The sequence below is a fragment of the Notamacropus eugenii genome, chromosome 6 (assembly GCF_028372415.1).
Source record: "Notamacropus eugenii isolate mMacEug1 chromosome 6, mMacEug1.pri_v2, whole genome shotgun sequence".
In the NCBI taxonomy this organism is placed as follows: domain Eukaryota; kingdom Metazoa; phylum Chordata; class Mammalia; order Diprotodontia; family Macropodidae; genus Notamacropus; species Notamacropus eugenii.
In genome coordinates, this window is record NC_092877.1 from 167,143,732 (window position 1) to 167,215,820 (window position 72,089).

The 72,089-nt window shown below is 39.3% G+C and overlaps 1 protein-coding gene across 2 annotated transcripts; it reads left to right on the forward strand.

The window, feature by feature from the left end:
• The first annotated feature begins 30,598 nt into the window (after nt 1–30,598).
• LOC140512468 (zinc finger protein 69 homolog B-like) lies at nt 30,599–59,003 on the forward strand. 2 transcript variants are annotated; one of them, XM_072621566.1, is made up of 4 exons: nt 30,599–30,987; nt 40,599–40,722; nt 41,275–41,373; nt 42,122–42,378. In XM_072621566.1, exons 1-3 carry the CDS (start codon nt 30,916–30,918, stop codon nt 41,328–41,330), a joined length of 252 nt encoding a protein of 83 aa, XP_072477667.1. In that variant the 5' UTR covers nt 30,599–30,915; the 3' UTR covers nt 41,331–41,373; nt 42,122–42,378. The 2 variants fall into 2 exon arrangements, 1 of the variants encoding a protein (XP_072477667.1); XR_011969764.1 differs by lacking the exons at nt 40,599–40,722; nt 41,275–41,373; nt 42,122–42,378 and adding an exon at nt 58,922–59,003 and having other exon boundaries at nt 30,905–30,987.
• Nucleotides 59,004–72,089: the final 13,086 nt, after the last annotated feature.

Here is a 72,089-nt window from a genome sequence, read left to right on the forward strand (position 1 = left end):
CCAGAATAAGTGATGAAAAAGTCAAAAGCCTATAAATTAAACAGAAACTTTATTTAAATCATGAATAGTTTTTTTAAAAAAAGGATGTATTTATTTTTAGTTTTCAACATTCACTTCCACAGGATTTTGAGATCCAGATTTTCTTCCCATCTCTCCCATACAAGACAGACTCCATTCTGATTAACCCTTCCCCCAATTTCCCCTGCCCCCTTTGATCACACCCTGCCCTTCTCTTACCCCCTTCCCATCTATTTTCTTGTAAGACAAGATAGATTTTTATACTCCATTGTCTGTATGACTTATTTTCCAGTTGTATGTAAAACAATTTTTAATACTCCTTTTAAAAACATTGAGTTTCAACTTCTCTACTTTCCTTTCTCCCCACCTACCCCCACTGTGACGGCAAGCAATTATATACATGTGTATGTCATGTTTTACATGTGTAGTCCTGCAAAACACTTCCCTTACAGTCATGTTGTGAAACGCTGTATTTCCCTCCATCCTATCCTGGCCCTATTCATTGTCTTCTCCCCTTTGACACTGTCCCTCCTCAAAAGTGTTTACTTCTAATTACTCCCTCCTCCCATTTGTCTTCCCTTCTGTCATCCCGCACCCCTCACTTATCCCTACCTCCCCCACACACTTCTGGAGTGTAAGATGGACTTTCATTCCAAATTGAGTGTGCATATTATTCCCTCCTTAAGCCATTTCTGATGACAGTAAGATTCACTCTTTCTCTCTCATGTCCACCCTTTTCTCCTCCATGGAAAAAGTTTTTCTGGTCTCTTTTATGTGAGAGATAATTTTCCCCATTCTGTTTCTCCCTTTCTTTTTTTACCAATATTTTCCTGTCACCATTTAATTTTATTTTTTTTAGATATCATTCCTTCAAATTGAACTCACCTTGTGCCCTCTATTTACATAAGTACATATATATGTATATATATATATATATATATATATATATATATATATATATATATATATATATATATATATATAATCCGTCCAACTATCCTAATACTGATAAAAGTCTCAAGAGTTACAAATATTATCTTTCCATGAAGCAATGTAAACAGTTCAACCCTAGTAAGGTCTAGTACTCCCTTATGATTTCACTTTGGTGTTTACCTTTTCATGCTTCTCTTCATATTTGAGTATGAAAGACAAATTTTCTATTCAGTTCTGGTCTTTTCATCAAGAGTATTTGAAAGTCCTCTATTTCATTGAGAGACCATTATTTCCCCTGAAGTTTTATACTCAGTTTTGCTGTGTAGGTGATTCTGGCTTTGAATCCTAGTTCCTTGGAGCTCTGAGTATGAGATTCCACACACTGTAATTTTTTATGTAGAAGCTGTTAGACCTTTTTTTCATTCTGAATGTAATTCCACCATACTCAATTTGTTTCTTTTTGGCTGCTTGCAATATTTTCTCCTTGCTCTGATAATTCTGGAATTTTACTCAAATATTCCTGGGAATTTTGCTTTTGTGATCTCTTTCAGGAGGTTATCAGTGGATTCTTTTAATTTCTGTTTTACCTTGTGGTTTTAGAATAACAGGGCAGTTTTCTTGAAAGATGATGTCTAAGCTCATGTTTTGATCATGAATGGGAGATGGTCCAATAATTTTTAATTGCCTCTCCTGGGTTTATTTTCCAGGTCAGTTGTTTTTTTCAACAAGACATTTCACATTGCTCTTTTTTATTCTTTTTGTTTTGTTTTATAATTTCTTGGTTTTTCATAAAGTCATTAGCTTCCATCTGCTCCATTCTCATAATTAAAGAATTATTTTCTTTAATGAGCATTTGGACCTCCTTTTCCATCTGGCCAATTCTGCTTTTTAAGGTATTATTCTTCTCATTGGCTTTTTGGGTATGTTTTGCCATTTGTGTTGGTCTGTTTTTCAGGTGTCATTTTCTTCAGGATTTTGGGATTCCTTTAAGCGAGCACTTGTCTTGCTTTTCATGATTTTCTTGCTTCATTCTCATTTCTCTTCCCAATTTTCCTCTCTACTTCCCTTACCTGATTTTCAAAATCTTTAATGAGCTCTTCACTGGCCTGAGACCAATTCGTATTTTTTCTTGGAGGCTTTTGGTGTAAGAGCGTGGACTTTCTTTTCTTCTTCTGTGTTTGTATATTTTGGTCTTCTTTGTCACCAGAGTAAGATTCTGTGATCTGATATTTTTCTTGTTTTTCCTCATTTACCCAGCCATTTACTTGAGACTGAGCTCCTTGTCAAGGTAGTTCTCTGCTTCCAGTGTGGGTGGAGGGATGTACTGTCAGCTGCTCTATCCTCACCCAATCTGTGAACATAAAGTTCCACACACAACCACTACCCTTACCCCTGTTGCTGCATTGCCTTGGCCGCTGCTACAGTTGCTGTGGCCTCAGCTTGTATTACTGCCTTTGGGCTGTGGACAGATCATGCTACTTTCTCACACAGGTCCAATAGGTTTTTCCAACTGACCTTCCAATTTGTCCTTGGAATTTTTGGGTATGGATACTACCATAAGTAACAGCAATTCAGTCCATTATCACCATGGTTATTCAATATGGGATTAGAAATGTTCTCTGTAGCAATAAGAGGAGAAAAAGAAATGGAAGGAATTAGAATAGGCAAAGAAGGAACTAAGTCATCACTCTTTGCAGATGATATGATGATATACTTAGAGAATCCCAGAGAATCAAGTAAAAAACTACTTGAAATAATAAACAAGTTTGGCAAAGTTTCAGGTCACAAAATAAACCCAGATAAATCATCTGCCTTTCTATATGTTACTAACAAAGGCCAACAGCAAAAGATAGAAAGAGAAATTCCATTTAAAACTATGGTGGACTCTATAAAATATCTGGGCATCTACCTGCCAAACAAACCCAGTGACTATATGAACACAATTACAAAACAATTTTCACAAATTAAGGGAGATCTAAGTAAATGGAAGAATATCAGTTGCTCTTGGGTAGACTGAGTGAATATAATATAATAAATAATATAATGTAATATAATATAATAATATAAAATAATATAATAAAAATGACAATTCTATCTAAGTTAATTTACTTTTTCAGTGCTATACCAATCAAACTACTGGATATTTATTTTCTAGAGCTAGAAAAAATAATATCAAAATTCATCTGGAAGAACAAAAGGTCCAGAATATCACAGCAACTAATGAACAGAAATACTAGCTAGGGAAGGTGGCCTAGCCCTATCACATTTCAAATTGTATCATCAGAACCACTATATTGTTTAATGATAGTGATAATGAACATCCTCGTTTCCTCCCTGATCTTAATGGTACTGGCTAAAAAACAGAGGGGTAGACCAGTGGAATGGGTTAGATACTCAAGACACAGTAATTAATGAATATAGCAATCTACTGTTTGATAAACTCAAGGACTGCAGCTGCTTGGATAAGACCTCAGTGTTTGAAAAAAATTGCTGGGAAAACTGGATAAGAGTATGGTGGAAACATTAAATTGAAAACTTTTTGCACAAACAAACCCAATGCAACCAAGATTCGTAGGGAAGCAGAAACCTGGGGAAGAATTTTTGCAACTAGTGAAGGCCTAGAAGGCCCAGAAGAACTAGAAGGCCTCACTTCTAAAATATATAGGGAACTGAGCCAAATGTGTAAAAATACAAGTCACTCCCCAATTGATAAATGGTCAAAGGAAATGAACAGGGAATTTTCAGAGGATGAAAGTAAAGCTATCTATAATCATATGAAAAAATGCTATAAATCACTATTGATTAGAGAGATGCAAATCAAAACAACTCTGAGGTACCACATCACACCTATGAGTTTGGCTAACATGACAAAACAGGAAGAGGATAAATGTTGGAGAATTCATTGTTGGTGGAGCTGTGAGCTGATCCAAACATTTTGGAGAGTACTTTGGAACTATGCCTCAAGGGCTACAAAAATGTGCATATTCTTTGACCCAGCAATATCCCTTCTGGGACACAGTCCAAAAAAGAAATACCATTTAAATCTACGGTAGATGCTTTTAAATATCTGGGAGTCTACCTGACAAAAGTAAACAATGTATGATGAACACAAGTATGAACGCAATTACAAAACACTTTTTGCACAAATAAAGTCAGATCCAAGTAAGGGAAAAAACATCAGTTGCTTGTGGGTAGGCCTAGCCAGTACAATAAAGATGACAATTTTCCTAAGTTAATTTACTTATTCAGTGCCATACTGATTAAATTACCAGATAATGGTTTTTTAGAACTTATCACACACGAGTTGTAAAAATTCTTTCCCACTTTTCTGTTTCCCTCTTAATCTTGGTTGCATTGGGTTTGTTTGTGCAAAAACTTTTCAATTTCATATAATGAAATTTATCCATTTTGCCCTTTCTAATGTTCTCTATTTCTTGTTTGGTCAATAATTTCTCCATTCTCCATAAATCTGAGAAATACACTATTCCTTGCGCCCCTAATGTGTTTATGGTATCAATCTTTGTACCTAAATCATATTTCTATTTTGACTTTATTCCTGCAGTTTTTAAATTGATTCTCTGGGATTCTCTAAGTATATAATCATATCATCTGCAAAGAATGATAACTTTGTTTCTTCTTTTTTTAAAAAAATTTTTTTGAATTTATTTATTTAACTTTTAACATTCATTTTCACAAAATTTTGGCTTCCAAATTTTCTCCCCATTTCTCCCCTCACCCCACCCCCAAAATGCCAAGAATTCTAATTGCCCCTATCACCAATCTGCCCTCTCTTCTAACATCCCTCCCTTGCCTTGTCCCCATCTTCTCTTTTGACATGTAAGGCCAGATAACTTTCTATACCCCATTACCTGTATTTCTTATTTCCTAGTAGTAAGAACAATACTCTACAGTTGTTCCTAAAACTTTGACTTCCAACTTCTCTTCATCCCTCCTTCCCTGCAAATGACTTCCATAGTAGTCGTGTTGTGTAAGACTAACTATATTTCCCTCCATCCTATCCTGCCCCCCATTGCTTCTGTTTTCTCTTTTGATCCTGTCCCTCCCCAAGAGTGTTGACTTCAAATTGCTCCCTCTTCCCACTGCCCTCCCTTCCATCATCCCCCCCACCCTGCTTATCCCCTTCTCCCCCACTTTCCTGTATTGTAAGATAGGTTTTCATATCAAAATGAGTGTGCATTTTATTCCTTCCTTTAGTCGAATGTGATGAGAGTAAGCTTCATGTTTTTCTCTCACCTCCCCTCTTTTTCCCTCCACTGAAAAGTCTTTTGCTTGCCTCTTTTATGAGAGATAATTTGCCCCATTCCATTTCTCCCTTTCTCCTCCCAATATTTTTCTCTCTTGCTGCTTAATTTTATTTTTCTAAAGATATGATCCCATCCTATTCAATTCACTCTGTGCTGTGTGTGTGTGTGTAATCCCACCAATTACCCAGATACTGAAAAGTTTCAAGAGTTACAAATATTTTTCTTTCCATGTAGGAATGTAAGCAGTTCAACTTTAGTAAGTCCCTTGTGACTTCTCTTTGCTGTTTAACTTATCATACTTCTCTTCATTCTTGTGTTTGAAAGTCAAATTTTCTTTTCAGCTTTGGTCTTTTCATCAAAAATGCTTGAAAGTCCCCAATTTCGTTGAAAGACCCTTTTCCCCCCTGAAGTACCATACTCAGTTTTGCTGGGTAGGTGATTCTTGGTTTTAGTCCTAGTTCCTTTGACTTCTGGAATATCATATTCCACGCCCTTTGATCCCTTAATGTAGAAGCTGCTAGATCTTGTGTTATCCTGATTGTATTTTCACAATACTTGAATTGTTTCTTTCTAGCTGGTTGCAATATTTTCTCCTTGACCAGGGAACTCTGGAATTTGGCCACAATGTTCCTAGGAGTTTCTCTTTTTGGATCTCTTTCAGGCGGTGATCAGTGAATTCCTTGAATACTTCTTTTGCCCTCTGGTTCTAGAACATCAGAGCAGTTTTCCTTGATAATTTCATGAAAGATGATGTCTAGGCTCTTTTTTTGATCATGGCTTTCAGGTAGTCCCATAATTTTAAAAATGTCTCTCCTGGATCTATTTTCCAGGTCAGTTGTTTTTCCAATGAGGTATTTCATATTATCTTCCAGTTTTTCATTCTTTTGGTTTTGTTTTGTGATTTCTTGGTTTCTCACAGTCATTAGCCTCCATCTGTTCCATTCTAATTTTGACAGAACTATTTTCTTCAGTGAGCTTTTGCACCTCCTTTTCCATTTGGCTAATTCTGCTTTTGAAAGCATTCTTCTCCTCTTTGGCTTTTTGAACCTCTTTTTCCAATTGAGTTAGCCTATTTTTTAAGGTGTTACTTTCTTCAGCATTTTTTTGGGTCTCCTTTAGGAAGGTGTTGACCTGCTTCTCATACTTTTCTTTCATCTCTCTCATTTCTCTTCCCAGTTTTTCCTCCACCTCTCTAACTTGATTTTCAAAATCCTTTTTGAGCTCCTCCATGGCCTGAGCCCATGGTATATTTATTTTAGATATGTGGGATACAGAAGCCTTGACTTCTGTGTCTTTCCATGATGGTAAGCATTGTTCTTCCTCATCAGAAAGGAAGGGAGAAATTATCTGTTCACCAAGAAAGTAACCTTCTAGAGTCTTCCCCCCCCCCCCTTCTCTGGGCATTTTCCCAGCCAGTGACTTGATTTCTGAGTGTCCTGTCCACCCCCACCTCACCTCCAGATCTGCCCAGCCAGTGCTTGGGGTCTGAGATTCAAATGCTGCTTCCCAGCCTCAGGGCTTTGGGCAGGAGCGCTGCTGCTATTCAGTGTGAGATTAAGTTCTGGTGCTTGGGTAGGGGCAGGGCAGCCACAAAGGGCTCAGTGCCCTCAGGGAATTTATGTGGAGACCTTCAACAATGGATCCAGGCTCCTGCCTGCTTGGGGAGCCCCTGTCTGCCGCTGCCCCTGCTGCTGCCTCCCGAGGGGGCCTGAGCTATGGAGACACCCCACTCCCCTCTCAGCAAGCCCAAACGACGCACTCACCCCCGGGGCCTGTGGGTGGAGGGACCTGCGCGGCTGCTGGAGATTCTGTCCCTGAAGTCTGCTCAGATCTGCTCCCCTTGGCTCCTTGCAGCCAAGGCAGGGCTGGGCTCCACTCCAGGTCTGGTGTGTGAGGGACCTTTCGCGTCAGGTTTTCAGGGCTCTCTGGAACAGAAATCTCATCTGCTCCATTGTTCTGTGGCTTCTGCTGCTCCAGAATTTGTTGGGAGTTCTTCTTTACAGATATTTTATGGGCTGTGGGTTTGGAGCTAGCATATGTGTACCTTTCTACTCCGCCATCTTGGCTCCTCCAGAGTCTACCTCTCTTAAACTTTTTTGAGAATTGTTATATGAATCTATTTGTTGGTATCCTGCCTTCCATGCATTGGACACGTGATTATTCCTTTTTCTTGTGATTTTAGGATATTGTTCTTTAATATCGATATGTAAGGACTACAGGACATAAATTTTGGCATGTTATCTTATGACCATCATTGTTTTTCTCATCATTTTAAATATTTTCTATGATTTGTTGTTTGATTTATCTCTTGTTTAGTATTACATGATGAAGCCTCCATTTTAAGGTATCATTTCTTTGTACTCTTTCTTTTTTTTTTTTTTTTTCAACAGTTAACAAAAGGAGATTTATTTAGACATGAGAGGGGAAGGTGATTCAATAAGAAAATGAATTGAGGACACTTTGAGGTGGCTGTCCTGACCAAAGTTCCTCTGTTTCTTTTTTTTTTTTTTTATCCCTTCATTTTTTTTTTTTATTTAGCTTTTAACATTCATTTTCACAAAATTTTGGGTTACAAATTTTCTCCCCTTTTCTCCCCTCCCCCCCCAAACGCCAAGCATTCTAATTGCCCCTATGACCAATCTGCTCTCTCTTCTATCATCCCTCTCTGCCCTTGTCTCCGTCTTCTCTTTTGTCCTGTAGGGCCAGATAGCTTTCTATACCCCTTTACCTGTATTTCTTATTTCCTAGTGGTAAGAACATTACAGTTGATCCTAACACTTTGAGTTCCAACTTCTTTAGCTCCCTCCCTCTCCACCCCTTCCCTTTGGAAGGTAAGCAATTCAATATAGGCCAAATCTGTGTAGTTTTGCAAATGACTTCCATAATAGTTGTGTTGTATAGGACTAACTATATTTCCCTCCATCCTATCCTGTCCCCCATTACTTCTATTCTCTTTTGATCCTATCCCTCCCCATGAGTGTTGACCTCAAATTGCACTCTCCTCCCCATGCCCTCCCTTCTATCATCCCCCCCCCACTCTGCTTATCCCCTTAACCTCCACTTTCCTGTATTGTAAGATAGGTTTTCATACCAAAATGAGTGTGCATTTTATTCTTTCCTTTAGTGGAATGTGATGAGAGTAGACTTCATGTTTTTCTCTCACCTCTCCTCTTTATCCCTCCACTAATGAGTCTTTTGCTTGCCTCTTTTATGAGTGATAATTTGCCCCATTCAATTCTCCCTTTCTCCTCCCAATATCTTTCTCTCTCACTGCTTGATTTCGTTTTTTTTAAAGATATGATCCCATCCTCTTCAATTCATTCTGTGCACTCTGTCTCTATGTGTGTGTGCGTGTGTGCATGTGTGTGTGTGTAATCCCACCCAGTACCCAGATACTGAAATGTTTCAAGAGTTACAAATATTGTCTTTCCATGTAGGAATGTAAACAGTTCAACTTTAGTAAGTCCCTTATGACTTCTCTTTGCTGTTCACCTTTTCATGGTTCTCTTCATTCTTGTGTTTGGAAGTCAAATTTTCTTTTCAGCTCTGGTCTTTTCATCAAGAATGCTTGAAAATCCTCTATTTCATTGAAAGACCAATTTTTCCCCTGAAGTATTATACTCAGTTTTGCTGGGTAGGTGATTCTTGGTTTTAGTCCTAGTTCCTTTGACTTCTGGAATATCCTATTCCATGCCCTTCGATCCCTTAATGTAGAAGCTGCTAGATCTTGTGTTATCCTGATTGTATTTCCACAATACTTGAATTGTTTCTTTCTAGCTGCTTGCAATATTTTCTCCTTGACCTGGGAACTCTGGAATTTGGCCACAATGTTCCTAGGAGTTTCTCTTTTTGGATCTCTTTCATGCGGTGTTCTGTGGATTCCTTGAATATTTATTTTGCCCTCTGGTTCTAGAATCTCAGGGCAGTTTTCATTGATAATTTCATGAAAGATGATGTCTAGGCTCTTCTTTTGATCATGGCTTTCAGGTAGTCCCATAATTTTTAAATTGTCTCTCCTGGATCTATTTTCCAGGTCAGTTGTTTTTCCAATGAGATATTTCACATTATCTTCCATTTCTCCATTCCTCTGGCTTTGTTCTGTGATTTCTTGCTTTCTCATAAAGTCCTTAGCCTCCATCTGTGCCATTCTAATTTTGAAAGAACTATTTTCTTCAGTGAGCTTTTGAATCTCCTTTTCCATTTGGCTAATTCTGCTTTTGAAAGCATTCTTCTCCTCATTGGCTTTTTGAACCTCTTTTGCCAATTGAGTTAGGCTAGTTTTCAAGGTGTTCTTTTCTTCAACATTTTTTTGGGTCTCCTTTAGCAGGGAGCTGATTTGCTGTTCATGCTTTGACTTCATGTCTCTCATTTCTCTTCCCAGCTTTTCCTCCACCTCTCTAACTTGATTTTCAAAATTCTTTTTGAGCTCTTCCATGGCCTGAGCCCATTGAGTGGGCTGGGACACAGAAGCCTTGATTTCTGTGTCTTTGCCTGATGGTAAGCATTGTTCTTCCTCATCAGAAAGGAAGGGAGGAAATGCCTGTTCACCAAGAAAGTAACCTTCTATAGTCTTTTTTCTTTTCCCTTTTCTGGGCATTTTCCCAGCCAGTGACTTGACCTCTGAATATTTTCCTCACACCCACCTCACCTCCTGATCCTCCCAGCCAGTGTTTGGGGTCTGAGATTCAAATGCTGCTTCCAGCCTCAGGGCTTTTGGCGGGGGCAGGGGTGCTATTCAGTGTGAGATTAAATTCAGATGCTCAGGTGAGGGCAGGGCTGCCTCTCAGGCTCAGTTCCCTCAGGGAGTTTATGCACAGACCTTCAACAATGGATCCAGGCTCCTGCCTGCTTGGAGAGCCCTGGTCTGCCGCTGCCCCTCAGCTTCTGTCTCCCGAGGGGGCCCGAGCCATGGGGGCACCCCACTCCCCCCTCGACCCACCAAAGGGACTCTCTCACAGACCCCCGTCACCTGTGGGTGGAGGTACTTGTGCGGCCGCTGGAGATCCTGTCCCTGAAGCCCGCTCGGATCTGTTCCTCTCGGTGCCGCGGCCACGGCAGGGCTGTACTCAGCTCCCAGTCCCGGCGCCCAGTCCGCAGCACGAAGGACCTTTTACGAGAGGTTTGCAGGTCTCTCCGGAACAGAAATCTCCCTCGCTCCAATGTTCTGTGGCCTCTGGGTACAGAATTCGCCGTGAGTTACTTCTTTGTAGTTGTTCTATGGGTTGTGGATTCGGAGCTATGTGTATGTGCGTCTTTCTACTACGCCATCTTGGCTCCGCCCCCTCCTCTGTTTCTCAGTTGCCCATTATCATCTCCTAGCCAGATCTCTGTGCTAGGCTGAAGTCCTTGGGGCTCTCTTTGTACTCTTTCAAGTACTATTCTGATTTTGTTAAGATCTCTTAATAAGGATTCATGTCAGCAATCATAAAAAATGTAAGAAGAGAACTTAGAATCCACTAAGAACAATGGCTTCAATTTACCGAAGAGACTCGTAAAGCCCAAGGATAAAACATAACATGTAAAGTTACACAGGTATGTTAGAAGTGAGCCCGTTTAACAAGCACCCAACAGTGAGAAACGTTCACTTTAAATAAAGAACAATACCTGTTATGAATCAAGAAGGCCTTTATTAATCTTTACATCCATTCCCTCCCACCCCACTGAATGGATGGGAAGCCTCCCCAGTAAGGTTATGGGAAGACTACAGGAACACTACAACACGTGCAGGAAGATGGGGCTTCTTATACTGTTTTCTGAACTTTGGATCTCCCATCACACCGACCCCTGGCCATGTCTCCATGTTCTCCTCTCTGATAGGGCCTTCCTCACATAGCTCCTTGGGCCTGAGCATTACTTTCTGACCTCTAACCTGTCCATGTTGGTATCAACCCTTACTGCATAGGAATATGGACAACAGAACCTTTCTACTTCCCACAGGTAGTACGGATAAGACATAGGATTTGAACCTAGATATACATACAAAGGGTAGGCACATAGTTATTTTTTCTGTTACATCATGTTCCTGTAATGTCTTTATGAAATTTTTGTGAGAGACAGGGAAAGACAAAGGGAAAACACAGATGGTGCGAGGCACAGACATTTTTGATCAGATAATTAGAGCTAGATTCAACCAGAGACACATATGACAATCTACTCCACTTCACTTTAGAGATGATTCAACTGAACTTCAAGAAACTCATCAAAATGCCCAACATTTCATGTGCTTGTTATTTATTGAAGATGCTTTGAGCATATGGTACTCTTTTTTCTATGTTAAAGAATTATCAGAGTGAGATTCCTCAATCCATACTCATAATCTATTGTAGTTTCATGATTGTATCCACTGTAATCTTTTTTTTCTAGAAAATTCATCAAAGCAATTGAGCAATGTGAGAACTGCAAGGTTTCAAGTTTCATTCCTCTTGTTTAATTACATTTCTACTCATTCATTTCCATTACTGAGCCAACACATTTCACTTTCTATAGTCTAATTCAGTCCTCAGCAAAGGGGAGCAACCAACTTCCTTACCTACAGATAGGGATTAAGGAACAAAATCTGAAAGTTTCTTCCAAATCATATAATGAACTTACTTGGAGCATATATGGTATGGCGAGATATTCTCGCAAGTAACTAAAATTTGGCAGTATAGAGGGAGAAGAGCCAAAGTGCATGGGAACAAACTCAGGAAAGGAATTGGCAGTACAACAAATGATATCCTCATTTAGAGGCCAGGTAAGAGGGAGTGAATAATGACCCAGAGAGTGGCTGCTGCTAGGTTCCAGATCAGGGTTCTACTGAACTCTCTCTACACCTGTCATCATTCTATTCAGGACAGTACCTCAGGAGAGAAATTATAAATTCCTCAGAGTACGATCACAATTATAACTACATTCCCATCCATCTAGCCTGCCCTCTATTTAGTCTGTACTCACCTTTGACCCTGTCCCTCCTCAAAATAGTTTCCTTCTAAGTAACTCATCCTCCCATCTGTTCTTCCTATCACCTCCCACCTCTAAACCCCTGTTCCCCAACTTTCCTGTAGGGTAAGATAAATTTTCATACCCTGTTAAGTGTGTATGTTATCCCCTCCTTAATTCATATCTGATGAGAATAAGGTTCACTCATTCATTCTCACTTTCCCCTCATCCCCTCCAATGCAGCAGCTTCTTCCTGCTAATTTTATATGAGATAATTTACCCCATTCTATTTCTCACTTTCTCTTTCCAGTGCATTCCTTTATCACCCCTGAATTTTGTTTGTTAGATGTCATGGCTTCATAGTCAACTTACCCCTCCAAACAATCTATTACTGAGAAAGTTCTCATGAGATAAAAATATCTTCTTTGAATGTAGGAATGTAAACAGTCCTACTATAAGAATTCTTTTATGATTTCTCCTTTCTGTTTACCTTTTCCTGCTTCTCTTGATTTTTGTATTTGAAAGTCAAATTTTCTGTTCAGCTGCAGTCTTTTCATCAATTATCATGGCAAGTCTTCTATTTAATGGAATGCTCATTTTTTCCCCTAAAAGATTATGCTCAGTTTTGCTGGATAGGTGAATCTTGGTTTTAATACTGTCTCCTTTGACCTATAGAATATTATATTCCAAGCCCTTTGATCCCTTAATATAGAACCAGCTAAATATTGTGTTATACCAATTGTTTTCCACAACAATTGAACTCTTTCTTTGTGGTTGCTTGCAATATTTTCTCCTTGACCTGGGATCTGCGGAATTTGGCTACAACGTTCCCAAAAGGTTTCCTTTGGTAATCTTAGAAGGGAATTGGCCGATTCTTCAATTCTTATTTTACCCTCTGATTCTACAACATCAGGGGAGTTTTGCTTGAAAATTTCTTGAAATATGATATCTAGGATCTTTTTGAAATCACGGCTTTAATATAATCTAATAATGTTAAAATTATCTCTCCTGGAAGTATATTCCAGGTTAATTGTTTTTCCAATCAGATATTACAGACTATCTTTGATTTTTCTTTCCCTTAGATACATTTGAAAATTTCATGATTTTGCCTAAAGCAATTAACTTCCATATGCTTTTTATTCTAATTTTTAAGGAATTATTTTCTTCAGTGAACATTTGTGCCTCCTTTTGCATTTGGCCAATTCTGATTTTTAAAGATATTCTTCTCCTCTTTGACTGTTTGGACTTCTCTTACTGTTTGCTTCAATCTGTGTTTTTAAAGTATCACTTTCTTCAGAAATTTTTGGTTCTTCTTTAGCAAGATATTTACTTGTTTTTCATGATTTTAGTACATCACTCTTATTTCTCTTCCAAATTATTCATTTACTTCTCTTACTTCAGGTCTTCCAAAGCCTGTGACCAATTCACATTTTTCTTGGAGGATTTGGATGTAGGAACTATTGACTTGATTGTCTTCTGGTTGAATATTTTGGTCTTCTTTGTCACCAAAGGAAGATTCTATAGTCTGATGTGTTCCCCTACTGATTACTCATTTTTCCAGGCAATTCCTTGTCTTGTTAGCTCTTTGTAAAGGTAGGACTCTGTTTCCTGGTTAGAAGCCAAACTTTCAGAGGCTTAATGGGTTTTGTGCATGTTTTCAGAAATACTTGTTGAGTCCTATCAATTTTCAGTTTTTTCAAGGCTGTATGATCAGAAGAGAGGTGTTTACTCTTCTTCTCTCATGTGTTCTGATCTGAGAGTGGTCACAAGAACTTTTTTCTACCTTGGAATTGTGAGTAGGATTCCCCCTTAACTGGCTGCCACAAGTTCTGCAACACCAGATCATCTTCTCATTCCAGGACCACCACTCTGAACTTTCACCCAGATCAAAGGAAAGGAAATAGAATTTTGCTGTAGCACCACGAAAGATATCCCCACAATTCCCCTGTGATCAGCGAATAGATTCCTCCCCCCCCCCCCATCTGTGGTCCAAGAAGTCTAGAAGCAATTGCCACTGCTGCCACATCCAATGCTGCTTCCATTGGGTTTGAGCCAGACCATGCTGTTCTCACCCACGTCCTACAGATCTTTCCCATTGAACTTCTAAGTTGTCTTTAGCGTTTCTGTTTTGAGACATCTGGCACAGCTGCCACTGACTCAATCCCTTGAGGACAGCTCTGGATCTATCTCTCCCCATTACCTTTCAATTAGGATTTGGTGCCCACCTCTAAATGTCCTCTATGTACTACTGTTCAGGTGCATTATGGATAGATATGAAGTAGATTTTGGTGGATTACTCAAAGAAACTGTCATTTATAGGACTGAACAAGTGAAAATATGAACTGCTTGAGGAGAGAGGCCATGTATCCTATCTCTCCAATTCCTTAGTCTCTATGGAATCATTTAAGACATCACTACTCAAATAATTTTAATTCATTCAACAATGACGGACAACCTGGATTATAAACTTATGGAATTAGCAGTTTTAAGACTCAGCCTTATTCATTTTTGAAATCCCCTGTGGCTGATTAATTAATAATGTGATTTCAAGATCAATATTTGAGGGAGTAAGTAAAAATAGCTATCAGTGTAAGGGACTGGCTATATGTAATTGGCCTCCATTGATTGACTGGATCAACAACTCATTAGAAACTTGTGGCCTTTAAGAATTGTCTTACTTTTTATTACTTTAAATGCTTCCATGGCCACATACTTGAATTCTTTGTATTTCTTGAAGGTGACCCACTGTCAGTTACCAATCCCACCACAAAAGAAGACTAAAAATAATACAATAATACATTATCAAAAAAAAAATAAAGCAGCTCCCATGACAAATGTTAATGATGGAGGCACAGCTGATCATCTTCACGAGTGACCTCCCACTTTGTCCAACAACTTTATCAAAATTTGATTGTTGTGAAAGGCTCACACACGTTTGGAATAGCATTACTTAAAAAAAAAATAAAGAAAATCTACTGCAAAAACAAAAGCAAAAAGGAAAGAGTAAACAATTTCTTGAATTATATCTCTTGTGAACAATCTTTCTAGCTAATCTCAGAAGTATGGGGCTAAGCAATTAGTTTTAAAGTGAATATGCATTGCCATGATGAAGCAAGGTACATTCATATATAGACGTATATATATATGTAGCATATATGTGTAAGCATGCATATATTTGTGTATAAATATATGTACATATCTGCATATAGGTATATGCATACATATATCTGTGTGCATAAATATATACATATATGTATATATGATCCACAATGATTCATTGTAATCATTTTGTTTTAGAATTTGACACTGCACTAAAGTACCTGTTTCACAAAATATTTAGGAAAATAATTTTTCAATCAGTAAAAATCCTTCTCCTCTCCTTCCCACTCCAACCTACTCCCCAGTACAGAACAAAAGAAAAACAAAACCCATTAAAAACATGTACTTAAGGGAAAAAAAAAGAAAAAAAAAACAAAAGGTACTTGGGTCCCTCCTAGAAAACAACTCCCCTAATCAAGTTTCCCACTATGGACAGGTCCATCAGTGGGTGGGAGAGGTCCTTAATCACATTAAAATAATTCAAAATTCAAATAGATATACTGTTTTTAGTTAAAGAAATTCTTGTTTCTGTACTTTAATCCTTGTAAAAGCTCCTGAATGATGAAGGCAAGATTCAGTCAGAGGCACTTTATATACTAAACCAAAACCAGTAAAAGATCCTATTTTAATTGCTATTACAGGAAGCAAAACATACATCTGAGGAGGGATATATTAAAAAAGAGAGAAGGATCAACAGAAGAAAATAGGATGGAGGGAAATACACAGTCATCTTAGATGTGAATGTGAATTCAGTTCAGTTCACCCTTGTAACAGAAATGGATGGCAGAATGGATTGGAAGGCAGAATTAAAAACTATGTTGTTTGTAAACAACTCTTGTAAGACTCACTTGAAACCGAAAGACACAGACTGATTTAAAATAACGGGCTAAAGTAGAATCTATTATTCATCCCTTGAAGTGTAAACACAAGAAGTAAAAATCATGTTCTCAGATAAAGCAAAAGCAAAAAGACACCTTCTTAAAAGGAGATAGCAAATAATATTTTACCAAAAACAACATTAGATGTAAGGGGCGCTGACCACCACACCATCTGGGACACCACACTGACGGATATCAGGTAAACTGAATCCGGAGCAGGGAAGGGTGAACAAGATGGCGCTGGAAGGGATGGCCCCACCCCTGGTTTGTTGTTGTCACTATAGTTCCAGCTTGTGTTCATTTCTATAGTTTCGGGTTTGTTTATGTGTGTTACCATGGTTCACTGGGCTAGCTGGCAGAGACTATATAATCAGAGTGCTTGCTTGAATAAATTGGAGTTGCTTCACTGACCCGCTCTCCCGCCTCATTCTCTTACTCGCCAGCTCCACAGGAGGACAAGCAGCCTGCTGGCCAGGCATAAGACTTGCTCCTCTTGGTAAGCTATGCCATAACCACAGCAACTTGGCGCCCAACGTGGGGCCACAAGCAGGGGGGAAGGAGCAGGAAGCTCAGCCAAGGGAAATTAGGTCCCTTAAGGAACTTACCCAAGGGAGATTAGGTCCCTTAAGAAACTCAGCCGAGGGAAATTAGGTCCCTCAGGAATCTCAGCTGAGGGAATCAGGTCCCTCAGTCCCCCCCGAGTGAGTCAGCCTCTCCAGAAACCTAGACAGTGTACAGGAGCTATCAGGACAGGGTCAAAGGCCGATACCTGAGCGCGACAGGAGACGGTAGTCTGTCTGCCTCACCGAGTCCTCCGGAAAGTGGATCCGAGAAGTGGACGCAGGAGAAGATGTGCGCAATTCAGCTTGGTGGGAAGAGGTGTAACCGTGAGTAAGACTGAAATGGGGCAAAGCTCACAAAAGTTGAGTCAGGGTCAGTACACATTCTTTCTATATAACATGCTGAAGAATGTGTTCATAGAAGACAGTGGCGAGGCAGTGCAAATGAGAACATTCATCACATCCTCACAGACAGCCCTGTCAGAGTCAGAGAGTAGTACAAGGGACAATAGCCCAGAAAGGCAGCCAGCACTCATATATCTAAACTTAGAAGAGAGATGGAAGAACAGACAGATGGTGAAGAATTTGCAGGACAGTGTTAAACAGCTAACTGATAAATTGAGAAACCTACTGAAGAAAGAGAAAAGACACCTCAGAGATAAGGCTTTGAAACTCCCAGGTGAAAAGGAGGAGACTAGGCACCGCTGAACTTTGTTCCAGAGTCTCCCTCACTTCCACTTGCAGTTTCACAACTTTTTCTTTCAAAAACATTTTTAAGGAGTGGCCACAGATGTGAAATTTTCTTGAGTAAAAGTTAGAACCATCAAGATTTTTATTTTACTCCATAATCCAGAAATGATGTTAGAGGAAGCAATTTGTAATCTGAATTTTGTTGAAACTAAAAGATGTTGGAAAAGTTATGTTATTTAGAAAACCAGGTATTTTCACCTTTGCCTGTTAAAGAAGTACAGCTAAAAAGCTGCTGTTTTAATGCTAAACCAAAAATTGTTAATGGGTTACTATATGTGGAAAGAAATGAATGGAGTAATAATTTATTTAGACTGGTTCTGCCCATTCAGAACAGTCCTCCTATATGTTTGGGGTTGGCAGGTATGGGATCCATGCCAATTCCTTTTATTTTGTAAAACTGCCAAGTCTCCTTTCATGTGGACATGGTCATCAGTCCTAAGAAAATTGTTTGGCTTGTATAATTCATAAATAATGATGTGACTTGCTCAAAAGTTGTAACAATTGACTTTTATATCAGGACAAGTTTTAAATTTGAGAAAGAAGGATCTGAAATGAAATCTCTTATGTATGTGAGTCCTGTTAATGTGCATTGCTTATTTCAACTCCATGGGAAAATTTCACTCCTATCTGAATTCAAACAGAGTCAAAGATGTTTTATATTTAGGAATTATTTAATACCTAAGAATCTGGTTTGTTATCATCTATTCATTTGTGAGAAGATTTATGGTACTTTGCAGAGTACTTGCATAGTGGCTAAATAAAATTTCTTTTCCATAAGGTCTCTCTCCTTGGATACCTGAGTTTCAGGTATCCAGGGCTTGTGGATGGTTGGTTGGTTACCAGCTACCAGCTTTCTTTGTGAAAGTACTGTGGGCTGTAGCTGAAACTTGGAAGGTACCCAAAAGTTACTCAAATCTGCCCTCTTTTCTAAAGCCACATGAGCAATTAAGTTGGATTCTCTGTGTTAGGGTATAAAAATTGTGCTTCAGTTTTTGTAAGTTGCCTCCCTCCACCAAGTGGAAGGATGTCTCTTTCTCAAGAATTGTAATATCACTTATCACCCTCTGAATCATCAAATTCCTTATACTGGTTAAAGACCTAACCCCTCTAACGTTGGGACCCTGTGAGGTAGGGTCAGCTCTACGTCCAGTCTCAGCAGGAAGCAGTTTCAGAAGCCGAGACCTTCATCCCTTATCCCAAAATATGTTGGGTCCCATCTGCTTAAAGGGAGACAGGGTGGGGTGCTTGAGTACATATACTTGGACCCCAGAATTCAGGCCAGGTAGAAAGGATGAATAGAACCCTGAAGGAATGTATTGCTAAGCTTAAGGCTGAAACTGGCAAGACCAAAAATGAGATGCTTTAAGTGTGGAAAAATAGGACATTACCAGAGGGAGTGTAGAGACAACGCAGAGGAAAGAAAGGGACTCCAGAACCAAGGGAACAGAACACCATTTAAGAGTAGGCCAACCACACCCTGTCCAAAATGTAAGAAAACAGGACATTGGGCTTCAGAGTGTAGGTCATTCTCCCCTCTCCAGGGTAGTGCTCAATATTTAAACATGCAGACAGGCGTCCCTCCAGCCCAGGAGAAAAGGAGGGGCTACTGGGAGGACACAGAGACAATCCCACAGGCCACTTTAGAATTCAGGAGGAGGTACCGGACACTCAAGTCGGTGCCATACAGTCAAAATTAATTAGAAGCCTAGGGAATTTCCTGATACCTCCATGCACAACAGTATGGTTACCAATAGAGGAAATATGCATCAAAACAAAGCAAGAGATTATCATTTCTGCACCAGCAAATGCTTACACAGGCTTACAGGCTGTAGTACAGCAACCACCAATTGGTACCTTGCACAAGATCCTGATGTGCAACTCTAACAATGTGGAGGTTGAGGTTGATAGAGGGCAGCCAGTAGCACAATTGATACAAATGAATCATAACATAGAACAAACAATATATTGGACTCAACAAATTGGCAATCAGAGACCAATGCTTACCATATATATAGAAGGAATACCTAAAACAGGTCTTGTTGACACCGGTGCAGACAGAAGTGTATTCCCTTTTTCACAATGGGAATCTCAATGGCCTATAGGAGAGGAAAACAATGTATATGGCATAGGAGGCTCACAATGGGCCAGGGAGGTGGCCAGACCACTCTGGTGGACTTTTGAGGACAGATCAGGAAAATTTTGGCCCCAAGTATTGGAAGGGCTTCCCATAATACTATGGGGAAGAGATCTGCTTACACAATTAGGGGTAAGATTAACAACAAATTTTTGAACAGGTCCATTGATGACAATGCTGTGAGAATTCCACCACCAAAATTACGATGGATCTCAGATGAGCCCATCTGGGTGGATCAATGGACCCTAAAATATGAAAATCTCATGGCCCTGAAAGACCTAGTACAACAACAGTTAGAGTTAGGACACACTGAGGAATCCTTTAGTCCTTGGAACTCTCCTGTATTTGTCATAAAAAAGAAATCCAGAAAATACAGAATGTTGACTGATTTGAGAAAGATCAATGACATCATGCAGCCGATGGGTGCTTTGCAGCCAGGTGTGCCATCACCCAATGCAATTCCCAACAGTTATAAACTTTGGGTGATTGACATCAAGGATTGTTTTTACAGTATTCCTGTTCATACTAAGGATAGGGAAAGGTTTGCAGTCTCTGTACCCAGTGTCAATCTACAGGAGCCATACCATCATTACCAATCGAAGGTACTACCCCAAGGAATGAAAAAGAGTCCCACAATTTGTCAGTGGTATGTAGACAAGACATTACACCCAGTCAGGAAGAGATTTCCCCAGGTGTTGATACTCCATTATATGGATGATATCTTAGGAGCTCATGATAACATTGAAATTTTAGAAATGACATTACAAATGACAGAGAGAGAATTCCTCAAACAGGGCTTAAAAATAGCATCTGATAAGACACAGAAAGACCTGCCTATACATTATTTAGGACACAACATATTAGAACATCAAAGCCATATTAAATCACCTGTAATAGATGTGTCTAAAATCAAGACTCTCAATCATATGAAAAAGGTGATAGGAGAGCTTCAGTGGATCAGACCACAATTAGGAATACCTACAGGTGAATTACACCCATTGTATGACATGCTGAAAGGAGATCCTGACTTAAATTCACCACGAGAATGGACTCCTCAAGTGTTGGAGTGCATCTCCAAAATTCAAACAAAAATCGTAGAGGCTAGCACCAGGAGATATATACCAACAGAAAATATGTATATCTCTATCCTTTTCACTGTGGAACTCCCCACAGGATGCCTTCACCAAGAAGAAGGGATATTAGAGTGGATACACTTGAAGAGAATACACAACAGGTCTTGTGTCCCTTACTGTGTACTAGTTGCACAAGTGGTTTACAAGGCAGTTCAGAGAGTGAGGAAACTGATAGGAAGAGATCCTGATGCCATCTACTGTAGATACACTAAAGAACAAGTAGAGAAATGCTGTACAGAATACCCAGAATGGCAAGTCATTATTAATCAAAACTTCAAAACAGGGTACATAAATAAGGCTCTAAGCATATACCAAGAAACACCATGGATATGGGCTGAGAAACACCATGACACTCCAGTCATAGGAAAGAATGTATTTACTGATGCCACAAAATTAAATAGAGCAGCCACATATGTATATCAAGATAAATGGTTGCAGGTATATGATACTCCGTTCTCATCCACCCAAAAGAACGAACTATTTGTGGTCTGGAAGGCTTTAGAGATTGATGAGCCTATCAATGTCATTACTGACAGTAGATATGTAGCCACACTTATACCAGACCTAGAGACTGCCTGCATATCAACTCAATTAGAAATTGGACAGTTGCTAGTGGAAGTCCAAAACACCATAAGAGGATGTATATTCCCATTCCACATTTTTCATATAAGATCACACTCCAATCTACCAGGGCCTCTAGCAGAAGGAAATGAGGTTGTGGATCGAGTAGTGTCAGGAGGTGTATACCCAGAAACCACTGAGGAAGCTCAGCAGGCTCACAATAAGTTTCATATATCAGCAAAATCATTAAGACATTTATATAAACTTACTAAGAAAGAGGCCTGAAAGATTGTAAAATCATGCACAGCATGCATTCCTTTCCAGCCACCGATGCCATGCAGAGTGTACAATCCTAAGGGATCACATCCTAATGATATCTGGCAAATGGATGTGCCTCACATAGCTTCCTTTGGGAGGCTTAAATATGTCCATGTGTCTATAGACACTTTCTCCGGTTTCATCATGGCTACTCTACGCACTGGAGAGGCAGTCAAGGATGTGTGTAGTCATATGCTTCAATGTTTTGCTGCCCATGGCGTCCCACGACTATCAAAGACTGATAATGGCCCAGCATACACTGCTTTGGCCTTCCAAAAATTTCTCTCAGAATTCAGAATTTCTCATGTGACTGGGATCCCCTATAACCCCACAGGACAAGCCATAGTAGAACGTGTGAACGGCACCATAAAACAACATGTCCAAAAATAAAAAGGGGGAGCTTTGGGACCCAGGTCCACGGCACATGATCAATTAAAATTGGCACTTTACACTATCAATTATTTAAAATTCGATGAGCACGGTCTTACGCCTGCCATGAAATACATGGTCAGCTCAGACTGACTGCTAGAACACATACCATACTAACTTGGGGCAAGGGTTATGCTTGTATCTTTACAGGAGACAAGGAGATCTGAGTACCAGTGAAAAGACTACGGGTCATACAACACCAGGAAGAAATCACAGGGATTCTGCCAGAGAAAGAAGAAACTACAACGCCTGAGCCATGAAATTAGTCAGCTGCATCTTACTACTTCTAACAGTGAGCCAGGATGAGGACCAGTATTGGACCTTTGGACATCAGTAGATATTTAAACTTTACAGGACTGGTGAAGGGCTATCCTTGGTGTTTGTACAAATATGTGTCAGTAGGATTTAGGGAACAATTGAGGATGGATCACGAATTCTACCAGGCCATTCTAATGTTAAGAAATGATGTAATAGCTATTGGAGATGAATTGCAGGCCATATAAACACAATTGGCTTTAAGATGTGATTACAGATATCGTCATTTTTGTATGATGAACAAATTGTACAATGATACTGAATTTAATTGGGAAGAAATAAGAGCTCAGTTACATGGTTTAACACTCACCAACATTTCAAGTGAAATGAAACTGTTGGAAAAATTGGCATTGGATATAAATACTCAAGGGACAAAAAAGTTAATACCTGAAAATTTTGTTTCAGACATGATGCAACTTTTTGGTCATTCCACCTCATTGTTTAATTGGCTAGGTCCATTGTTGTCAGGAAGTTTTGTCATCCTGATTGTTATACGTCTCATACCACCATGTCTCAAATGTGCCCTACGAATTGTAAAGGATACAATGTGGACGCTTACTGAAAATCAGTTCAAGCTGAGAGATGTACAAACCCGTGAAGGTCATCAGGTCTAAAACAAAAAGGGGGAGTTGTAAGGGGCACTGACCACCACACCACCTGGGACACCACACTGACGGACATCAGGTAAACTGAGTCCAGAGCAGGGAAGGGTGAACAAGATGGCGCTGGAAGGGATGGCCCCACCCCTGGTTTGTTGTTGTCACTATAGTTCCAGCTTGTGTTCATTTCTATAGTTTCGGGTTTGTTTATGTGTGTTACCATGGTTCACTGGGCTAGCTGGCAGAGACTATATAATCAGAGTGCTTGCTTGAATAAATTGGAGTTGCTTCATTGACCCGCTCTCCCGCCTCATTCTCTTACTCGCCAGCTCCACAGGAGGACAAGCAGCCTGCTGGCCAGGCATAAGACTTGCTCCTCTTGGTAAGCTATGCCATAACCATAGCAATTAGAAAATGAAATTGTATTTAAAAAATTTACTGTAATCTTCTGTGACTAATTTCTCAAATACATAGGAAATTTAGTGCAAATTCAAAAAGTGGAGCTATCTTCCATTTGATAAAATACCAAAGGATATAAACAAAGAGTTTTTAGAAGACATTAAAGCTATCAAGAGTCATATGAACAAATGCTCCAGCTCGCTACTTATTAGAGAAATTCATATTAATACAATTTTGAGTAAACACTTCACACCTTCCACAAATGACATATGGTGGAGAGGAGGAGGGAAAACAGGTACAACACGGTTGTTGTGGTTGTTCATTTGTTCTTGAAAAGGACCACAGACATCATGAAGGTGACGTTTTCTCTTGCCCATGAAGTGGATTTAAGTGAGTCACAGTTGCACAGAATCATCACTACTTCTTCAGTGTCATCAGACTCCAGTGGCCAAACAAAAATCATTACTGGTGATGGTCAAGAATGAAGTTCGTTCCTTTAGCTTTTGTAAATTATTCTCTTTCCCAGGTCTCAGATTGCCTGAGGGAATACTCCGACCCTGACCAAGGGTTAGTTAAGAATTGAGACAAAAAGATGTCCTAGTTTACCATCAGAAAGGGATCTGTCTGGGAGGGGAAAACCCTCGGTCCTGGACAGAACAGAAAATGATTGCTATTTATACTCATTCTAAGCTATCAAAATGTTTTCTGGGGAGAGAAATCAATGTCATTTGGCCACATCTCAGCGATCATGTTACAGGTCAAGGGAAGGAGAATCATGCTTCCAAACCAGGAGATTTCACAAAAGGCAAGTTCTAGCCAGCATGGAAACAAAAGGGATTGAATAATCCCAAGGAGGTGCCTTGTGAAAAATCAAAAACAGAAACAAAGAAACAAAGACAACAAGCAGAAATCAAGATATATTTTGGGATGGGAAGTGAACTTGCACTGATAAAAAGCCTCTCAGCTGAGGAAATCCATTCTAACAATGCAGTTTTGGGTATCCCCAATGCCCAGTGCTCAGGAATATTAAGTGAACCCACCAGCATTCAAGTAGCATTCACACATGGTAGAGTTAGAAATTCAACATAAACTTCCTGATTGAGTGAGGGCAACTGTTCTCCACTCCTTGGGTGACTTTGAATCATAAAACTATTTTGCACTTCTCTTTTCCCATAAGTACAATAGTATTGTCAGTACAGATTTATATAGTCTTTGTGTTTGCCCCTCTTCCCTCTTCCAATTCTATGTGAAAAAATTCAACATTTTCATGACATTGTGGATATAAGCTTTTTCCTTCTATCCATGCTTACTGTAAGTAGTATTTTATCAGTTTTCTAACTACCTTGTTAATAATTACTGGAATTCTAAATTTCCAGTAAGATTTTTCAGTAATCACATGTTAACTGAATGTTTCAAAGGTAAGGGATGACGGCAGAGGGAAGTTAAATATACTACTTCAATTCAGAAATTTTAAATATTCATTTTACTGATATAGATTGGCTATTCTATAATGATACCTCTTTCTTTATGAGGGCCCTTCACAAAGTGATAGAAACATGTTGGCACGTTAGAAATAACATTATGGTATACCCCAAATTTTAATCATTGGCTTTACATTGACATGTTTTCCTCTCCAGTCTAGAGAAACCAGGCAAAAGGATTTGACATGTTAATGACCCTGATGAGTTGATTACAATTACACTCATAAGTGTAGATTTCATAATAAACACAGTCATTGGGGCAGTTATGCCATTTAGCACTCAATGAAGTTGTCATAAATGCCACCAAAATCTTGAGGAAGTTCTCAAGTAGAAAGTATCTGAGGAAGTCCTATCACAAATGAATAGAGTACTATTAAATTCCAACTAGTCTCCAATTTGACTATTTAAGGAGACCCCTTCATTGACTAGGACATCTAGTCCTAGTTCATTCTAGCTGCTGAAATGAGATTTGTTGCACAATGCTTCATCTAAACTGGTGAGCAAAACTACTAACATTAGAGTTTCTAGTTTTATCTTTCCATTTCCATAATGAATGATGTAAAGCATTATTCTCAGTACTAATGTTCTGCTGCATTATGGATTAACTATGTGTTAGTAGATTAGCCAGAATTGTGAAACTTTTTAACTACTCTGAATGAGCTGAAAATTCACATTTGAACTCTTTAACACTATAGATGAAACTGAAATGCAATTACCATCAATCAAGGAAAACATCCTCCACGAAGAAGCAGGGGATAATAACTCATGGTGAGTTTCTAATACAGCCCATCTCTTCATGAAATTTAACTTTGACTACTGTCATTTTAAGAAGGGTTCAAATAACTCACTCAAACACACACACAACACAACTATGTGAAAGCAAATATCACTTGTAAATAAATAATAAATAATAATGAAAAAGCTAAAGAATAATGCAATTTGTAGTTAGCATTTAAAAATGAATGAAGAGTTCTATAAACTTGGCAGTGTTCAAAACTTAAATGACAATCTTATTTCAGATGCTTGACACAATGGGAATGTGTTTGTATTACCATTACAAATACAAGGGAGCTACGGTCAATGAGTCCGTGGAATCTTATTCTTCAGGGGATCATTAGGTCCATTGTCCTTTCAGTTCAGAGAGACTGTATAATAGCCATATTGCAGAGTTCACTGACTCCAGCAATTGGGAATTGTCATAGCAACCTTTCAAGATGGCTGGATGTGAATTGCACTCCTCAGTCAGCACCGAACTCAAGAACATGTTGAGCAGACATGACACATCTCCACTGACATGATGTCCTTATTCAAAACTACCAAGCATTTCATTTGAAAGGAATGCCCTATAAAATTCCAAGATATTGATAAACATTAATATAATCTTATATAGAAGGACTCAAGCAGGCACTCTCAACCTAAATGTAATCTAACTATATTTACTCTATATGCATATTAAAGAAACATCAATTTAAAAGTGAATTAAACTGGAATTTAAAATTCAGCTTACCTGTTCAGAGAAACTAAGTTCTCTCTACAGTAGTTCTTTAGACATGACACTGAGTGACGAAACCCAAAATGTCCCATCAAACTTAATGGAGTGCTTAAGTTTTCTGTTTCTACATAGCTGGCTAAATTTATTTTACATGAAGTATTTGGACTCAAAAATTGTTTTGGAGTTGCCCTTCTTCTATCCCTTTCAAGTTTCTTTATTCCCTCACTAAGGCATTGTATAAGGTACAAGACACTTCTTTAAATGCCCAGTACATTCACTCAGAACACGTGTAGAAATTAATTGTAGTGACATAGTTTCTCAACATTAGGATAAAAGGTCAAGAATATCAAGTGAAATGTTAAAAAAGTGCAAAGGAAGATGGCCTAGTCACACCAGATCTAAAACGATATTATAGAGCAGCAATTATCAAAACTATTTGGTACTGGTTAAGAAACTGTCATGGAACAGTGGAAGATGTTAGTTACACAAGAAAGAGTAGTAAATGACTATAGTAATCTACTATTTGATAAACCTGAAGACTCCAGCTTCCAGAATAAAAACTCATTATTTAACAAAAACAAAACAAAACAAAACAAACTGCTTGGAAAACTGAACGACAACATGGTATTTGACAAGGCATAGAACCAGTACCTCACACCTTATCCAGGGATGTGGAACTTGTGGCCTTCATTAGGAGTGGCCCTTTTGACTGACTCCAAATTTAACAGAACAACTTGTACTGCTACTAAGGGAATTTTTTTTTCTCTGAAGTTTGAATTTGGTCAACAGATTGCAATTGAAGACCTAGACAGCCACATGTGGCCTAGTGGCCTCAGGTTCCCAATGGGCACTTGTTTTAGCCATAAAGTGTGATACGGTATCACCCAATCAGGAGGAAACAGAATAGTTTACCTGTCAAACCACTGAAGAAGCAAAGAATTTATGACCAAACAGGAGACAGGAAATATTAGGAAATGCAAAAAGGATCATTGGGATTACATTCAATGAAAAAAATTTTTCCAGAAACAAAAGCAATACCATCAAGATGAAAAGGAAAGCAGAAAGCTGGGAAACAATTTTAATAGCCCCTGTTTTTGATAAAGGACTCATTTCTTAATAAACAGAGAACTCAATCAAATTTCTAAGAATATATTATTCCCCAACTGATAAATGATCAACTCATGTGAATAGGCAGTTTCCAGATGGAGAAAATAAAGCCATCTATACTCACATAAAAATGCTGTAAATCTCTGTTTATTAGAGATATACAAATTAAACTCTGAAGTACCACCTCACTTCTATCACACTGAATAATATGGCAGAAAAGGAAAATGATACATGTGGAGAAGATGTGGGAAAAAATGATACACTAATGCTTTATTAATGGACTAGGGAACTGATCCAACATTCTGCAGAACAATTTGAAGCTATGCACAAAGAACTATAAAACTCTACCTTGTTTTGTATCTAGCAATACCACTACGAGGTCTGCACCCCTAAGAGGTCATAAAGAAGAAACAAAAGGACCCATATGTACAAAAATTTTTATAGCGGCCCTTTTTGTGGTGGCAAAGAATTGGAAATTGAGGAGATGCCTGTCAATAGGGCAATGGCTGAACAAGTTGTAGCATATGAATGTAATGGAAAGCTATATTTTCCCACAACACATGATGAGCAGGCACATTTCAGAAAAACCCGCTAAGACTCCCATGAAGTGAGGACGAGTGAAGTGAGTAGAACTAGGAAAATATTGTACACAGTAACATCAACACTGTGTGACAATCATCTATGAATGAATTAGAGCTTCTCAACAATACAATGATACAAAACAATTCAAAGGACTAGTGATGGAAAAATGTTAACCACAATCCACAGAATGATGCATGGAGCTTGAAAGCTATTCTCTCTCTTTTTTTGTTTTTGTCTTTTCTTTCTCATAGTCTGGTCCTTTTGTTCTGACTTGGCTTTCACAACATTACTAATGTGAAAATATTTTTAACATGATTGTACATATATAACCTACATCATATTGCTTGCTGTCTTAGAGAGGGTGAAGGAAATAGGAGGAAAGTATAAAAATTTGGAACTGAAAATTTAAAAAAATGAATGATGAACACAATCTTTACATGGAATTAAAAAAAATTAATGTTAAAAAAGAAATTAAACTTTAGTTTGCTTTCCTTCAATTGTGAAATTGAGAAAAGATACACATAACACACAACCACACACACGCAAACACATATTAAGTTGACCAAATGATATGGAGACTCAGAAAATTACAATTAGTTGTACGGTCATATGGACAGACTCTCCCTCAATCAACTTGATTCATCTTCTAATGTCCTTAAACATTACCAAGAGAATTACCAAGACAATACTAATAGACAGAGAGGTTCTGAAGTCCATTTTACAGATGTTATGTTTATACATTTGACATTTTAAAATGAGGAGTTGTATTTAAAATTTTTCACTTTTTGTTAAAGATTGGTTTCTGTGGGCAAAATCACTGAACACACAGAACACAGTTCCAGTGACCGTGTTGGTGAGTTTTTCCAATTTATTTTTATACTTGTTCATGTTATCATATATTATTATAACAGCCTAATCTAGCAAAATTTCTTCACAATGACATGTACTGGAGAATTCCCCTCTAAATGAACACCTATTTAACTGACTTAGGAAATTTTCTTTTTTCTTTTTCTTTAACGTGTGCACTTATATTTGAACAGGTCTTAAAGTGCAGGTAAAGCTCCTCCCTTCCCCCAAGTACTGGCAACAATCTCATAAAACTAGCACGGAGATTGTAAAGTCTTCATTCACATCTGTCTTGGAGGCAGGGAGGGAATTTAGGGAGATGTTCAAAAAGGCAGACAATATTTTTTAAAAAGGAACAAATATTAAGGTGGAAGACACAAAAAGTTATTTTAAAAGATTACATGAGTTACATGTTAAGCAATACTAGTACTTTCTCCCCTTCCCCCATCTCGATTTTCTACTTAGCTCCTTTGCTCTAGCAGACGACAGTCTACACATGCATTATACAATATTTGAAATGAGTATTTTAAAAATATTTTTAAAAAACAAACAAATGTACAACCAGAGTCCTGAAGACATGTGGTAGAACACTGTGAGTATTTGCTTCAACATACTTAGACTGTTCATCACCGTCACAGTTTCAGTTTTAAAATCCTGAGTCAAGAGCCAAGAAACCAAACCAAAACAAACAGATAATACAAAGCCATAGCAATCTCATCTCTTTTACTGGGCAATTATTATGTCACATCCTTTTTAAAAAATGTATTTATTTATAGTTTTATTTGCTTTCAGTGGTCTACAATCACTTCTATCTATCTCAGATTTTCTCCCTCTCTCCCCCTAATCTCCCCTACCTCTAAACTCACTCCCTGAGACGGCAGACAATCTTATATAGGTTCTACACATACATTCCTATTTCATACATTTCTACCTTAGCCATGTTGCATAGAAGAGTTAAAATGAATACAGAAATCATAAAACAAACCAAAGCAACATACACAAGAAAGTGATGTGGGCAGCCCAGGAGGTGCGGACTGCAGGCAGCGTAGCCAAACAAGCACGTGACTGCCAGGACTCGGAACAGATGTCAGGGGTCCACCACAAGCAACAGTTCCCAGATTAACAAACACACAAACAGCTTCAAAGGTCAGTGGGAGGGCTCCTTCATCCAGCGGATGGGAGCGTGGTCCAGAGTCTCAGCCCTGGGAGACCTCCATGTGGTCCGTGCTACATCCCCCAAGCCTGTCCCCATCCGCACCTGGGCTGGGCTTGGGCCGCCATCGCTTCCGAACCCAAGTGCTCCAGGTTCGGGGGCACTGATGGGGGCCCCCCCCCACACGCGGCTCCCACGGCCGCCTGGATGCCCCTTGTCCCTCAGGCCGACGAGGAGAACGTGGGGCTGCCCTTGGGCTGCGGAGCCAGAGGAACCTGCTGTGGCTCCAGGGCAGAGCCCACAGGGCTAGGACCCGCTGGCCTGTCCCCCTGACCCCTGACCCCGGGCCTTGTTGTTCTGGACCAACTGTGTATGGCACAGCGAGGGGCCGTTGGGGCCCGGGGGCTCGTGGGAAGGGAGGGACCGCTAGTGTGTCATTATCACGCGGCTTTCAGGGGCGGACGTCCGCAGCCCTGGGCCAATCAGCTGGACTGCTTCCTGGTAGGCGGGGCCGAATGAAGAGTTTGGAGGAGCACCTCCCCCACCTGCTGCTGCCACTTCCGCCCCAGCACTTGGCTCCCAACGTGCGGGCCTTGTTCATGTGACGAGACACGTGAGGCCTTCCACTTGGGGCTGAAGGCTGAGGGCAGCACGCGCAGGCGCGGGAAGCTGCGTTCGCCTGGGCCCTCCTCTCCCGCCCTCGTTGTCCTGGCACAGGCGCATCAAGAATGAAGGACGCACTCCAGCGCCCCCAGCCCTCCTTTCCCCGCTGGCCCCACCCAAACTGCCCAGGCTCTTGTCTGGGGCTCGCAGGTTTTGCGCCCCAAGTGGGGCTCACCTCAGTCACACCTGGACCGCCAGGGACTCAGATACCGGTCCAGCCTGCCTATGGTCGGAGCCGCTGTAACCCCCTGCCCTAAGTAAGATAACTTCCAAAATTGCAGGATGGACTCAGGTGACCAAGCCGTGACCTTTGCAGAGAACCCCTCCGGCCCGATCTTCCCCTCGCTGCCCCAGGTGGGTTCTTTATGTTGAATGTGTCAGGGTTCTGTGTGTTCAGGGACGGTGCTGAGTGCATCTTCCTTTTCGTGCTCTTAGAGACTGCGTAGTATTTAAGGTACACACGCACACACGCACACACATACACACAAACATACACATACACATGCACACACACACACACAAACACACACACATGTGCAGACACGCACACACAAACATACACATACACACACGCACACACACGCAAACATACACATACACACACATACACACATGCACACACACATACACACGCACACACATGCACACACGCACACACATACACATATGCACACACACATGCACACACATACACAAACACACTGCACACACATGCACTCACACACATACATGCACTCACACACGCACGCACATACACACAAACATACACGCACACACATGCACACATACACACATGCATTCACGCACACATACGTACACATACATTCACACACACATACACACATACGCATAAACACACACATACACATACACAGACATACACATACATAAACACACACACAAACATGCACACATCCATGCACACACATACACACACAAACACATACACACAAACATGCACACATCCATGCACACATATGCTTACACACATGTGCACACATATGCTTACACACATGTACACACAAACACACACACATATACACACACATTCTTACACATACGCACATACACATACACTCACACAGACACACATACATGCACGCACACATACAGACATACACATGCATACACATCACACATAGACACACATACACATGCACGCATGCACACACATGCACATGCACATACATGCATGCACACACACATACACACACATGCACACATACACACATACACCCACATTTCAGTCAGGGGTAAGCAGCAAATACGTTTTCACACCTTTTACACCACTGATGGGGTGCTTGTGCTTGCACCCAAACTCCCAGATCCCTTTTCTCCCCAGCTTCCAAACACTGTTCCTGGCAGTTTTCTCCCCAGTCAAGTACACAGTGCATGGCAATGACTCCTGAGCAAGCCCCATTGGAACAAAAGATCTTACCCTGAGTTTGCAGTTCTGGGGGACAAGCACTCCCTCACAGCTCTGAACACGATTTGGGCTGTTGTGATCGTTGAGCTGGAAGGGGACTTGACAGCAGGAGTTAGAGAGGGGCTGGAGGTGGGACAGAGGAAGGGAATGGAAAGAGAAGGAGGGAGAATGGAAGCTTATAGAAACTTATGAGACATCACCAATCAATCAGAAAGGGAAATGTGAGATACCTCATGGGGAAAACAACTGACCTGGAAAGCAGATCCAGGAGAGAGAATTTAAGAATTAATGGAATGCATGAAAATTATCATTTAAAAACACTGCCTGTACATAATTTTTCATGAAATTATTAAGAAAAACTGCCCTTGATACCTTAGAACTTGTTGGTAAAACAGTAACTGAATGAGTCTACCAATCACCTCCTGAAAGAGATCCCAAAAAAGAAAACTCCCAGGAATATTATAGCCAAATTCCAGAACTCTAAAGTCAAGAAGAAAATACTGCTAGCAGCCAGAAAGAAACTATTCAAAATTTTACAGAGTCACAATCAGGATTACACGGAATTTGTCAGCTCCTACTTTAAATGACCAGAGGGCTTGGAAAATGATATGCCAGAAGGCAAGTGAGCTTGGATTACAAACAAATATTAAATTATCCAAGAAGAAAAATAGCAGAATACTTCAGGGAGAAAAATGGTCAGTCAATGAACTAGAGGACTATTATGCATTCCTGATGAAAACATCAGAGCTCAACGGAAAATTCAGTTTCTAAATATAAGAATTAAAAGAAGCAAAAAAGGTAAACAGAGAAAAAAATAAGGAATTCAATAAAATAAAGTTAAGCTCTTTATAACCCTAAATGATAAGATTATGCTTGTAATTCTTAAAATCTTTATCACTATTAAGGCAATTAGAAGGATTATACTTAGAGGGTGGAGATATAAGTTGATATGATGTGACAATATAAAAAAATGTATTGAGGTAAGAAAGAGGATTGACCTGGAATAAAAAAGGAAATGACAGGTAAAATGGGGTAAATTATCTCAAACGAAGGAGTATGAAAAAACTATTGCAATAGTGGGGAGGAACGGAAAGAGGTGAGCACTTAAAATTTACTCTCATTGAATTTGTCTCAGAGGGAATAACAGATCCACTCAGTTGGCTTCAGGAATCTACCTTACTCTAGAGGGAACTGGGGAGAGAGGAGGGAGAAGAAAAGGGTAATGAAGTAAAACAAAGGAGAGCAGACTGAGAGAGGCAAGGGTCAGAAGCAAAACATTGGGATGGGGGCAAGGAGAAAGTGAGAGAAGTAAAAACAGGGGAAAATGGATGGAGGGAAATACATAGTAAACCTAACTGTGAATATGAGAGAGATGAACTCACTTATAAAATAGAAGCTAATAGCAGAGCAAATTAAAGACTAGAATGGTACAAGATGTTGTTTATGAGAAACACAGTCAAAACAAAAAGACAGAAAGGGGATAGAACAGGATCCATTATGTTTCAGCAGAAATTTAAAAAAAAGTAGGGGTAGCCATTAAGATCTCAGATAAAACAAAGGATAAATATATCTAATTAAAAATGATTAGGAAAGAAACTGCATCTTGTTGAAGGTACCATAGAAAATCAAGAAATAAACTTATATGCACCACATGCATCTAAAATTTCTGAAGGAGAATTTAAATGAGTTATAGGAGGAAATGGATAGTACAAGTATACCGATAGTGGGGGACTTCAACTTTTGCCATTCAGAACTAGATAGTTCTAACCACAAAATAAAAAAAAAAGAAGCTAAGGAGGTAAACAGAATTTTAGAAAAGTTAGATATGATAGACCTCTGTAGAAAACTGAATGGTGAGAGAAAGGAAGATACCTTTTTTCTCAGTGGTACATAGCACCTACACAAAAACTGACCATGTATTAGAGCAAGAAAAACCTCACAATCAAATGCAGAAAGGCAGAAATATTAAATGTGAGGAAAATGATTATTTTCTTATTCTATATAGGGGACCCACTTCCTCTCATTAAAAATTTAGCCTCTAAAAGTCATTCTGATCTTAACCAAAGAATTCACCCCACTCAGGCACATTTTCTCTAGGTGCCATTCTTCCCCCACCATTGTTCATTCTGTCTATGTTCATCCTTCGTTTTTGAAGAAGGCCATGACATTAGAGAAATGGTGACATGACTTGCACTTGATCTTGATCTGAGTGAGAAAGGATTATGCAAGGCCATCAGCCTCACTTTTCGCTACTGAGCTATCTGGGCCCAGTGACCAGATATTCATCAGGATGACTGAAGAACACCCAGGATTCATTGAGACACCATGGCCTATTCCGATACTCACTGATATTGAGGTATTATGTATTCAGTGAATAGGCCTTTTTAAGAAGTTATCAGGGAAGAGTCCCTTTAATGAGCAAAAGAAAAAAAAAACAAGTAAATCAAGCTGGGAGGAAAAAGCTAGAGTTACTATTGATGTGTGTATTCCTTCTTTGTTGCCGAAGAAGACCATGCCATTAGAGAAATGGTGAAATAACTTACACTTCATTTTCTTTTGAGTGAGTGAGGGCTGTGCAGGTCATCAGCGTCACTTCTGCTCCAGAGCCATCTGAATCCACTGACCAGATATACATCAGGATGACTGCAAATGACCCAAGATGAGGCAATTGGTGTTAAGTGACTTGCCCAAGTTACACAGCTTGTGAGTGTCAAGTGTCTATGATGAGATTTGAACTCAGGTCCTCCTGACTCCTGCACTGGTCCTCTATACACTGCACCACCTAGTGGCCCCCATTATTATTCACACTCACTTTGAAGACAGTAGGGTCCAGAAGGGAGCCATTAAGTGGAGTTTGGGTAGGGACCTATTGTATGGCCTTCAGAGTGCACACAAAGAAAAAAGAAAGAAAGAAGGAAGGAAGGAAGGAAGGCAGGAAAGAAAGACAGAAAGAGGTAGAAAGAAGAAAGGGACTGAAAGTAATGAAGGAAGGAAGAGAGAAAGAAAGAGAAAAAGAAAGAAACTTGAATTGGTTTTCCACAATGGTTGGATCAGTTCACAGCCATGAATTAGTTCATCCAACCCCTGAAATACTGACTGCTGCTCTGTCTGATTTTTTCTGCCTCTTTTATCTTATTAGTGATTTGAAACATTCTTTCATATGGTTGTTAATAGTTTGCGATTCTTCTTTTGAGAATACTCCTATACTTTGACCTTTAATATAAGATCTTTTGGACTTATATTTCCATTACTTATATTAGACCCTTATTATATATCTCATAGGCATTGTTTTTCTCTTTTGAAGAGTCTCCTTCATTTTGTTAGTTCAAACATTTTTTACTATGCAGTTGAAATTTTTTATTTTATCTTTTGTAATTGTCTCTATCTCTTCTTTGTTTAAGAATTCATCCCTTAATCAAACTATGAAAGGAACATCATTTGATTCCCTCCTCTTTTTTTTTTTTTTTTTGGTTTTGGTCATTAATATTCAAGTCGTGTCCATTTGAGTATGTCATATGGAGTAAGATGTTGATTGAAAAAATTACTGATAGATGGCTTTCTTTTTCCTATTCTTGTCAAATACATACTTTTCCCTCAGATAACTTATGTTTTATGGTTACTTGAACAATGTGCTGCTGTGAGTTATTTCTTGTTATACTGATTTTTCTATTTTTTAACCAGTACCAAATATTTTAATGATCATTGCTGTTATAATTTGATGTTTGCAAGTGCTAGTTCTCCATTCCTAGTGATTGGGTCAGACTCTGGAAACCTCCCTGAATACCCCTTGAATCTCCCCATGTGGTCTTTCATACTCGAATTTGTAGCCAAAACCTCCTGAAGCTTTCATATTCAAATGTGTTGCCCTTGACGTAGCCTGACCCTTCTGTCTGTTACCCCTGGATTGCCCCACCTGCTTCCCACCAAAACCCCCCATTGTCTGATCTCTCCTGATTGCCTCCAGCTGTTTCCAACCCTTGACCAGTCACCCCAGTCCCATTGAGGGCCTCCTTGGACTTCTCCTCAAGATCCTCCATAAACCCCTCCTCCCATCACCCTAGGCTACCGGACCATCCCCAGATCCCTCCTACTGTCTTTTCTGTATTAAAGTTCCATCTTTCCTCCATGAAGGCGTTCAGATTCAATCTAGCTCACACTGTCTAGTTGACATTCTGGGTGGCTGGCTTGTGAATACAAGCATTACAATGGCTTGATTCCTTAAGAATCAACCCCATATGGAGAGTCTTTAATAAACTTTGTTTTTTCTTTGGCTTTAAGAAGGCTTGAGTCAAATTCATTCGAGTAGGACTTGGCAGGTCAGTATTTCGGGGTTCCAAGCACCCCTACACAGCATCACTACTACTATTTTTCTTCATTACTTCCTTTGGTATTTTAGATGTTTTCTTCCTCCAAATGAATTTTTGTCACTTTCTCTAGCTCTGTGAAGTATTTCTCTGAGGGAGGAGTGGGAAGAAGATAACAAGCAGTTATTAAGCACCTACTAATGCTAGACACTGTGCTAAACATTTTACAAATATCCCATTTGATCTTCACAACTCAGGGAGATAGGTGCTGTTATTGTTCCCATTTTACAGTTCAGAAAACTGAGGTAGAATTTTTAAAAATTTATTTGGTTCATTAAATGTCACTTTTTAAATTTTGTTAATATATGTCCTCAGGGATAAAATTTTTCCTCTGATAACAGCCTTAGCTGTATCCCATTTGGTACATTGCTTGATTACATTCTTTCATGTTTTTTGTTGTTGTTCAGTCATTTCAGTTGTGTCTGCTTCTTCATGATCCCATTAGGGTTTTCTTGGCAGAAATATTGGAGTGGTTTGTTATTTCCTCCGACAGCTCATTTTACAGATCAAGAACTGAGGCAAAAACAATTTAGTGACTTGCCCAGGATCACACAGCTAGTAAGTTTGTGAGGTCAAATTTGAACTCAAGAAGATGAGTCTTCCTGACTTCAGTCCCAATATTCTATCCACTCTGCTGCCTAGATGCCCTGTCTGTAGTTATTGCTTTGATTTGTTTTGTGACCCACTTACTGTGTAGAGCATCATTATTAACTCTCCATTTAGGTCTGTGTCATTTCTTCTTCACTCTGTTAATTGCTATTAAATTATCTTGTGTAGAGGATAGTTTCTTCAAGTATAAATATCACTTATCTGTAATTTCTCTGTGCCATATTACGTAGGGTGTTTTCTGTGGAGATGGGATGTAATGCTGAGAAAAATGCATTTTCTTTAATATTTTCAATCAATAGTTGTCAAGTCTTTCACTTCTAAATTCTGCACCATTTTGCTTAGGTTGTTTTTTTTATTTTTCCTTTTTGTGTTAGGTTTCTCTACCTTTGAGAAGGTAATTTACTATTATGTGTTACTATTGATATCTTCTGCAGTTCATCTAACTATGAGTTTAGAGCCTATGTGATTTGGTGCATACATGTTTGGTATTGTTGTATTGATTAATTTTCTGTGGTTCCTTTAAGCATAATATAATTTCTTTGTTTATCTCTTGATAGTGTTAAGCATATGTTTCTTTTTTGTTTTTTACATATTAAAAATGGCTCGGTAAAGGCATAGAGAGTTGTATTTCTTCTAAGAAATTATATTTTGATAGAATAAAAAATGAATTCATAGAGGTTGGTTTTAGTTGTCACTCAAGTGCTGTATTCTAAGATTTTAGTGTGGGCTAATATGACTGGGGAAAATTTCATGATGTAGGTGAAATTTTAGTTGATGTTAAAGATTGAGTAAAATTTGGTTGGTTCTTTAGGTGGGAAAAAGGGATTTAAAATGTAGGAGGAACTTTATGTGTAGGGACCTGGTTCATAGGCAGTGTGATGTGGTGGGAAAAAATCCTACTAGATACTGAATCAGAGGGCTGAGTGAGATGAGGAGACTTTGAAGACTTTTCATAATAAAAATATGGGGAATATTGAATTTTCTAAATAAAACGTCTTTTCCATAAGGCCTCTATCATTGGATACCTAAGTTTCAGGTATCCAGGGCCTGTGGACAGTCAGTTGGTCTGCCTCTCCCTTCTTTCTTTGTGAAAGTGTTGCGAAGTGTCTTTGAAACTTGGAATTCACTCAAATTTCCCCTTTGTTTGTTGTACTGTTGCCACATCAATGTTACCAGCTCGCCCTTCTCCCCTTCCCCTCCTTTCTAAAGCCACATCAACAGTTAAGTTAGGTGTGAAATGAGGTAATTGTGTTGGGATAGGTGAAAATTTCCCAGGATTTGTCTAGTTTAGCTAGCTTAGATTGTAAGCCTGCCTCCCAGACAATGGAGAGGTGGGATAGTGGGGGGGGGGGGGGGGGGGGGATTCTCTGCGTTAGGGGATGAAAATTGTGCTTCAATTTCTGTAAGTTGCCTCCTTCCATCAGATTCCCCAACCTGGTGGAGGGAAGTCCCTTTCTCACGAGAATTGTAATAAATCATTTTCTGTTCTTATTGAGAAGCCTCTTCATTTATTTAAAATTTTGAATGAGTCTCTTTATCCCATACAGGACCTTGGTCAGAATCCCTGCTTGCTTAATTTCTGTGTGACCTCTCATATATCATTTAACTTCACTGTGTCTCATTTTCCTAGTTTCACTCATACATGTGTGTATATATTGGGGAAGAAGGGGATAATAAAGCCACAAGGGAAGTTGAATGCCCTTCTCTTCAATCTTTCATGGTATACCAGTGAGTCAGCATGGAGGCTGAGCTGGCTATACAAAGCAGTTATTTATTAGCCAATAACATGACATATATTGGGATTAATCTAGATTGTAAAGAGTTATGAATAATAAAAAACTTTTCCTTTCTGAGTCAGCAAAGTTGGAAATGTCACCTGGGAACGGTAAACAAAGAATGACTTTTCTGAAAGGAAATGTCTACTTCAGTCTTTTTTAAAGTCATATCTGATTCTTGGTGACCCCATTTGGGGTTAATACTGGCATGGTTTGCCATTTCCTTCTCCAGCTTATTTTATTGATGAGAAAACAGAGAGAGAAGTGACTTGCTCCGGATTGCACAACTAGTAAGTGTCTGAAGGCAGATTTGAACCCGGAAGTTGAGTCTTTCAGATTCTTGACCCAGCATTCTATGCATTGTATGGCTTAGATGCCTATCCTATCCCACCTCAATCTGGTTTACAACCTTGTTCTTGACTGCCCCTTCCCTCTCTCCTTCATTCTTATTTACCTGCTCCAACCTGGTTAAATTCTTACTATGCCTGCTAACAATCCTCAACTTATCTACATATTGTTGAGTCTGGGGGTTGCAGCAGGGCCTAACTAGAGCCCACAGCAACATATTTATATAGAACAAATGCTACATATAAAACATGTTTATATAGAACAAAGTAAATATTTGTTATTTCTGGGAAGGAGGATAGTAGTAGTTAAGGGCACCAGTAATAGCTTCAGTAAAAGGTTGTGCTTGAGGAAGAAAATAAGAAAGGTACACAGACAAGCAGAACAGTGTTAGATGTATCAAAAAATATATTAAAAAGTCAATCTGTATATAGTAGAGATTCGTGGTTTCATATGTAGTCTTCTTTTTCTCATCTTTTTATGGGGAAGTGTTCATTTGTTGGTGATTGTCAAGTTCACAGTGACAAAAACTATCATTTTGAATGTGATGTTTGAGCTGAGTAGGAGTAAAGGAAACTGGTAGTATTGGTCCAGTTGGCAGAAAGAGAACCATAACAGGTATATCATGTAACCCTGGGAAAACTTGACCATCTAGAAGAAAAGGGCTCTCAGGAGTGCCAAACAATGCAGAAAGGTTGCAAATAGTGCAAATAGTGAGGACAGAGGAATTTTTCAGATTCAGATTCAGCCACAGAGAGAGAGTGCCAGTAAAGGGGATAGAGAAATTTCACCAGTCATAGGATGGAAACCAGATGTATGGCTCTGAAGAGTGGACAAAATGAATACTGATAGCTTTTTCTGTGATTCACTGGGAGGGCCAAGTCATGAGTTTTGTTGGATAGGTGTATGCATGTTTGCAGGCAAGAGGGAAAGTGAAAGGACTGGCCTTCTCCACCACCTGCCAGTCATTTGCCACATGCAAGACTGGTAAGGCAGCCTCACAGGAGTGTCTCTCCCTGCTATGGATGCAACACATTGCTGGGCAAGACAAGTCACTCGTTGGTTTTCTTCTATGCTTCCTGTGACCCAGTACAGTCATGCAACAAATTGAAGACTAGATCCCCACCCTTTCATTTCACCCTGTTGCTTTTCATAGAAATTGTGTCATTATGAAGGGAAAGAAAGTAAAAAGTTAGGTGTTCATTAGAAAGAATTACTTAATAATGCAGAAAGATTGCTGTGCTATACATACCAAAGAAGTCTAGAGAGTGTGATTGCTGCTAGTTCTGTGAGTTCTAAGAGATGCTTATTATATTGTTTGATTTGAAAGTTGAGGAGGAACCTGCACCATGTGCTTGTGCTCCCTTCAGAAGCAATGTGCAAACTCCTTGTCTTGTTCAAGGGCTGTGCAAGGGGTGAGCAGAAATGTGTTTGATATTTCAACAGTTAATAACCTTCAGAGATGTCGCTATGGACTTCACCCAAGAGGAGTGGGATCACCTGGGCCCTGCTCAGAGGGTCCTGTACAAGGATTTGATGCTGGAGAACTATCAAAATTTTATCTTCCTGGGTAAGGACTGTTTTCCCTCCATGTTTCTGAATCCATCTGTAAGGATGGAACTCGTCAGGGGTTTTTGCATGTCCTTCACAGCTAGCAAGACTGAAGAAACTTACTGAGATTATTCTTGGTTTGCCAGTATGTTCAAGAATACTTTGAAAGTGGAGTTATTCCTAATCTCTTTCTTTTTAGAGACAAAGTGTTTCTGGGCCTAGGTGAAAGAACTTTCCTTGTACAATGAAAATCCATGGCATCATTATCCTGTTCCTGAGGATAAACCTCTCCATACTGTGTTCCCCTTAGGCAGATATTCTCTCCTAAAGCCCCAAGTCCAATACCAGTCATGGAATGAGTCAAGTAATTTCCCTTCTGAGCCAAAATAACTCTTTGGTTTCATTCCATACTTCCTGTGATTCTGTACAGAGGGTTCCTTCAAAGATGCTTGGTTAACATATAGACCATTCTAGGCTTCCTTCTATCTTTCCTTGAAAATAAAGGGATGAGGATTGCATCTGAATTGACCCTTTGTACCCAGCACGTTCCCATTTCTTTTCCCATAAGCAGGGTGTCCAATTTCCAAGTCAGAGGTGATTTCCCAGTTAGAAATAGGTGAAGTGTGATGGCTGATGTTGCTGAAAGAAGTTCCAAGAAGCTTCTCTCCAGGTGAGTAAGTGGACATCAGGAAGACAAAAATTTTGCAAGCTATAGCTAAGCATTCAGAGACAGGACATCTGAATTCTTAATCAATTGCTGTCATTAATAACTTCCAGCTTTTTTCAATGGGATGTCTGTGACAACAACTCCTTTGATCACTCTCTTAAATTTTAAAAAATTATTTTCCATTTAATATTACAGCTGCAAAACAACTTCAAGATGATCTAGTCCAAGCTCCCCATTTTAGAGATCCAAACTGAAAACTTGGTAAAACCTCTTGTTCAGGGTTGTATAATTATAGCAGAACTGGATGGCAGGTTATTTGTTACCCCCAGATCTAATGTATGCATTTGGGACATAGACCACGGACCTCCCCCTGCTCTTTGTGATAATGATTTTAATTCTCCAGAGGCCATAGTATTCCATATTTCTTAGCCAAGTAGCAGCATTGGTAGAATATTAGAAGACAGGCCTTTACTTTCATGAAAAGTATGTAGCTTCCTAATTTCCTGGTTTGTAGCTTCATAATTCTGTGGAGGCAGTCCAGCTTGCTCTCTTGAATCTTAGGTCCAGTACATTCTTCTGTACTATGTGTTCCAAATATATATACTGATGAAAAAGATATAAAAAGTGCCCATTTGTGTGAGATGATCAGTTAAGCATTTTTCATCTACTTAGAGTGAATTGTCAGGCCAATTTTGAATGAGAGCCTGGCTTCATGGAGGCTTTAATAATGTTTGGGAACTTAACCTCACAGTGTCATCGAAGAAGAAGAAGATATGGAGAGCCTCACCATACACAAGAGAATCCCCCTCTTCAACTTAGGCTCCGTGCTAGATCTCTTCCATCACCATGGAAATAACATTGGCAAGCATGAATCGCTCTCTTTTATGCCTCACCAGATATTTATGACCAGAGGATCATCCTACAGTGTCATTTCTTTCCATACATTTTTCAGATTTCTTGGATGATTTCAATGGAAATTAGACTATTAAAAATTCCTGTAAGATGACATTTTGCTTAGCCCAATCAAATGCTTTTCCATAATCAACAGTAAGCACAGGTGGGATCTTAAATTCTCCATATCAGCCAAATTTAAAGTGCTAAGCACTTTATCCATTTTTGAATCCACTTTATCCATTATTGAATATTGCCAAATATTGCTTGTTTTCTTTTAATTCCCTCATTAAAGACATCCATAGCTAATGTAGATGACTAATTTATGTAAGTGGGAGAGTAGTGAAGCATTTGTAAAGTTCCTGCTGTGTGCCAGGCACTATGCAAAAATAATCTCTACTCTCAAAAAACTCAGTCTAATGGTGAGATAGCATATAAACAACTATCCACAAACACACACTATGTGTATGTACACAAATACATATATATATATATATATCAATATGCATGCATACATACACATACACAGAAATATAGAAGCAATCTCAGAGATAAGGCACTATTACTGAGGGGGACTAGGAATGGCTTCTTGCAGAAAATGAATTTTTCTTTCACACTTGAAGGAAACCGTGAGTCAAGGAGGGAGAGAATTCTGGACCTTTGCAAACAGAGTAGGGAGATGGAGTGTCATGTGTGAAGAACAGTAAGGAAATCAGTCAGTGTATTGGAGTGTACATAAAGGGGAGTAAGAAGACTGGTTAAGAAAGTAGGGGGCAGGTTATGAAGGACTTCTAAAACCAAACATGATTTTATATTTGATCTTGGAGTCAATGGCAAGTCACTGGAGTTTATTGAATAAGGAAGTTACATGGTCAGACCTGCATATTAAATCACTTTGAGAAGCTGAGTAGAAGATAGACTGGAGTGGAGGAGAAGCTTGAAGCAGGGAGACCAACTGGAAGACGTTTAGGTGAATAGTTAGTGGTCTCTGTAAAGTTTGAGATTTTCCCCAAACCTTTGGTAAGCTACTCCCTTGAAATATCTTGTATAGCATTCCCTCAGCAACCTCACATTTGTGTCACCTCCAGCAGTGTTCTTGTATGCACTTGGTGCAGTCTGGCTGCTTTTCCTGCCCTTATTTGGTGCCATTTCCCACTCCCCTATAAGCAGATCCATAACTGATACTAAGGTCTAAATAGTGTGGTTCCATTGCCATTGACAGAGAAAAGAATTTATCATCTTTTTTTTTACAAACCTTTTCTATTATTCTGTTTGTTGCCTTACCGTTTTCATCCTTAAAGGCTCTTGTGGTTAGTTACATGTTTTGCCATGCTTTCTCTAAACTGATTTTACCTTCCACTCTTTCTGCTTTATAAAATGATCATTTTATCCCTCTTGATAAGATTTTCAAAGTAACTTTGTAAGTTAATCCTCTGATACCTTTTCAGTAATTTCTCATTTGTCAAGTGAACCAGATATTGAATAGTGAAACCTAAAAGATTAAGGTTCTTTTCTGGGCTCTTCTTGCCTACTGTTGTGGCAATTAACTTACATTGATTAAAGTTATTAAGTTATTGTAGTCAGTGTTGTGATTTCTGTTGTCCATTTCACACTTTTAATTTTCAGTTATTTGTTTAAATTTTTAAAAATTTAGCATTTGATTTCTCTCTACCATATCTTTTTCATCATTAGTCTTTTAATTCTGTTTTAAGTTGATGATATGATTGTTCTTGTTCTTCAGTTATGTCCAACCCTTTGTGACTCCATTTGGGGTTTTCTTGGAAGAGATATTAGAATGGTTTGCCATTTCCTTCTCCTGTTCATTTTAAAAATGAGGAAACTGAGGCAAACAGAGTCAACTGAGTTGTCTGGTGTCACACAACTAGTAAGTGTCTGAGATCAGATTTGAACTCAGGAAGATGAAGATGAGTTTTCCTGACTTGCACTCTGTGCACTATGGCGCCACCTCATTGCCTTCCTTCCAGTCTCTGCTTAAGTACTGCATCACATGTGACACCTTTCCTAATCCCTCTTAATTGTTTGTGCCCTCCAAAAATGATTTTTGTTTCTATTATGTATACATTGGTTATTGATATGCTTCTATACTTATTTTTCCTAACCATAGAATGTTTTTTTTTTTTTTCCTCCCATTCTTTCTTATTCCCAGAAAATATAAACATCATAGAAGTATAAAATGTCAGAGCTGGAAGGGATCTTAGAGATGTAGGTCCTTCATTTTAGAGTGAGACCACAGGAATAAAATGACTTTTTTGATGACTATACATCTTCTTAGATCATACCATCTTGGAAGTACCAAAAACTTACAGGCCCCCAAAATTAGCTCTGAAAAAAGCAGCACAGAAGACCAGAGTAGACAGCTTCAGAGTAGGAGGAAGGCTAGGGCTTTTTTTTTTTTTTTTTCATTTTTTTTTTTATTTAGCTTTTAACATTCATTTTCACAAAATTTTGGGTTACAAATTTTTCCCCTTTTCTCCCCTCCCCCCCCAAACGCCAAGCATTCTACTTGCCCCTATGACCAATCTGCTCTCTCTTCTATCATCCCTCTCTGCCCTTGTCTCTGTCTTCTCTTTTGTCCTGTAGGGCCAGATAGCTTTCTATACCCATTTACCTGTATTTCTTATTTCCTAGTGGTAAGAACATTACAGTTGATCCTAACACTTTGAGTTCCAACTTCTTTAGCTCCCTCCCTCTCCACCCCTTCCCTTTGGAAGGCAAGCAATTCAATATAGGCCAAATCTGTGTAGTTTTGCAAATGACTTCCATAATAGTTGTGTTGTATAGGACTAACTATATTTCCCTCCATCCTATCCTGTCCCCCATTACTTCTATTCTCTTTTGATCCTATCCCTCCCCATGAGTGTTGACCTCAAATTGCACTCTCCTCCCCATGCCCTCCCTTCTATCATCCCCCCCCCACTCTGCTTATCCCCTTATCCTCCACTTTCCTGTATTGTAAGATAGGTTTTCATACCAAAATGAGTAGGCATTTTATTCTTTCCTTTAGTGGAATGTGATGAGAGTAGACTTCATGTTTTTCTCTCACCTCCCCTCTTTATCCCTCCACTAATGAGTCTTTTGCTTGCCTCTTCTATGAGAGATAATTTGCCCCATTCAATTCTCCCTTTCTCCTCCCAATATCTTTCTCTCTCACTGCTTGATTTCATTTTTTTTAAGATATGATCCCATCCTCTTCAATTCACTCTGTGCACTCTGTCTCTATGTGTGTGGGCGTGTGTGCATGTGTGTGTGTGTAATCCCACCCAGTACCCAGATACTGAAATGTTTCAAGAGTTACAAATATTGTCTTTCCATGTAGGAATGTAAACAGTTCAACTTTAGTAAGTCCCTTATGACTTCTCTTTGCTGTTCACCTTTTCATGGTTCTCTTCATTCTTGTGTTTGGAAGTCAAATTTTCTTTTCAGCTCTGGTCTTTTCATCAAGAATGCTTGAAAATCCTCTATTTCATTGAAAGACCAATTTTTCCCCTGAAGTATTATACTCAGTTTTGCTGGGTAGGTGATTCTTGGTTTTAGTCCTAGTTCCTTTGACTTCTGGAATATCCTATTCCATGCCCTTCGATCCCTTAATGTAGAAGCTGCTAGATCTTGTGTTATCCTGATTGTATTTCCACAATACTTGAATTGTTTCTTTCTAGCTGCTTGCAATATTTTCTCCTTGACCTGGGAACTCTGGAATTTGGCCACAATGTTCCTAGGAGTTTCTCTTTTTGGATCTCTTTCATGCGGTGTTCTGTGGATTCCTTGAATATTTATTTTGCCCTCTGGTTCTAGAATCTCAGGGCAGTTTTCCTTGATAATTTCATGAAAGATGATGTCTAGGCTCTTTTTCTGATCATGGCTTTCAGGTAGGCCCATAATTTTTAAATTGTCTCTCCTGGCTCTATTTTCCAGGTCAGTTGTTTTTCCAATGAGATATTTCACATTATCTTCCATTTTTTCATTCTTTTGGTTTTGTTTTGTGATTTCTTGGTTTCTCATAAAGTCCTTAGCCTCCACCTGTTCCATTCTAATTTTGAAAGAACTATTTTCTTCAGTGAGCTTTTGAATCTCCTTTTCCATTTGGCTAATTCTGCTTTTGAAAGCATTCTTCTCCTCATTGGCTTTTTGAACCTCTTTTGCCAATTGAGTTAGGCTTGTTTTCAAGGTGTTATTTTCTTCAACATTTTTTTGGGTCTCCTTTAGCAGGGAGCTGATTTGCTGTTCATGCTTTGACTTCATGTCTCTCATTTCTCTTCCCAGCTTTTCCTCCACCTCTCTAACTTGATTTTCAAAATTCTTTTTGAGCTCTTCCATGGCCTGTGCCCATTGAGTGGGCTGGGACACAGAAGCCTTGATTTCTGTGTCTTTGCCTGATGGTAAGCATTGTTCTTCCTCATCAGAAAGGAAGGGAGGAAATGCCTGTTCACCAAGAAAGTAACCTTCTATAGTCTTATTTCTTTTCCCTTTTCTGGGCATTTTCCCAGCCAGTGACTTGACCTCTGAATATTTTCCTCACACCCACCTCACCTCCTGATCCTCCCAGCCAGTGTTTGGGGTCTGAGATTCAAATGCTGCTTCCAGCCTCAGGGCTTTGGGCGGGGGCAGGGCTGCTATTCAGTGTGAGATTAAATTCAGATGCTCAGGTGAGGGCAGGGCTGCCTCTCAGGCTCAGTTCCCTCAGGGAGTTTATGCACAGACCTTCAACAATGGATCCAGGCTCCTGCCTGCTTGGAGAGCCCTGGTCTGCCGCTGCCCCTCAGCTTCTGTCTCCCGAGGGGGCCCGAGCCATGGGGGCACCCCACTCCCCCCTCGACCCTCCAAAGGGACTCTCTCACAGACCCCCGTCACCTGTGGGTGGAGGTACTTGTGCAGCCGCTGGAGATCCCGTCCCTGAAGCCCGCTCGGATCTGTTCCTCTCGGTGCCGCGTCCACGGCAGGGCTGTACTCAGCTCCCAGTCCCGGCGCCCAGTCCGCAGCACGAAGGACCTTTTATGAGAGGTTTGCAGGTCTCTCCGGAACAGAAATCTCCCTCGCTCCAATGTTCTGTGGCCTCTGGGTGCAGAATTTGCCGTGAGTTACTTCTTTGTAGTTGTTCTATGGGTTGTGGGTTAGGAGCTATGTGTATGTGCGTCTTTCTACTACGCCATCTTGGCTCCGCCCCCAGAATGTTTTTTAATGCTTGCCAGGTTGATGGCATTCAGACTTTTTTGGAGCAAAGTGTTCATGATATTCCCATCATTCAGGTCAGTGATTTCTAATTAATTTACTAACCTTTCAATTTTCATTTCTTGATGCCTTCATCCATGTGTTCCAACTTTTCTGTCATCCTTCCTTGTGTTCCTCTTTAATGAGCTAGTTCCATTGAAGTTTGGTGTTTTACCGGAGTTCTGCCTTACCTTGTTGTATCATTGCAATGGACTTGAATTCTAGACAACTGTTAACAGAAGAATGGTTAGTAAGTGCATGTTAGTTGATTGATATTGGACCCAGTATTACTTCCATATAGATTTGAGACATTGATCCTACTTTTGCATTATAAAACTAACAGTAAGTCTGATATCTCTTCTAACAAGTTTGCTCTTCAAGTAGATGAAAATAATTTTTCTCAAAAACCTTCACAGTTTTTTTCATTCTTTCTTCATAAAAATATTTCTGTCTCAAAGAGGCCAACAAGTTGAATAAAGGCGAAACAAATCTGCAAAAAAAGAAAAGTTTCTAGATTATTCCATATTCCACTAGAGTTCCTGTGGACACACTTCATTTTGTGAATGCCATATTTAAAAAGCATATGGTATACAGAACTGCACATAAATTCCAAATGTGGTCAGAATAGTACAGACTAATTTTTTTGTGTGATCTAGTCTCCACTATATATCCACTATTTCAAGCCAAGATTCAGTTAACCTGAAAGATTGAATTTTTGAGACAATGTGATATACTTCATAGGGAGTTGATCCCAGAACCAGGAAGACCTAGATTCTAGTCCTGTCTTTGATACTTACAGCCTTTGTTACATAACAAAGCATTTCCTGAGGTCCATAGGGAATTGTTGAGTACTTAATACATACTAGACATTGTGCTAAGCATTAGGAATTCAAAGAAAGGCCAGAAAATGGTCCCTCCCCTCAAGGACCTCATAATTAAGTAAGGGGGACAACAAGAAAACAACAATGAAAATACAAGATATATACTGGATAAGTGGTAGGTAATCTCACAGGAAAGGCACTAGTAGGAAGGAAGACCAGGAACAGGTTACTGCAGAAGGGAAGATTTGAACTGGTAGGTGAAAAGAGGACAGAAAACCAGGATGTAGAACAATGATGAAGAATTCTTCTGAATCCCCGTTGAACCACTTACAAGCTAGGTGACCTTGGATGAATTATTTCATCTCCTTATGCATAAATCTCTTTATCTTTAAAATGAAGTGGTTGAAGTAAATGATCTCTAGTTTAATTCAATTATAACTACAACGAGATTGTGATTTCACCTGACTTAATATGGTTTATGTTTACTACTACTAAGTGTGGTGGCATCTAAGTGCTACAGTGAATAGAGTGTGAGACTTGGAATCAGAAAAACCTGAATTCAAATCTGGCCTCAGATACTTGGTATCTGTGTAATCCTGCACAAAGCACAAACCCTGTTTCCTTCAGTTGTATCATTTGTAAAGTGAACTGGAGAAATAAATGGCAAACAACTCTAGTATCTTTGCCAAGAAAAAACAAATTGAAATGAAATCGGGTAATGAAGAATCAGACAGGAATAAAACACTTGAATTATTGAATGGCATTGGAATAAAGCTAGATGTCACAAGGGGTACAGAATTGTTTCTCTTTGAGGAATTCTGACATTTTACTGCAATTTAACTAGAAATAGGCAAAAAAGTTATAAAGAAAATTCTACATATTTGTCTTACAATCTATTTCTAAATGTTTGAGAATTCAGTGGCATCTCTTTCCTGATTCCCTCACATATATAAATAATAATCTGAGCATGGTGCCTATCTGAACAAAACGAAATTCCTACCTGTAATGAGAGGTTCACCTCTGAGACCACTTTCTCCTTGAAAGCTGCTGCACTTTTCTAATAAAAACAAACTTTCTTTCCTTTTATCTTCTACAGCATTTTGTTCACATTATAATATTTATAATACAAGTCACATAGTTTTCAATAAAAATAGTCTATTGATGACTGTCTGCCACTTATTTCATACAAAGCAGTGAGGAAAGTCCTCACGAATTAGTCTGCAAATCTTTCTGCTGACTGTAAATACTCTTCTTTTATCTATTCAGTACAACTTTCTGGATGATCACAAAGACAGTGTATTTAGCAAATTACAATATGCTACTATATGACATAAACTTTTACTAGTGGAAAGAATCTCAGTACTTACAACCATGGAATGATATCACTGGGGGCAATATTAAAACCTAGAATGTCAGATCAGGGACCTAAGGGCATTGACTGAGCTCAAAGGTACAATTGAACATAGAAAAGCTGAATTAGAAGCAACCTGTGAAATCATCTTGATTTCATCGACAACAAGAGGTAAAACGTGACTGATGGCATTATATTTGGGAGATAAATGAAGGATAATCAAATTGTGTCTTGGAATCATCAAAGCTTTCTCCTTTTTTTTTTTTAATTTTGATCAATATTTTAATTAGTGAATACCCCAGAATATGAGGACAAGTACTAACTTTGTCTTCAAGTTCTTTATGTAATGATCTGAGGATATGCTGGGATTCCTAGTTCCCTTTCTTTTCCATATGTCTCATTTATAGGCTGAAGCAATTTTGTTTGTCAATTTAGCAAACAATTACATTTAGAGTCTGCAAACAAAAACCATTCTATAATTATCTCATTTGAACATCAGTACACAGAACTTTTGAAAGAGGATTCTTCAGATCCTACTTTCTGCATGTCACAGATGAAGAAGACAAGAGTTAAAAAACTAAGTGGTTTGGTGAAGAACACATAACTGAAAAGTGGCAGAGGTGAGGTATCATCTCAGTTTTTCCTGCCTCCGTGCTCTATTCACTTTTACCATTTGCCTCTTTCTTGGTGTAAAATGGAAAGAACAAGAAATTATATCCAGCAGTCCAGTGGAACTGAAGAATTCAAAGGATGTAAGATTTCCGGAATAGAGTCATATTTTCTAGCTTTCCCTTTGAATACATGCAGAGTTTTCTGGAGTGATTTTTTTTTTCAGATAATTTTACAGATCAAGATAGTGAGATACAAATAAAACAACTTGACCAAGGTCACACAGCTAGTCCATGGACGAACCCAGACTAGGACAAAAGATTCATGAGCATCTCTCCAGTGTATTTATGAGACTAGTCATAATTTATCCTTTTATTTAAGAAGTAAACATAACGGAGAAAAGCCTAGTTGTATTCATTATTTAATAATTCTTCCTCACTTTTGAATTTTTTCTTTGGCAAATGAAAACATAGAGCAGTAGAAAGTGTGCTTAATTCTGAAGCCCAGATACTGGGTTTAAATTATTGCTTTGTTACTTAATACACAAGTGACTTTGGGGAAGACAAACTGCCAGCCCTCGTCCACCTGTGCTCTCAAAAAGAAAAAAAATTTAAACAAAAGTGACTTTTTTTTTTTTTAACAAATTAGAAAGATATGATGTTCTTTGGACTACCATGCCATTACACTTCTTTCCTGAAGACGAAGAAATTATACTGGATGAGGTACTTACCTTTGTCAGAATAAATGGAATATTGTGAAAATTTCATAAAGAACATTGTTTCCTTTTACAGTGAAGGTCAACACTCTAGCCTCTCTGACCTATGGTCTGGTTAACAGTGAATACTTAAAAGACAAAGTCTTTCTTAGTCACATAGATACTTATAGAAATTGCATTAAAGTTCGGAAACTTAGGGAACTGATTCTCTCACCAGGGAAATAATGGGCCACCCTCTGTGGGATAGTTGACACCTTTATCTCATTTGACTTTGGTCTGTGAAGGAGGAAACTTCCCTAGCCAATTAGTACAAGTCTGCCTCTTGAGTGCCAGACTTTGGCTGAAGTACCGAATAAGTGAATTGTATAGTCAGTGTATTTTTTTTCTGCCATCTGTCAAAGTTAAAAATTACTTCATTTATGCCATTGTTTCTGAGATAAATTTCTCACTGCGAATGTCCTGGAAGGTGACTTTTGAATAAACCAAGATTTTCAGAAGGACAATTAACAAGATTTTATGTGACTTAAACTTTAAAAATATTTATTAAAAATATGGAATGCCAAGCAACATATTACACCCTAGAAAAAAACGAAAACAAACAAAAAAGAAACCAATCTCTCCCTTTCTACAGAGATAGATAGACATGAAGAAGATAAATGGAAGAAAGACAGATAAATGATAACTGGCTGTAGATATAAAGACTGACATAAATGTTTAATAGATAGGCAGAAAGACACAAAGATACAAGGTGGTAGACAGAAAACTAGATAGATGGATATAGATGGCAGATGGTAGATAAACAAATGAGTCTTACAACACCACTTTAATCAACCAGGTATCCCCAAAGGCAATGGAAAGTAATGTGGGGGAAAGCAGACTGTAACCTTCTCTCAACTCATGGATAGAAGTAGCAAAAAATCATCCATTATTAAAAATGTAACTAGAAAAGGAGGTGAATCAGTCGTATGGCCAGAGTGGGAAATAAGAGATGGACAGCCTGAATACTGCACCAATAAGCAAGAAATGTTCAGTGACCTATAGAAAGGCTTCATGAGCAAGAGTCCTATTATGCTAAAGAAAGCATGGATGGGCAATGATCTGCACTGTTAGCAAAATGACATCAATAAAATCCCCTCGAGTGTATGATTATACAGTGAGGAGCAGTGTTTCTGGGCTAAATCTTCTTCAGCTGAGTTCTTTTTGTAGAGGGAAGAATTAACATTTTGTTTAGGCACTCCTCATGTTTCATTATATAGCATGTCCCACAAGTCTGAGTGGGCTTTTAGGCTTCCAAATGAACCAAGACTTTTAGGACCCCCTGTATAACATGAGATATAAAAAATCTGCTTTGAAAAATCTCTAAAGCCCCATACACACATAAGGTATGGTAATCATTAATCTAGTATTTTGTCTAGTTTAGAGCCTCTTCTCCAGTATTCAAGAGAGACCCATCTTTTCCTGTCTTGTCTTCCATAATGGATGGTATTATAGTGAGATGCTTGATATACTAACAGATTTAACCTGAGAATGAAAATCTTCGCATAGAAAACTCAAATAGTAATTGGGGGGAAAAACTCAGTTCTCTTTTCTTGTTGTTTAATGTTGACAACTCCAATGGCACTACTCAAACAACTCTGGTTCACTCATTTGTTTCTCAAAATTTTTAAATCTCCTTTCCTCTCACAATTCTGTTACTGTGAACATTTGCAGCTAAATTATTATTGCTTAATAATCTCTATCTTAGGTATCCCTAAGGTGAGAATCTGATAAATATCCCATCTTTCATGGTTATAGAATATTGCAATGGCATTTTCTAACAGTTGTTCATTTTTGCAAAGAAAGCAGAGGAATGTTTTCCTCTTCGAGAAACAAAGCTTTTAATAAGTATTTATAATTTGTTTGTGTCAGTGTTGTTTAGCAAGTTTTCTTCAAAATAATCTCCATAGATTAACTGTCATGAAACTCTATTTTCTTTTTGACCTTCATCCATCTACTTTTCCTCTTTCATAATTCTTTATGGTCTTTGATAGATTCACTTTTTCTTCCCCAGAAGATTTTGTATGTTTAAATGATGTAATGAATGAAGTCTTTTGATCAAAACTTGGTATCTGTTAGGCAAGACCTTAGTCAAAAAATAAGTCAGATTCACAAGTTTCTTTGCTTGAAAAGAAATCCCAATGTGATTTTTGTTCAATTAAAAATTTTCTCTTTTCCTTTTTAAAAAATTAGCATTATTTGTTTATATACCCTGATATAAACCATGAATTTGTTCATTTCAGCAGTTATGTCCACATTTCTCCATCTTCTCCACAATGCTTTGCTAGGCAAACTATGTTTAGGCATTATTCTCAGCTAGAAGTTTAATAATCCTGTGGGGAAATATAATAGTCTAGCACTGGGGTAGGGAATATGCAGCCTCAGGGTCACATGTGACTCTCTAGGGCCTCAAGTGTGATCCTTTGCTGTATCCAAGCTTCACAGAACAATAAAAGGATTTGTATTGTAAAACTTGGACTCAGTCAAAAGGCCTAGAACTTAGAAGGCCACATATGACTTCAAGACCTGAGGTTCCCCACCCCTGGTCTAGCATGACTCACTACTTGATGTTCCATGCCTTTTCTTTGTAATCTCCACTTTTCTGTATGTTCACTGACTGGTTTTTAAAAATGATCCATTCTAGAATTTTCTCAAGACTTCGACTTATTGACCTTTACTTTTTAGACTTTATTCTCTTCCCTTTTTTGTCCACATCTGAATTACCTCTCCTAATTTCTACAGCTTTTCAGCTATGACTAGAAGTGACTTGCTTACCTCTCACATTGAGCCATTGTTGAAGCATTCAGGTTTGCAGTTTATCTGGGCCAGATGACTTAAATCCATCAAAGATGACTGAGTGCTCTCTTACTATCAGCTCTGCAAGCTATTGTTCTATCATTTCCAGTCCACAGGTCATTCTTCTGGGCAGAGCAAACAAAAGAAAAATAAGAGTTGAGTCACTCCAAGTTCTCTCTGTGGTCAGTTACACTCACTGCACCCCAAGCAGCAGTCCTATCTCTTCTTGAAATTCCTTTTTGGTGTCCGTAGCTCCCTTTATCAGCCTCAGCTTATTCTGAACATTCATATTCCTGACATTATTTTTATGAAACTTCTTTTACCTGCCTATTCTTCCACCTTCTCTTCATTTTCTGTTTTAAGAAATGTAAGTTGGTTAGTCAGTTCCTTGTGCAGCAGCAGCTTACTCTTGAGACAATTCCATTTTTCTTCCTTATTGGGATCATTTCCTTTGGTCTTCTGAATTTTCTGGTCTAACTTGTCTTTCCCTGTAGGATGGGGTCCTACTCATCCTGCCCCTGAAGCCTTTCTGACACCTAGGGAACATGTCAAACTACACTCAGTTTTTCTTCTCTTCAATCACAACCTCCAGGAAGGGGTGGTTGCTTCCTCCAAGGATGCCACCAGCAACCAGCTCCTCCCAGTTAGTGAGAATTAGAAACAGTATAGATTATCCTCTTGTTAGTTCCATCACCTTTTAAAGGATAAAATTATCAGTGCAAATCAGGATGTCATTAGCTGTTCTCCTTTTGGCAAAGAGAGGGTTCCAAAAGGTATCTAGATCATTTTTCCATGCAAGGTCCATGATGTGTTTCCTGAATTCACCTATTTCTTTCTTTCTTTTTTTTTTAAACATCAACTTCTTTATTTATATTGAGGGGCAACTAGGTGACTCAGTGGATAGAGTGCCAGGCCTGGAGTCACAAATACTCATCTGAGTTCAAATCTAGCCTCAGCCACTTATTAGTTGTATGACCCTGGCCGGGGCACTCACCTGTTTGCTTCAGTTTCCACACTTGTAAAATGTGCTGAATTATTTTATTACTTAAGTTCAGAATAAAGAGAAGGAAGTGGCACAAACCACATCACTACCTTTGCTAAGAAAACCCCAAAAGGGGTCAGGAAGAGTCAGTTACGACTGAGATGGCTGAACAACAATAAATTTATATTCTGAGGACTAACATCCTTCCAGTCATCTAGCTTTGCAACCTTGGAATCATCCTTGATTCTTTACTCTCCTTTAACTCTCAGATCCAATGAGTTGCTAAGTCTTGCTAATGCAGCCGCTGCCACATCTCTTACATTTGTCCCCTTCTCTACATTCATATAGTAATCACTCTGGTTCAATCTGTCCTCACCTATTTCCTGGACTATTGAGACAACCTCCTAATTGTTTCCCATGGCTCAAGTCTACGCCCTCTCCAATTTATCATCTATTTGGCTGCTGTGGTATTATCCCTAAAGCACAGATCTGACTATGTCACTTCCCTGTTCCAAGAGCTCCTAAACCTCTAGGACAAAATACAATCTGCTCTGCTTGGCATTTAAAGTTCTTCACAATCTGGCTCCAGCTGACATTTTCAAGTCTATTACACATTACTCAGCTTCATGCACTCTACCTTCCAGTCAAACTAGCCCATTTAACTGTTCCCCACCCAAGACCTTCCACTTCTTTTTTTTCTTGTATTTAAATTGACTTATTTAAGTTTTCAACATTCATTTCCACAAAATTTTGAGTTCCAAATTTTCTCACCATTTCTCCCCTCTCCCACCCCAAAACGCTGAACATTCTAACTGCCCCTATCACCAATCTGCCCTCCCTTCTGACATCCCTCCCTTCCCTTATCCTCATCTTCTCCTTTGTCCTGTAGGGCAAGATAACTTTCTATTCCCCATTATTTGTATTTCTTATTTCCTAGTTGTATGCAAGAACAATACTCAACAGCTGTTCCTAAAACTTTGAGTTCCAACTTCTCTTCCTCCCTCCTTCCCCACCCATCCCCTTTGGGAAGGCAAGCAATTCAATATAGGCCATATCTGTGTGGTTTTGCAAATGACTTCCATAATAGTCGTGTTGTGTAAGACTAACTATATTTCCCTCTATCCTATCCTGCCCCAATTGCTTCTGTTCTCTCTTTTAATCCTGTCCTTCACCAAGAGTGTTGACTTCTAATTGCTCCCTCCTCCCACTACCCTCTCTTCCATTATCCCCCCACCCTGCTAATCCCCTTCTCCCCCACTTTCCTGTATTATAAGATAGGTTTTCATACCAAAATGAATGTACAGTTTATGCCTTACTTTAGTTGAATGTGATGAGAATAAACTTCATGTTTCTTTCTCTCACCTCCCCTCTTTTTCCCTTCTCTGAAAAGTCTTTTACTTGCCTCTTTTATGAGAGATTATTTGCCCCAGTCCATTTCTCCCTTTCTCCTCCCAATATATTTTTCTCTTACCGCTTGATTTCATTTTTTAAAGATATGATCCCATCCTATTCAATTCACCCTGTGCTCTCTGTGTCTCTCTCTATGTGTGTATGTGAGTGTGTGTGTGTGTGTGTGTGTGTGTGTGTGTGTGTAATCCCACCAACTACCCAGATACTCAAAAAAGTTTGAAGAGTTACAAATATTATCTTTCCATGTAGGAATGTAAATAGTTCAACTTTAGTAAGTCCCTTATGATTTCTCTTTGCTGTTTACCTTCTCATGCTTCTCTTAATTCTTGTATTTGAAGATCAAATTTTCTTTTCAGCTCTAGTCTTTTCATCAAGAATGCTTGAAAGTCCTCTATTTCATTGAAAGACCATTTTTTCCCCTGAAGTATTATACTCAGTTTTTCTGGGTAAGTGATTCTTGCTTTTAGTCCTAGTTCCTTTGACTTCTGGAATATCATATTCCATGCCCTTTGATCCCTTAATGTAGAAGTTGCTAGATCTTGTGTTATTCTGATTGCATTTCCACAATACTTGAATTTTTTGTTTCTAGCTGCTTGCAATGTTTTTTCCTTAACCTGGGCGCTCTGGAATTTGGCCACAATGTTCCTAAGAGTTTCTTTTTTTGGATCTCTTTCAGGAGGGGATCGGTAGATTCTTTCAATATTTATTTTGACCCCTGGTTTTAGAATATCAGGGCAGTTTTCTTTGATAATTTCATGAAAGATGATGTCTAGGCTCTTTTTTTGATCATGGCTTTCACATAGTCCCATAATTTTTAAATTGTCTCTCCTGGATCTATTTCCCAGGCCAGTTGTTTCTCCAATGAGATATTTCACATTATCTTCCATTTTTTCATTCTTTTGGTTTTGTTTTGTGATTTCTTGGTTTCTCATAAATTCATTAGCCTCCATCTGTTCCAATCTAATTTTTAAAGAACTCTTTTCTTCAGTGAACCTCCTTTTCCATTTGGCTAATTCTGCTTTTTAAAGTATTCTTCTCCTCATTGGCTTTTTGACCCTCTTTTGCCAATTGAGTTAGCCTATTTTTTAAGGTATTATTTTCTTCAGCATTTTTTGGTCTTCTTTAGCAAGGTGTTGACCTGCTTTTCATGCTTTTCTTGCATCTCTTTCATTTCTCTTCCCAATTTTTCCTCCACCTGTCTTTCTTGATTTTCAAATCCTTTTTGAGCTCTTCCATGACCTGAGCCCATTGAATATTTATTTTGGATGTTTGGGATACAGAAGCCTTGACTTTTATGTCTTTCTCTGATGGTAAGCATTGTTCTTCCTCATCTGAAAGGATGGGAGAAGGTATCTGTTCACCAAGAAAGTAACCTTCCATAGTCTTAATTTTTTTCCCTTTTTTGGGCATTTTTTTGGGTCCTTTGTCAACAATAGGGTATATTCTGGGGATCTGTAAGATCTCAGTTCCTCCAAGGTGCACAATCAAGCATGTACCCTGGTCTGGGAGCAGTTAGAGATTTTTGTGCCCAGAATCTTAGCAGTTTCTCCTCCACAGCCACCTGGCCTCCAGTTCCGCCAGGCCAGCACTGGGGGCTGAGATTCAGATAAGCTGCATGGGCAGGGCTGCCATTCAGTATGAGATAAAGATCAGCTCCCTCAGGGCTTCCACACAGGGCTGAGTTAAGATTTAGCTGGTCAGTGCCCCAGGGTTTTTACGATCCAACAATGGATGCGGGCTGCTGTAGGGACTGCTGTGTGAACTGCTGCCACCAGCCCAATGTGGCCTCTGAGGCCACTGCCTAAGGCTGGAGCTATGGAAAGGCCTTTCTCCCTTCCTGGCCAGCTGAAAAAACCCTGTCACTGACATTTCATGCCTGTGGGTTGAGGGATCTGTGAAGCGCTGCTACTGTCACTGGAAATTCTGCCCCGGAGGGCTGTTCTCGAGCTGCGTGCTCAGCCAAGGCTGAGCCGGGCTCCACTGCATGTCTGGTGCAAAAGACTTTTCCAGTGGTCACCCTAGGCTGGAAATCTCCCCTCTGTTATTCTCCACTTCTGGTTCTCCGAAATTTCTAGAGAAACCCTCTCTACAGGTATTTTATGGGTTGTGTGGGGAGAGCCAGCATTTGTGTGTCTTTCTACTCTACATCTTGGCCCCGCCCACATATTTCTTTCTGTTCAGGTGGAATGTGGCATACAAAATTGCTTGGATTTCTTCCTCCATTCATCTTTATCTAAATGTTCTTTACTATTCTTACCTACTCACATTCCTGGATTTCCTCAAGGAAGAATAACTTATTATTATACAGTGCTTCTGTATCCCATTCATCCTCTCCTTTACCTGTCCTCTTTTTTTAAAAATAAGGTACACCTGCCTCGGTGTCCGTAAACGGAATCATCAGTCACCGTCCTACTCTTCCTTTCTTCTTCTGACTCTTTTTGGGGAACTTCTCCCCTGATGACTTTGGTCGTTCTGCTGTGATTTCTTGGAGAACAAGCAGGTACCTCCTCTTCGGAGCTTCCTTCTCTTCAGGAAGAACCTCAAGTCTGTTACTTAGCTCTAAGTACATAGCTATCTTTTTCATTCTCTTCCTATAATCTGTATTACTCATTCATCTTCCATCTTCCTGACTAGGGGACTAGTCTCCCCTCTTCCACTTCAAATCCTCCCTTTTTGGGTTTTTCAGCCTCTCATAACTCTCTTCTTGCCTGCAGGTGACAGCACTAACGCTCTTGAAGGAAGTAGACTTTTCAAGTCTGAGTGGCTTGCTGGAGAGAGAATTCAGGCCTTGAGAAGACTGAGGTCCATTACTTGTGACTCTGGGATGGACTCATTGCCAGAGTTTAGAGTCGACCAAGTTGCTGCTCCGGAACCTCAACAGGACAGAGGTAAATCTTCTATTCTGAGGCCTTGGATTTCTCTAAGCTTAAGGTTTAGGTTTCATATAGGTAGTCCTAGTCTTTGGCCCCAGGTGTCTGGGTCAACATCTCTCCTTTATCCCATTTGACTTTCTTTTACACTTGAGGAAACTTGAGGCATGGAAAGGTTCAGTGATTTGTCTAGGATCGTAAAGCTTGTATGGATGTCTGAAGCTAGATTGGAACTCAGTTCTTCTGAACTCTAGGTCCTGAGGGTTATTCACTATGCCACCTAGCTGCCTAGATTTAATCCTTCTCCCCCTCCTCCTTGCACCAACTGTGCTCAGGTTTTCTTCATTTTCTTTAAATTAAAATTACTTTATAAGAAAATACCTCTCCTCTGAAATTCATTGTAATAGTCTGTACTTATTAGTTCTGGTGCGCATGACTACTTCTCTGATTACAGATGGGAGTAAACCAGACCAATAAGCAGGAAGGACACCAAGCAGATAATAATAATAATGTTTATGTAGTACTTTAAGGTTTGAAAATACCTGTGCTCTGAAATTCAATTTCCAACTCTCTTTCTTAGCTCTGAGGAGTAAAGGAGCACTCGATTTGAATCCAGAGGGAACTCAGCTAGACTGCAAGCTTAGTTCTTAATCACTTCTGTGACCCTGAATAGGACATTTTCATTCTCTGGTTCTCAGTTTCCAATCTCGCTTCTAACTCCTAATCGATGAGTCAGGATCCCTTTAGGTCCTTACAAAAAAAGCTCTTATAAATTCAGTTCAACTTAAGCGAAAAAAACATTTGCCTAAGGTCCTACTAAGTTGAGGTCATTCTCTGCATGCTAAGGATATGCAATCCGTGTCAAGATATAGACACGCATAGGGGATTAACAGTAGAGGAATCATGGAGAGGAATCTCCAACCTAGAAGGTACTTTCCAAAAAGGGATTAAGTCCCCTTTTTAGTCTGAAACATCCCTGACATGTGGTTGTCTAGCTTCTGCCAAGGACCTCATGACTCTTCTAGGACTCGGTCTTTTGGACAGCGATGATCATTGGGAAGTACTTCCAGCATAAAACCAAAATCTACCTCTCTGCCAGTTGTCTCTGGGGCCCAACAGAATGAATGGAATCCCTCTTCCATATGACAGTCCTTCAAATGCCTGAAAACAGTGAGCTGGCCATGTTTAGAAGTCTCCAAACGAAATATTCCCATTTCCTTTTGCCTGAGCTCATCAAGCCGGTTCAAGGTCCCTCAATTCAATTCATCCAATTCGTATTAAGTAAGAAAGCAGCGAGATTTAGTGGACACAGGGCTGGTCTGGAAGACAGGATGGACATGGGTTTCAGTCCCACTGCGTAAGTCTCTTAAATCTCTCTCTCCTCTGGTCACCTCTCTAAGTTTTGGTAGAGGGAGTTTCCTCACCCAAGAATTTCCATTATCCCTAAGATCACAGGTCCAGTACCCGCGATTCTTATCTAATAAGAGGAATAAGCCCTTATCAAGTGCCTTGTCAGCAACTGAATGTTTAAAAACATCCCTAACCTCAAGGAGCTCATCCTGGTGACTACCAGTGTTCTCTCCTGAGATGACACAATTGCCAGCCTGTTTGCGCACCTCCCATATAGCTGTTTTCATCAGACATGCTGATGGAGTGAAGTCTGTGTCCTCACAGCAGGAGTCAAAAGAGAATGGAACTCTCCTTGGGATACCTTCTTGCCAAAGTCGACGAGGACATATGAAAAGACATCGCGAATGTCATTGTATGGGGTCGAACATACCTGCCTTATTTAATAATAGTTGTTCATTGAAGAGGTAGAAAAACAGATTCAGTTGGCTGAGAAGCTCTTCTCATTTTTTATTCCAAGTCTGGTTGCTACGACCACACTAATGTGGGGGCAACACAGACTTTTCAGGTCAAAGGAATCTCGGGTACATTGAGCCACATAGTATCTTCCTACTATGATTTGTGCTGTGTGAGGAACCACCCTATTATGTGTAATGGTCATCCTCCTCCACTTTCTTTCCATTATTACTGTTCTGTGAAGGTGCATATAGTGACTTCTTTACACCAAGTTCTGCTCAATGTATCACCTATACAGCCTTGGGCAAATCATTTTTACTCTCTAAATTTAATTGGATAAATGAAAATACAGGTGATTTAAATAAATTCTGTCACTTCTACTTCACTAGTCTATGAATAAGTAGGTAGTAGCACTTGCATTATAGGATTTGAAGCCCCTTATGACCAAAAGCCTTGAACTCCCTATACTCTTTCACCCAGACCGCAGCACATTCTTGAGGACTTTTTCTCCCTGTCCTGAAGTTTCCCCTTTCCTTTAGATTAGGAAAAAGAGGTGGGAGCTTCCTATCCATAAATCTTTCTGACAACATAAATAGGAGTACTCTTGATGGGGGTGGGGGAAATAAATATAAGGTAGGTTAATTTTTCATAGACCTACATAATATATATATACATACACACACACACCTATCCATACTCACATAATTACATAATATACACGTATTTGAATATATATGTGTATCTGTATATATGAGTGTATATATGTTTTATATATGTAAATGTGTGTGTTTATCCTTAGTTGCCAAGGAAGACAATGGCTTCAGAGAAAGAATGACATGACTTCACTTGAGTTTGCTTTGAGTGAGGGTAGACTGTGCAGGTCACCAGTCTGAGTTCTCCTCCAGAGCCATCTGAAGACTGTGATCAGATGTTCATCAGGATGACTGGAGGTGACCCAGGATGAGGGAATTGGGGTTATGTGACTTGTCCAATGTCACACAGCTAGTGATAGTCAAGTGCCTGAGGTGAGATTTGAACTCATCTCCTCCTGACTCCTGCCCTGGTGCTCTATCCAGTTCACCACCTAGTTGCCCCATGTATGTGTGTAGGTATATATCTACATCTATCTTTTTATTTATCCATCTAATCATCTATGTATCTATGTATCTATCTATGTATCTATCTATCTTTCTGTCTATCTATCTATCTATCTATCTATCTATCTATCTATCTATCTATCTATCTATCTATCTATCTATCTATCCTTGAATGTATCTAGCTATCTATCCTTCCATCCATCCAACCATCCATCCATCCTTCCATCTATCACATTTATCCATGTGGAGATATACCTGCTATAACTGTCTTTTTCTCCTTGTCCTGACATTTCCACTCTCCTTTAGATTAGGAAAAAAAGGTGGGAACTTTCTATCCAAAAATCTTTCTGACAACACAAATAGGAGTACTACTGATGTGGGGTGGGGGAAATAAATACAAATTAGGTGAATTTTTCCTAGACCAACATACCTTGTACATACATATATACATACATTTATACTTATATAATATACACCTTTTTGTATATGTGTGTATCTATAAATATGTGTGTATATATGTATTCTATACGTATTTTTTAAACTTTGTTTCTGAAGAAGCCCATGCCATCAGAGAAATAATGACATGACCTCACGAGTTTGTTTTGAGTGAGTGCGGGCTGTGCAGCCAGCCTCACATCTCTTCCAGAGCCATCTGAACCCAGTGATCAGATATTCATCAGGATGACTGGAGATGACCCAGGATGAGGCAATCAGGGTTAAGTGACTTGCCCAAGGTCACACAGCTAGTTAGTGTCAAGTGTCTGTGGAGAGATTTGAACTCAGGTCTTCCTCACTCGTGTCCTGATGCTCTGTGCCCTGCACCACCAACTGCCCCACGTATGTGTGTAGGGATCATCTATCTCTCTGTCTATCCATCCATCCTTCCATCTATCCATCTATCCATGTGGTGTAGCCATCTAGGAGGGCCTGAGACATGGAGATACAACATGAATGACTAAGTCCAACAGAAGTGAGCGTGATAGTAGAGAAAAAGAGATCTGACCAAAATACTGGAAAACATTTGAGAATGGAACGATTCATTTCAGCTGGGCATGTATGTGTATTCAATATCCACAACATTTTTCATATCTTACTTCTTGATTCTGTTGACTACTTTGGTGTCTCTTTCCTCTCTTTGAATACTCAGATACTCATAAGCCATCTTTCTTCATTGACTTTTCATGACATTGCTCTCAGATGTCAGACTTTATCCTCTCCCTTCCTGGGAGGGGAGACAACAGGCCCCACTCCCAATATAGCAGCCCAAGTAACTTTCCCTAGGGTTTTCTTGGTCATCTTGTAACAACAGCAAGTAGACTGATTGCACACTTGCATTTTCCATAGGTATCTCCAACTCATCATGTCCCAGTGAGGTGGTATCATATCTGAATAACGAACTTGAAGTCAATAGAACTCGAATTCCAGAGAAACAATGTCACTCCACCTCTCCGCCTCAATTTTCCCCTCTGTAAAAGGAGGATAATAAAAACCACTACCTCCATTGCAGGGCTGTTTTGTCGAGATCCAGGCACAACATGTGAAGTCTTTTATAAGCCTTAAAGTGCTAAATATAAATGCTGTCTATTGGTTAAAACAGTGCTCATTAATCTTTACTTTCAAACCTCTTGTTTTCATTCATTTCTGATGTATCCAACTCTTTGTGATCCCACTTAGGGTTTTCTTGGTAAAGATCCTGGAGGGGGTGGCCATTTCCATTTCCTTTTCATTTTACAGATGAGGAAACTGAGGTAAATAGAGGTAAATGATTTGCCCAGGTCAAAGTCGTGTCTGTTGAAAGTGAGACTTGAAAACAAATCTTCTTGAGTCCTAGACATCTAAGGGCTCTTCAGCCACTATGATATGCTGTGGTTTTCTCTGCTATGAGCCTAATCCAGTCCTAAGTCCAATGATCACATGAACTTGTCAGTTCAGACTTTTGTTTTCCACTGATAGCTAATAAATTTGTGCAGGAACATTCTTTTCATAGAGTATTTGGATAGTCTAGGGTGATGGAGAATCAATTAGAAGGGCACTACAGACATTGATATGTGCCACCCTTCACAATCGTGTAGGATCAACCATGTTTTTCTTTGATCCTCAATAGTAGGGAGTGAGGGGAGGGAATGATATCAGTTAGAGGAGAAGTATACCAATCAGAAGAAGATTTGCTTCTTTTCATCAGACATGCTGATGGAGGGGGCCTGTGTCCTGGCATTCTCCAAAGAGAATGTTACTCTCTGTAGGATGCCTACTTGCCAATGCTGAAGAAGTTATATTAGAAGAAATCATGAATGTCTGTGTATGGGGTCGAACAGTTAAGCCTGTCCTATTTAATAACCCTTGTTAACTTAAGAGTTATAAAGACAGATTCAACTCACTGCGAAGCTCTCCTTGCCTTCCCCCCCCCCTCCCCGAGTCTGGTTGCTATGACAACATTAATGAGGTGACAAAGATGACTTTTCAGGTCAAAGGGCATCTTGGGTACATTGAGACAAATAGTATCTCCCTACTATGATTTGGGCTGTGTGAGGAACCACACCGTTATGGGTAAGGGTTATTCTCCTTCACCCCCTTTCTATCATTACTTTTATGTAAGGGTGCAGGTAGTGACTTCATTACACCAGGTTCAGCTCAACCTGTCACCTGTATGGCCTTGAGTACATCATTCTTACTCTCTGAACCTAATTTGACTAAGTAAACTACAGGAGATTTAGATAACTTCCATGTCACCTCTAGTTCAGTAGTCTACGAATAAGTAGGTAGTAGCAACTGCAGTATAGGATTGGAAGTGCCCTGTGACCAAAAACTTTGAACTTCCTATCCTCTGGCATCCAGACCACAGCGTGTTCTAGCTGTCTTTTTCTCCCTGTCCTGAAGTTTCTCCTCTCCTTTAGGTTAGTAAAAAGATGTTGGAACTTCCTATTGCACAATTTTTCTAACAACACAAATAGCAGTACTATTGATGATTGTGGGAGAAAGAAGTATAAGTTAGGTGAACTTTTCATAGATTGACATGCCATATATATAAATATATACTTCTATCATTGACACATATATGTATATATCTGTAAATATTTAGGTATGTATATATGTATTATATATGTTTGTGTTTATCCTTCGTTGCCGAGAAAGATGATGCCATCAGTTAAATAATGACATGACTTCAACGTGATTTTGTTTTGAGTGAGGGAGAGCTGTGCAAGTCACCATCCTCACTTCTCCTCCAGAGAGGTCTGAATCCAATGACCAGATATTCATCAGGATGACTGGAGATGACCCAGGATGAGGCAATTGGGGTTAAGTGACTTTGCCCAAGGTGACATAGCTAATGAGTGTCAAGTGTCTGAAGTGAGATTTAAACTCAGGTCCTCCCGACTCCTGCAATGGTGCTCTATCCACTGCACCACCTAGATGCCCCATGTCTGTGTGTATGTGTATATATTTTTATTTATCCATCTAATTATCTATCAATGCATTCATCTATCTATCCATCCATCCATTCATCTATCCATGTGGTGTAACCATCTAGCATGGTCTGAGACACAACAAGGACAAATGACCTGAGATAGGAGGTCATCACGAATGAATAACTAGGTGAAATAGAAATGAGAGTGATAGTAGTCAAAAGATATCCCTACAAAATACTAGGAAACATTTGAGAATGGAGTGATCACTTTCAGTTGGACATCTATGTCTCTTCAATTTCCACAATATTTTTCATGTCTTACTTCCTAATTCCATTGACTCTTTCAGTGTCTCTCTCGCCTCTTTGAATCCTCAGATACTCATACCCTTTTTTCTTCATTGAGTTTTCATGACATGGCTCTCAGATGTCCATCTTTATGCTCTCCCTTCCTGGGAGGGGAGATAAGACTCCCCACTCCCAATATAGCAGCCCAAATAACTTTCCCTAGGGTTTTAATATTTTCTTGGTCATCCTGTAATTGCAACACGTAGACTAATTGGACATTTGAATTTTCAGTAGGTATCTCAAACTCTACATGTCCCAGCTAGGTGGTATCATATCTGAATAATGAACTTGAAGTCAGTACAACCCAAATTTTACAAAAGCAGTGTCACTCCACCTCTCAGGCTCAGATTCTGCTTGTGCAAAAGGGGAATGATAATAACCCCTACCTCACTTACCAGGTGGTTTTTTTCGAGATCAAGTCACAATATGTAAAGTGTTTTAGAAGCCTTAAAGTGGTAAGTATAAATGTTAGCTTTTGTCTAAAACAGTGCTCAGTATTCTTTTCTTTCGAACCTGTTGTTCATTCATTTCAGATATGTCCAACTCTGTGTGATCCCACTTAGGGATTTCTTGGTAAAGATACTTGAGTGGGTGGTCATTTCCTTCTCCTGTTCATTTTACAGATTAGAAAACTGAGGCAAAAAGGGTTAAATTATTTTCCCAGCTCAAAGTCATGTCTGATGAAAGTGAGACTTGAAAACAAGTCTTCTTGGGTCGAAGACATCGAGGTGCTCTTCAGCCACTGTGGTATGCCTTGGTTTCCTCTGCCATGGGCCTAGTGCAATCCTATGTCCTATAATCCCATGGACTTGTCACTTCAGACATTGTTTTACTCTGATAGTAAATTTCTCTAGGAATATTCTTTTCATAGACTAGTTTGAATACACTAGGGTGATACACTAGGGAGAATGAGTTAGAAGGTTGTTGGAAGAAGTTCTAGAAATCAGAAGAGGCTGGGGCACTACAGACATTGATATATGCACCCCTTCACAATCTTCTAGGGTCCACCAAGTTTTTTTTTTGGTTGTCAATAGTAGGGAGTGAGGGGAGGGAATGTTATCAGTTGATGGAGAAGCATCATGGAGAAGCAGAGGAAGATTTACCTGTTTTCGTCAGACATTGAAGGAATATTTCATATCCCTTGAATAAAGTAAGTTCACTCTGTCGTTTTGGTGACCTCTCAAGGAACATAACATGTGCGAGTTGGCCATGCCTTAATGTTTTGGGAACTAGCCACTCCTGGAACACATAGATAATACTTGGAGGATCTGGCTAGTCCTCCCAGTATATGATTAATTAACTTATATCTTGTGGCCCCCGTATGATATGTCCTTGATGAACAAACACCTGCATTCCCATGGCCATGTGCCTGACCAGCTTGGAACAGTGTGTGGAGCCGTTGGCAAAAAGCCTTCTTTGTCTAGGTCCCTATAAACTCCCCTCGCTTAGTGCAAGTCCTCAGAATCTCACCCATGGAGAGGACGCTCTGCCTGGGACCTCTTTGCTCTCAATTCAGACCCTGAATGCTGTATCCCGGGATTCCCCAGCTGATGTAATTCAGGTGTTGGTGCTTCTCAAATTGGTGATGTTTTTCTATTTCCTCTTATATCTATATTAATATTGCTATAATTATATTAGTACTAGGCTATATTAATTACTTCTGCTGTAGCTCTAAACTGTTCATGCATTTGCCTTTTCTGTAAATCAATAAAATATCCAGCTTCTTCTTCTCAAATGTGTCTTATTGTAGGTGCGAATCTGAACCATAAATTTCCTTAATCATACATAATTGGACGAATCTGAACCCCTTTTGAAATCACATTACAGACATGCAGAAGCAAGGCGGACTGTGTCCTTGCAGCAAGAGTGAAAAGATAGTGCCACTCTCTTTGGGATGCCTTCTTGTCAAAGCCGAGGAGGATAGATTAGAAGACGTTGCGAATGTCAGTGTATTGGGTTGAACAGCCAAAGATGTATTATGTTAACACAAGACTTATAAAGACAGATTCATTTGACTGCGAAGCTCTTCCCCTTTTGTTTAAGTCTGATTGCTATGACAATGCTGATGAGGTCACAGTGACGGCCTTTAAGTTCTAAGGGAATCTTGGGTACATTGAGCCACACAGAATCTCCCTATTATATTTTGAGCTTTGTGAGGAACCGCCCAATTACGTGTAAGGGTTATTCTCCTCCATCTTCTTTCTATTATCACTGTTATGTAAGGGTACATTTAATGATTTCATTATTCCAGGATCTGCTCCACCTATTACCTGTACAGACTTGGGAAATCATTCTTACTCTCTGAAGCTAATTTGACAAATGAAAATACAGGTAATTGGGATAAATTCCATGTCACTGCTAGTTCAGTAGTCTATGTATAAGTAGGTAGTAGCACCTACAGTATAGGTTTTGAAGGCGCTTGTGACCAAAAACCTTGAATTCCCTATCCTCTGGCATCCAGATCCCAGTGTATTCCAGCTGTGTTTTTCTCCCTGTCCTGAAGTCTCCACTCTCCTTTAGATTAGGAAAAAGGGGTGGGAGTTTCCTATCTAACAATCTTTCTGACAACACAAATAGGAGCACTATTGATAGAGGTGGGGTAAATAATTATTAGGTCCATTTTTCATAGAACAACATGCCATATATATGCATATATGTATTTATATACTTATATAATATACTCCTATATGTATATAGGTGTGTACCTATACATATGTGTGTATGTATATATTACACATATATGTGTTGTGTTTATCATTCGTTGCCAAAGAAGACCATGGCATCAGAGAAATAATGACATGACTTCACTTGAGTTTATTTTGAGGGAATGAGGGCTGTGTAGGTCACCAGCCTCATTTCTCCTCCAGAGTCACCTCATTCCAGAGATCAGATATTGATGCCTTTAGATGACTCAGGATGAGGCAATTGAGGTTAAGTGACTTGTGGAAGGTCACACAGCTAGTGAGTGTCAAGTGTCTGAGGTGGAATTTGAACTCAGGTCCTCCTGACTCATGCCCTGGTGCTCTATCCACTGCACCACCTAGTGTGTATGTGTGTGTGTGTGTGTGTGTGTGTGTGTATCTACGTGTATCTACGTCTATCTTTTTATTTATCAATCTAATCATCTATCTATCCATCCCTCCCTCCCTCCATCCATCTATCCATCCATCTATCCATCTATCCATCTTTCCATGTGGTGTTGCCATCTAGCAGGGTCTGAGACAGAGCATGGAGAAATGCCTGGGGTTCGGATATACAAGATGAATGAATAACTACATCCAATGGAAGTGAGAGTGAGAGTATCAAAAAATAGATGCAGACAAAGTGCTACGAAAGGTTTAAGAATGGAGTGATCACTTTCACCTGGGCATCTATGTCTATTCAATATCCACAACATTTTTCACATCTTCCTCATTCTACTGACTATTGTGATGTCTCTCTCCCCTCTTTGAATATCAGTCTCTCTTATTTAATACCACTTGTTCACTTAAGAGCTTTGTGAGGAACCAGAGTTGTTTTTCTTTGTTTCTTTTATTTTGAATATTTTCACATATCATTTATAGTTTGAAATTCTATCCAAAATTTTTGGCTCATAACTTTTGACCACTTATTCATTGAGGACTCACTTTTGGTCTTCTACATTTGTGTTAGTTCTCTACATATCTTTGTAAATCAGACAATTGTGATATTTTAACAATGAATAAGAAAGCAGCTGATTTTTGAAAGAAGCCCATGCTAAGGGAAAGAACATTTTAAGAATAGATTTTTAGAAATATTTCTATTTTAATGTGATTTTGTTGCCAAAAATGAAGTGTTACATATGAAGTCTATTTGGATACATAACAAAAAGAACAACTTGGAAATGGAATTTTCTAGTCCATTTTTCTTCCAAATGAAGATTTTCAGCGAGTTCTGAACCCATTTGTTGACCATATAAAGATATAACACTTTCCAATTAGTTCGAAAGAATAACTGATTGACATCGGAAAAGTTGGAAATTTGCTGGTCATATTTCAACAGTGATCTCTTGGGTAATTGATGCGATAGATTAAAAAATGAGTCTCATGATTTAGTAAGTGAAACCAATGACACACCTTTTTTTTTTCCTATTTGGATTTAAGTATCTTTTTCATAACGATGGTAATTAAAATTAAATATTAAAATAAACTGGGCTTTGAAAACAAGGAACATGTTTAATTTATAGATATTAACAAACATATTTTAATACATATATTGAGGCCACATGCCCTAGAATATGGTTCAAGAACAGGGATTCACAATCAAAACCAGGAATTGCTGGAAAATTTTTAGCTTTTTACAATTTTCCATCTTTTTTTTAAGGTTCAATTTGGGTGCCACTTATAACATGAAACTTTTGCCTCTCTCAGTTTATACCCTCCTCCTCCTCATAGAACTTTTCATTTTTCTATTTTTCTATATCCTATGTCTCTTTCTGTGCCTCGAAATAGATGCTCCTTGGGGGACAAGTCTGTGCACTGGGGATTGTGATGGCCCAGAGGCAGGTTGATGATTTCAACGGGGAACCCAAGAGTTTGGAAAGCTTCTTAGGAGGGAAAGAAGCATTGGGACGGAAAGAGAAATAGAGTGGTAGAGGAGAGGTCAGAGGTTCCCTTGAGCCTAGTTTTTCCTTTTAAATAAAAAAAGGCAAGGAATTAAACAAAAACAATTGGGGACTAAGGATTGGGAGACCTAACATATTGGCAGACCTAACATATTGGGAGACCTAACATATCGGGAGACATAACATAGGGGACACCTAACGTATCAGCAGACCTAACATAGGGGAGACCTAACATCGCGGGAGACCTAACATATTAAGAGACATAACAGATTGGGAGTCTGAACATATTGAGAGACCCAACATTTTGAGAGATGTAACATATTGGGAGACCTAACTTACAGAGGCAGGAGGAGCATCTTATGGGATACGCAAGGTATGAGATCAATTCATCCTTTTGGATATTTCATCGAGGTGGTTGAAGTACATGGTGGCGAAGTCCTCAATGGTCTGATCCGGATCTTGCTTTAGTTTTTCCAGATCTCAAAGAGAGGAAAGCCCAATGAGAGTTGTCCTGCCTTTGCCTTTACCCAGGGACCCACCCAAGCCATTTCCATGATGCTGGGCCCTGGATCTGTAGTCTCTTGCTCCCTGGGGCAAGGGTGAGGGTGGAATGCAACTGGCATTCAAAGAAAGAAAAAAAGCCCCTGTCCCTTCCCTCCCCACCCAAGTCCAACCCATATGTGTACACACACACACACACACATACACACACATGTGTATATGTGTATATACACGCATATAGATGCATGCATGCGTGTGTGTGTATACACACGCATATCTCCCTCCCACCCTCCCGCCCATTTTAGGCAAGACAGTAGGCTCAGTCTCAGAGCCATCGGTAGGCTGAAGCAGGGTCAAAGGGCAGGAGGGAAAGGAAAAGAGAATAGTGTCATCCTTTACAATTCGGCTAAGGCCTTAATTCAGTCACAGAATGTTAGAGCTGCAAGAGGTCACCGTTGAATTTGTAAGCCTATAGAGCTTTAGGGCCTTCCTTACATAGCATTTTTCTCACAAGGCAAGGGGGTAGCCAGTACAAGTGTTACTTTTCCCATTTTACCAGTTCAGCACAATTAGGACGTGTTTAACAAATATTTGTTGAATTGAAGTGAATTATACAGATATAGAGCTCATGTTTCCATGGTACTTTAAAGGTACATAAAATACTGCCCTCACAACTATCTCCTGAGGTGATCAATGCACAATTATTCTAATTTTATGGATGAGAAAACTGGTAAAATAACTAAGCAACAGTCACACAGCTAAGCAGGTAATGGACCCAAGATTTGAACCCAGGTGTTTCAACTTTAAATTCAGAACATTAAGAACTGGAAAAGACCTTAGAACATAGAATGTCAGAACATAGACTATTTGAGCTACTGCGGCCCTTAGAACACAGGATGTTAGAACTTAGAAAGAACACAGAGACAGAAGAAGTCTTAGAACTTAGAAAGTCAGAACATAGAACAGTAGAGAAGATACCTTAGAACTTAGAAAAAACACAGAATGTTCTGGTCAGCAGGGACTTTAGAACAGAATATTAGAACATAGAGCACTAGAGAGATAGAACTTAGAGAATTAGAACACAATGTTTGTGCTCTCAGGGACTGTAAAATAGAAGATTTTAAGACATAGAACACTAGGGATGAAAGAGACCTTAGAACTTAGAAAGTAAGAACAGAGAATGTTGGAGCTGGCAGGGACCTTAGAACAGAGGATGGTGGAACATAGAACACCAGAGATGAAAGAAACCTTAGAACTTAGAAAGTGAGAACACAGAAT

Coding starts and splice junctions, on each gene's coding strand:
- LOC140512468 (XM_072621566.1), top strand. CDS start 30,916: ATGGACTCAGGTGACCAAGCCGTGACCTTTGCAGAGAACCCCTCCGGC. Junction 30,988..40,598: donor TCTTCCCCTCGCTGCCCCAG/GTGGGTTCTTTA, acceptor ATATTTCAACAG/TTAATAACCTTCAGAGATGT. Junction 40,723..41,274: donor TCAAAATTTTATCTTCCTGG/GTAAGGACTGTT, acceptor TCCCATAAGCAG/GGTGTCCAATTTCCAAGTCA.